Source organism: Rhea pennata, chromosome 4, assembly GCF_028389875.1.
Source record: "Rhea pennata isolate bPtePen1 chromosome 4, bPtePen1.pri, whole genome shotgun sequence".
NCBI classification, from domain to species: domain Eukaryota; kingdom Metazoa; phylum Chordata; class Aves; order Rheiformes; family Rheidae; genus Rhea; species Rhea pennata.
In genome coordinates this window covers 66,724,934-66,795,984 of record NC_084666.1, presented here as the reverse complement: position 1 = coordinate 66,795,984, position 71,051 = coordinate 66,724,934, and the positions used below count along the sequence as shown (strand labels likewise).

The 71,051-nt window shown below is 42.5% G+C and overlaps 3 protein-coding genes across 7 annotated transcripts; 1 reads left to right on the top strand and 2 right to left on the bottom strand.

Moving 5' to 3' along the window:
- Window positions 1–6,422: 6,422 nt before the first annotated feature.
- Window positions 6,423–18,834, bottom strand: TRMT10A (tRNA methyltransferase 10A). 5 transcript variants are annotated; one of them, XM_062574185.1, is made up of 8 exons: window positions 18,785–18,834; window positions 16,654–16,955; window positions 15,471–15,633; window positions 13,494–13,565; window positions 12,920–12,994; window positions 11,751–11,900; window positions 10,563–10,668; window positions 6,423–6,828 (listed from the first exon to the last, which is right to left on the bottom strand). In XM_062574185.1, the coding sequence occupies exons 2-8, from the start codon at window positions 16,872–16,874 to the stop codon at window positions 6,662–6,664; spliced, it is 954 nt and encodes a 317-aa protein (XP_062430169.1). In that variant the 5' UTR covers window positions 16,875–16,955; window positions 18,785–18,834; the 3' UTR covers window positions 6,423–6,661. The 5 variants fall into 5 exon arrangements, with proteins under 5 accessions (XP_062430169.1, XP_062430168.1, XP_062430170.1 ...); XM_062574184.1 differs by having other exon boundaries at window positions 18,711–18,804; XM_062574186.1 differs by lacking the exon at window positions 18,785–18,834 and adding an exon at window positions 18,551–18,610.
- A 4,295-nt stretch (window positions 18,835–23,129) lies between these two features.
- On the top strand, window positions 23,130–51,215 carry MTTP (microsomal triglyceride transfer protein). The gene is made up of 18 exons (XM_062574933.1): window positions 23,130–23,190; window positions 28,100–28,287; window positions 28,786–28,929; window positions 31,001–31,108; window positions 32,113–32,229; window positions 33,406–33,545; window positions 34,412–34,562; window positions 38,913–39,070; window positions 39,602–39,770; window positions 40,324–40,431; window positions 40,968–41,180; window positions 42,175–42,386; window positions 43,082–43,179; window positions 43,277–43,398; window positions 44,222–44,449; window positions 49,505–49,629; window positions 49,938–50,108; window positions 51,047–51,215. Exons 1-18 carry the CDS (start codon window positions 23,130–23,132, stop codon window positions 51,213–51,215), a joined length of 2,682 nt encoding a protein of 893 aa, XP_062430917.1.
- Window positions 51,216–58,060: 6,845 nt separating this feature from the next.
- C4H4orf54 (chromosome 4 C4orf54 homolog) lies at window positions 58,061–69,403 on the bottom strand. The gene is made up of 6 exons (XM_062574960.1): window positions 68,921–69,403; window positions 67,815–68,830; window positions 66,060–67,733; window positions 65,059–65,675; window positions 62,235–62,351; window positions 58,061–60,240 (listed from the first exon to the last, which is right to left on the bottom strand). Exons 1-4 carry the CDS (start codon window positions 69,401–69,403, stop codon window positions 65,069–65,071), a joined length of 3,780 nt encoding a protein of 1,259 aa, XP_062430944.1. The 3' UTR covers window positions 58,061–60,240; window positions 62,235–62,351; window positions 65,059–65,068.
- Window positions 69,404–71,051: the final 1,648 nt, after the last annotated feature.

The following is a 71,051-nucleotide window of genomic DNA, read 5'->3' as shown; positions in this document are numbered from 1 at the left end:
GTAGCTCCAATGCCACCTTCACATAAAGAAAAGTATACTCTTTAGCACTTGTAATGTATTTACAGATACTTGGCCAGGCTCTCTTTTAAAATAAAATAATCTTATGCTCATTATATTTAGTCTTCCAGTGATTCAACCAAACCATGCTGCATAGGTACCTGTGAAGAGAGCTGAATGGGCAGAGACAACACATTTGGCATCAGATTCACTTTTCCAAATTCTGATAGCTCTTGTGTGCAGACTTGACTCTACAGTCACAGACACACCAAGGTAAGAGGAGGGGCGCACACATCATTTGCAGAGATGCATGTCAAGCCCTAGGCACTGGAAAAAAGAAAAAGAAACTGAATTTTCAAAATCTGGTCTGCACAGTGACTGCTGATGTCTACCTCATAGCAAGCTATTATTTGCTTCCATATTTCTTGTTTTTAGTGGAGTAACACAAGTTTTAGCGTCCATGGGGGAAGAAAAAACAAACACTAAAACCACCATACAAACTGCAAGCCACTGAAATACAGGCCAGCAACAACAGAAAATTATCTGGACCTTATCCAGGTCTTGCAAGTAAACTGTGAAAGCAGGAGAACCAGTTTTATCTGTTTAAAATGCACCTCTATCAGTTTATTCGCACAAAACCAGATGTGATAAACTGACCACATTTCCATTTATCTCCCAGAGCATTATTCAGTGAAGATAAGCTCATTCAAAACATCTGTCTGTTTAGGGAGCAAGGAGAGAAATGGTTAGTATTGTATTAAGGGAAGAGAAGTTTACCTCAAGAGCGCACCACAGCATACTCTTCCAGGGGCCCCTGTCTTGACTATTGCAACTACCACATCCACTCTCATTTCCCTCCTCAGGGCAGGAGTGACAATTTAAGACCTGGGTGACAATCTCAGGTTTCCCTTGGGGCTGACACAGTACTGCATGTGCCCAACCTTACTAGAGCACTGAATGAAATGGGCTGGTGGGCACAAACTAATCTGAAGCCACAGATCAGTGAAAAGAGTATTTGCGGATGGCCAGTGGAAAGCTGGTTACGCAGAAACAGCCATTCCTCACGTACACTTGCCAACTTATTTACATAAAACAATGCAAGTGAGCATCAATTTCCCATATAGGTAATTTGTATAGCAGTGCAAGAGTACTAGCCTGCAGGTCATGGCAAATGGGACAGGAGTGAGGGGAACTGACAAACATTGTTCTGCTACAAGATGCATCTCCTTCATTTTGACAATATTTTGAAATTTCCCATGTGTCTTAAGAGTAAACACTATAAAGTGAGCTGGAAAGCACAGTAGCAAAATCAAACAATAGGGCAAGAGAGCTGAGTGACTATGGATTAACCAAACTGTGGTAATGACTTGTGTGTGCTTCTGGGCCATATCCAGATTGCCTTAATCCCACACAGATCTCTGTCGTGAGCTTTTATCAGTCGTGTCTCAGCATTATGCTGTGTTAGCTAAGCCTGAAAACCTTAATAATGTCTCTGAGGCCCTAGAGACTCATTACTGAACAGAACCAAAAGGACAGTAACAGTGTTAAAAAAGCCTTTCAATAGCATGGTTACATTTCCTTCATGATGGTGACAAGCTACTGAGCAAACACGTTAGAGCCAGAAGTGGGACAGTTTGCAAGGACAGTTACAGTCAATTGCATCAGTCATTTCCTTTCCCAAAACACCTGTTACTGCATTTGCTGGAAACCTCAAAACAAAGCTCCCCAAAGAGCTCTTCCCCCTTCTTACTAGAGGAAGGGTAAGAATGTGTTCAATGTGTGGATCTGAAGTCACGTGTCTTGGAAAGTGTTTCAGCTATACAGTAGCCTGTCAATTCGGTCTGAATTTTGACATTCCCTAAAAAAATGTTGCCAAGTCAAATTTTCTTCCTAAGTTTAAAGACAGTCGTGCACATGTCCTCTGAGTCCCTCCCTGATCCCATCAGCCTGCTCTATCCATGACCTGGATTCTCAAACAAGAGAAGCAGAAGCAGATCCTTACAAAAACATCAGGATAAAGAGTAATGGAGATTCTCCTAAGGCTATTCTAGTGAGGCAGCTGCATTTCTTTGTCCTGTAATAAAACTAGATGGCCCATCTTCTGAACTATCATTTGTTCCCACCAGCAACAGCTGGGAGTCTGCAGTCTTTATGATGTCTGCTCTTACTGAGATTCAGATAGTAAACTAATTTAAACAGGTATGCACCCAGGCCATGTATTTCTAAATGCTTCATGAAGTGCTCAAGTTGCTATCCACTATTCCTCTGTAAGAATTTATATTCTATCCCTCTTCAGAGAGATTACCCTGTTACTGGAGGTCTGGCCTATGCAATAAATACGTAAACTCCTTGTAATGTGTGTTAAACACAAATGACCAAGAGCTAGACATATCACCATAATTACTAAATATGGGCAAGTTTTCGGAGCTTTCAGGGAAAAAGAGGAGCCAAGTTCAGCTAGCTACGTAGCAATTTAATGTCAGTAAGCAGTTAAGAAAAAGGGAAAAAAATTCTAAGAATAACATTGACTATTGGCAACTCTGCTATAACTTATTCACTATAGACAGAACCAAAATAATGTTTTACTTATCTGATGACAAAAGGAAGCTAGAAGAAACATACTAATACTTAAAGTATCCTCAAAAGAAAACAAATCATGTCACACACCCACACTGCACAATTCAATCAGGGTTCAATCATCTTCCCCAACCCTCACTACCAGTTTTATGCGAAACTACAGACAAAAAAAATATAATAGAAGTATTTCCTACATCAAAATAAGAATAAATTAAAAATACTAAAAGGAGAACACAAAATGTACTGTAAGACAGCAGGAGATGATTCATGTATATATAGACTCTGCCTTACAACAACTGCAATGTGACCTTAACAGCAAATTTAAACTAATGAAGTTTCAATTATTTCATATCTTTAGCTACAGAAAGCGTTATTCTGTACAGCCATATTTAACTTCTGCCCCATTAAGCAGCCAGTTATTTAACAAGTTCACTGCATTCAAACTAGACCTAGTACTTGCCTCTTCCTGTGGATTTATTTCCCTCTGACCTGGGACACTAGTAGCTCCCAGGACTTCTCACAAATTCCACAATACATTCAGATTTTTGGTTACGTAAAGGTAACAGGTACTAGCTGGGAATTCCGTGCCCTTCTTCACAGAGGCAGCCAGGGGCATTTAGGGGAAAATAAGGGAGCACAGAGCGCACACCAGAGTGAAATACTGCACGTCAATAGCACTTAGGATGTTCTTACCGGGAGCGTCAGCAACCGGTAGGCCACCCTACCATCCTTGAGAACATACCTCCACTTTTATGCTGCAGTAAGACACCGGAAATACGTGAAGAGTACCTTCTTGGTCTGTCATGACGGACTGTGAAGTTCTGGCAGGGTCTGGTGGTCTTCGTGTTTTAGTGCTGCAATCAAAGGTTAGTTGATCATTTTGACCTAGCTATGGAAAAAAATCCTGTACAAGCCCTCTTGCTTTTACAAGCTACTCTCCTGGACCTTCACAAACTGTTTTCAGTTTCTTGTACTTGATCTAATGGCTGGGGTCATTTTCACGTGCCCCAGCTTATTCAACTATTTTCATCACCAACTCTACATTATCAGAATGGCTTTTTTTTTTCTTCCCCCCCCCCCAAAATGGCTTTTTTTTGAAATGTCGCTTCTCCTTATGGACTTCTGCACGGCTCCAGTCTGATGCCTGAAAGCAAATTACAACTCTATTGTAGTATAATAATGTTTAGTGCTGGTGATTCCACCTATGAACAGTCAAGTTTTTAAATCTTTAAAAAAAAGGGATAGAAATTCGATTGGTATGAGTCCAGGTCAACCAAGAACAGGTCTTTCCCGTAAGAGACTGCGGGACGAACAACTGCATCACATTGAAAACATCAGTCTACATCAGCTTAATACTTCATTTCACCAGCTAACACATCCTGAGAACAGCATCCCATACAGAATTCATGACAACACGCATGAACTGCAGCCTACTGTGACCTGATTAGGTTAACATGAACAGAGAAAAGGTAAGCAACAGCAGCAATGTAAATTATTGACTAAAGGCTCAAATGAGAGAAACATTAACACCAGATGATATAGACATGTGATGCGTACGAAAAAGCAACTGCGAGTGATGAAGCTACTGTGATCTCCCAGAGTTACGCTAGCAGCCTTCCAAGAGCAGCACGCCAGTGTATTTTTCCCTTCTCTTGATTTTGTTCTTGATTTGAGGTTAAATGTGTCAGAAGACAGTAAGCAGGAACCAAGAGATGCTCTCAATCAGTACTATCTTGCCTTGTAGAAGTCACTGGAGTCCAACTGACTTCAGAACTTGGTGGGAACTGCTGCTTCTTGCACGGGTCTCTCAGAATGCCACAGCTCCTGCCTGCTTTGTGCCATTTACACTTTGCCTGCATGCTGTCTTTGCTCACAGGTACCACAGGCTATTGGCTCCTGAATTAACTGTGATACAAGACCTCTACTAAGACACAGCTATGTTGATTTGCAGTTATGTGTTCACTTGAAATCACTGGTATATATCTGGTTTAACCAGTCACGATACTGAAGGTAACTCAGGTGGCACTCAACCCAGTAACTCAACCACTTGCAGTCATTCATATATTCTGTAAATTAAAGCAAAGACAGAAATCTGCTTCAAATTTATCCAAGAAGTTAAACCTTGAACTGGAAGCCCATCGGAGCTTGATTAAAAAAAAAAAAAAACACGTGTGCACGTGCAAGTAGGTGTCTGATTTACCTGATTTTTATCACTAATTTCACTAGTGACTATGCAAGAAAGGTTGTGTTTTAAGCCGTAACACACTTCCTTCACATGGCAAGAATGCTTTGTCAATAAAACAATTCCATAATACTTCTTTGGACCTTATCCGAATGTCTCCACAAGTCTCCAGTTTGCTTATGTGACCTTCTCTTACACTCTCAAGCCTGTGGCAGAGGCGCATTTAAGAATACTCAAAACAAAAACTTACAGTGGCTGAAGATTCGAAGATCAGGTTTAATAGGTGCTATGTGCATGAACATGCATGCAATACCTCAGCTCTAAAGGTGTAACTCTTTGTAACTTAATTGCTTTACACATTTATTATCAGAGAATTAGTGTAATAAACAGTTGGTACCCTTGCACTTGCTTTTGCTGAAGAAATAAAAACAGCTGTTCTTTTGTGCCAAAGGTGATCTAGTTTCTGCAACAAAAGCAATCACTCTTGCATAGCCTAACAAAAAAACTAATCTGCAGTCCATGCTCCTAACAGATGAAACTTTTCAGCAGTTATTTAAAAAGCACAGGAGGTAGCATGCACTGGGTATAAAAAGTCATGACTAGTTTTTTGCCAGCCCTTTACAGACCATGCAAATACCCAAATAGACCCCACTTCTGTTTTAAATTTGAAAGCAGGAATAGAGAGAGGATTAGAAATAGATACAAGCCATATACAGATACATATTTATAGCACCCTCTTGATTCTAAGTAAGAAGAGATGAACAATTATCGTGATTTGGTTTTAAACTCTTCAGCCAGCCTGTGTGCAAGCTGCTTCAGTCAACTTAGATTCAGTGTATGCTTATTCACAATCCAGTACATTTACTGCAGCTTCCTGGCTAGTCCGTACAAAAGAAAGGCATGAGACAGGCTTGCAGGTGTGAGATAAAGCCACACTTGCCAAGATATCCATTTCATTACTTTGCAAAAGTACTGAAGTCCATTAAAAAGTATTTGGATCAGAGCTTCCAGTCAAGACTGAAAAAGAGATTACTTCACCCTCCCCCAAAGGAAAAATATTTGACAGACAACGTAACATGTAGTATACGGGTATATTAAAACTGAATAAGCAGCTTGCAAGTCACTGGTATTCTTGAGCAGTCTTCTGGTACTGTTTTGAGACTGCAGGATATGTTTTTGCTAAGTTGTAATAGATAATCAAAAGTAATTGAGCCACCTCAATATAATAAGCACTATGGGCCAACCAAGCCACAAAATTTGCACATGTGCAGACACTCATCCCACTTGAACTAACGTGCAGAATACTGGCTTAGCTCCACATTCATATTTCATCTAGTAACCCCAATCAGCTGAACACAGGTATATAAATCAGTCAGTATGGCTCAGCTGAAAAAGGGAGCTCAGTTGCTTGCAATTATCCGTTGAGATCCTCAGGAAAAGTAGAAATTTTGTTTTTTCTTTGAGTGGTCATACACATTTTGCAACAGGTACTACTGGTACAGGACATGAGGTCATATGAACTCCTACTGTACACTGCTTTTAAGACACATCAGAGTAGAAATGGATAAAAAATGCACACTTTAGACTTTTGGGAATACATTCAACTTCACAAATATAACAAAACTCAAAACAAATATAAATAAAATAGCTTCCGTGGGAAACAAAATAATTTCTGCCATTAATTTATTTTTTAAAAAAGCTACTCATATTGAAGTCTCAGGGTAAAAGTAGCATTTATCTTTACCCTTTCTGTCCATCAACAGTTCTGGGCCATTATGTAACTGCTAAGCACTGAGACAATTCAGTATCACAAGGGCAGCAGACAGTCTTCAGGGTTTAACTACTTTGTGTCCCAACTTTATTCCGTGAACAGCGTATCTCATTTTTCTCATCTCATCCTGAAGCCTAGTTGCTCTCCAAGTCAGTGTCTCCATCTTCTTTTTCAGATGGAGAATGTTTGGATGAATCATTGGCTTCTCCCAAAGGAACAGCCCCTTTCCGTTGTGGCAAGACACTGAAAAAAGCCTCCTTCCAGTCTCTCTTCTCCAGGTATGCAAGGATGATCTCAAACACTGCAACATCAAGAAAGACTATCAACTTCTCTACCAGGAGACACCTGAACTGGTGACAGGAACACACACACCCAAATCCATCTTTACAGGGGTCTATACGCATTTGGTTTTGGCATCTTCAAAGTAAAATCTATAGGCAAAAGCAGACAAAGCAGTTGTGCTACTACTGCAGTCTAAAGCCAAGCACCTTAAGTCTTCATTTGTAGAATAGGCTCTCTATTCTCCTGATCACTCTAGTATCCTTTCTGCTGCTGCTCCAGTTCGAATTCATTTCTCTTCAGTACAAGATGTCCCTCCTAGTACTTCAAGTCTCGCAAGTGTCTTTTATACTGGCACTAATGCTTTCCTAAGTTTGACAGAAATACTGTTCTGGATGCACTTTAACAATGACTTTGTTTCTTCCCCCAGCTGTAACATACAGACAGCCAAAAGCCTTCCTAAAGTTTGCTACATCCTCATTATGTTTCTCTTTCATTTCCATCTGATGAAATCTGAGCCTATGGCAAAAAATCTTGTCATTAGTCTCCCAATTTTGTGACGCTTTCCTTCAGAACTAGTGAATTTCTTGTTGTTTCCATTATACTAGTTCTCAGGTCACTCTTACTCCTCTTCTTTCATCTCAAAACTTCCTCTGACTGACAATACCCTCAAACTGCATTATATGCAAATTTCATCAGCACATTCCTATTTAGAAAAATCTCAGTTGTCCAAAATTTTAAAAGTCAGTGATGTTGAGAAGTACCAGAACTCTCAACATGACTGTGTCCCTGCAGAAGTAGTAAAGGCAGGAGGAGGCACTGTGGTTGGTGAGTAACTAGACTAGTGTGAAAAATTTGGGACACAGAAGAGGTTCCTCAAGCTTGAAACTACAAGAATAGTGCTAACAGGGCTGGAGAATGCCAGCTTCAAAGAATGCACCCAGCACAAGCGTTTTCAATGCCAAGCAAGAGCATATGAGAAAGGATCAAAGGAGCTGTGGAAGAAAAAAAAAAAAAAAACACCTTACAGAAAGCCAGCCAAGCATTCAGGAAGGGAGGAGGTACATGGATCTCTTACTCACTGAGAGTCAAATTACAGAAAAGAGTGTCACATTTACTAGAGGTTTCCTGGATCCAGGTTTACTGGACAGCCAGCTGCTATCTATGACAGTGATTTAGAATAGCTGTTCATTTTACTATGGTATTTGCTTGAGAAATACAGTGAAGTTATGATCTCCCCAGAGACTACATTAATACACTTTCTGCAGTAACTTGCAACAGTATGTAGTAAAAATATTGGCTTAAGGCAAAGAGTACAGTGAGTATGCATCTTCTCCTTTGTTTTGAAACCGCCTTTATCTGCACAGTGGAAAAAACAGAACTGATGGAAATAGAAAAACTTGAACAGGACAAGAGAGACATCCATGATGCACTACAATAGCAACAAAAATATTAAGCAAGGGCAGAAAAGGCAATGGAAACAGTTACTAGACTTCATTGCATGCTGGAATAGAACGCGATCTGGACTAATAACATATGTTAGAAAGTATTACCCTTAGGATACAAATCAGAGCAGGAGGAAACAAACTCTCTCAGCAGCACTTGCAATTGTGTTGTGCATACAGTGTTTAATATGAATCTCAGATCTTAAAGTTTTAAAATTTCAGATCAAGTTAAAAAAAAAAAAACACACTTATCACAAAGCCTGCTAGTTCTCTAGCACCAAATATAAAACGCATATGCGTGTTCCTCATGACATTTTAACATGATAATTTCAGAGTTCAGGCACTGAACTAACTGCCTGTGGAAATTTCTGAAGACTTGTTCTTAAAGAGGTTGTGGGGGAGAGCAAATTTCACGTTTAATGACGCTGTCTGTCTGTCTCCCACCACCAGAGGGCACCACTTAAAGTGCTTCAAAGACTGACAATGCAGTTAAGGGAGAATTTCTTCTACGGGACTTTCCAAATTCACACCTCTCAAAAATAGTCCCACAGGAACCCAGTAGGTCTCTCAGTCTTATCTGCTGAGCCACATATTGTACTTTGCAAGCTTTAAGTTCTGAACTGACTGTAGGAGCCCAAAAAGCCAAATTACAGTAGAAGAGGTGAGCAATTACAGTGTTACATAAAGTAGCAAGGTAGATGCATTCATAGCAAATTTGAAAAGTCTTAGTAGAAATAGCCTTCACTCCTACAAAAGAGTTGATAACATGCAATTTGAGTGACAGCTTGATTCTATCTACCTCACTCATGTCAAGTAGTAACTTCCCTGAAAATAGTAATTTTTGACTAGGTTGTATGTTACTAGGGTTACAGCATCTGTCAAAGCCTTAATTGTAGCTGCTACAATTACCAGGACTGAGCTGCTACCTCCACATTTTCACAATTTAATTTTCCTGCCTGAAATCTTTAAGCAAAATATTGCTACAGGACAAGATTTACCTTAAAAATAAACATAATTTTTATATACTTATACACACACACACAATCAGTTTGTGTTAAGAACCTCTCAGTTGCAGTTTAAAAATGTTTTAAAATGGTAGGGGAAAAAAACCTGCTATTTTATTGTGTGGGTGATATTAGGTGCATAAATATCTCTAAAAACCTGGCACAAGAAACATGGACAAGACCATAAAGCAAACAAATGAAAGTCTCAATGTAAGTGATCCAATCATATGCAGAGTGTAGACTTCTAGATAACAGGCTCCAAAATGTTGCCAGTAGAGGTCAGTATAAGATTATTGCAGAAAAGCAGTAACAGAAAGCTACAGCTTTTATAATTTTTGATGAATAATACATAAAATACATATAAAGCAACATTTAAAGATCAAGTTCTAGAAATCTGAAAAATGCTACAAATACAAGAGCTGTGGTAATTTTTTTACTTCTAGTGACACAGTAATAAATAAAAAAAAACCCACGGTATATTCTCTGCTATGCTTAAATACTCTTTATCTCACAAATGCACGCCTCATCCACCAATGGCATTTTAAGAACAAAGTTATTTCAAGAGACGTGTTCAACTGTACAACAAACCTGAAACAGCAGGATAAAAGAACCTGAAGAAGTACAAAAACAAAAACCTCACACACTATCAAAGAAATTCCTGTAGGGTTCTGAGCAGCACTAATCTTGCACATACTTCCATTTAATCACACTGAAAAATACCAAATAGTAGATGTGAACAATTAAAAGCATGTGTGCGAGTTGAGTATTCAAGAACAGGTTAAGCATAACTGTATACTTCAATCAGAACCAGGAGTCCAGGTAAAAAAAATGCAGCAAGAAAAGTCCACCAGATGGAGCACTGCTGCTACCAAATGAGGTTAAAGCTAGAGTTACCCAAGGAGCTGCTGCCTAATAAACCTGTCAGAAGAAGTCAAAACATATTCATCTACATATATTTATCCTCCAATGAGACAAAATACACGGGATAGATTCCAGATTTTATTTACTTACCCTACAAGCCTAGAAACAATGCCAGGATAGCAAGAAAGCCAAAAATTACTCACAGCAAAGGTCAACAGAATAGGGTTTGCACTTCTAAGTGACTAAGACACCTCCTCAGTTACCTTTACATTTATTCATATACTAAAAGGTCAGGGTAACTACTTTATTCCACAAGCAACTGGATTCAAAAAAATACTAAAATATTAAAATAAGGTATCTACACTGTAATGCACATTTTGAGGGTTCAGTGTTTAATTCTGCAGATATATTCTATAATACTATCATTCTGTGATCTAAAGACTTACCATGGTTGACTGCTAACACTTTCCGACTGTTCATTTTCACAAAGTTTCCAAGAGGGAGTTGTGCATGACCAATTCCTAACTCTACTGCTCTTCTGTAAGTAATTCCCTGCAGGAAAGGCACAAAACCAATTCAAATTCACATTTCAAATCAGCCTATACAGATCACTACATCTGTTTTCTGGCCAGTCTTGCCAGTATTGCCATGCTCTTGCTTTAAAAAAGTTATTTACTAGGAAAGACACTACATGCTTTGAGAGCTACCTTAGGAAAACTTACTGCCTTAAATATATGTCACACTGTGGTGTATGGTCAAGATGATCTTAACTGCAAAATCTGCTTAGGCAACTGCAACTCTAGAGCGTGACAGCCATAGCCTGTTTGAAAGACGATTTTGTGCCTAATTACAAAATTACTCAGATTGCAGCAACTAGGTATTATTTGACAGGATGAATAAAGTTTTGGGTTTTTTTAACCTAGCAACTCCTGTGCCAAGATGGGATAGAGTGGTATAAGAAGCAAGTAAACACTTCATACTATAACAACTATCTAAAAGACCTGCTTTAACTCTCTCCGAGCCTTCAACTGTAGACTAACTGCTGCAATCATTTGGTAAGGCTTAAGATTCATATTTAAAGACGAGCAGTAACAGCGCTTTAATTTCCCCAGCAGCATTCTCTGTAACACTCCAAACCTACACAGCATGATCCCATGTCCAGGTATAGAACCAGATCCCTGAGGCATACGTGTTACTTTGCCTGTGCAGGCAAACTTCTTAAAAAAGAACATTCAAGACTCAGCTACTGTTCTTCATCTATATTTGGGCACATGCACATACAAGCATACATGCAACTGCATGCACAGAAACCAAAGCCTCCTGTCTGAAAATATGGCCCTCGGTAAGCTGAGCAGTGTTATTAATTCCATTACTATATTTAAAATGAAAAGAGAAAATGCTAAAAAGCCTCAGCATGTCTGCACTCTGGAACACGAGTCACTGCTACCGCCACACACTTTTTGCTTTCTTCCAAACCTTTTCGAAGAAAGTCTTCTTCTTTGAAAGACATTTTATAATTTTTGTTAGTTTACACAGGTAAAACACTAGCGTCAAACAAGATGCTCCTCTTCTCCTCCCCCCCCCCCACCTTGCCTCCCTCCAAAAAGCTGTGAACAACTGTGGCCACCATTTACCTTGTGGTGATTGTGATCCACCAGACCTCCAATTACGTAGGCTTTCTTCTCATCCAGCTCACTGAGAACATCTGGGGAATCTGAGGTGAGATATACTAGGTCTTCTTTCTTTATTAGCTCGCTATAGTGCTCTGTTCTAATTTGGATATCCTCCAAAAGACAAGATAGTTAAAGGAAGTTACAGTCGACTAATAATTGTTGGGCAAACCATATGTTTTACAAACCCAAGGTGGAACCAGCAAATATAAAGCTAAGAGTATGTAGTTCATTATATGCCCATATGCCCTTCATTTCTTTTTCTCCTCCACAGTGCAGATTGCTTTCTGCATGAACAATCCCCAGTCCCTACCACAGGTCTCCAAAGCACTGACTTGCAAAAATTATCATGGAACTTTCTGAAAGCCCAGAAGAGCTTCAGAAAAAAAACTAAGTTTCCACACGTTCTCTCCAGAAATTACCACACATTCTCTAGGGATCCCAATCATTTTCAAGTCTTCCTTTCTAAAAATGCAACCACAAGTACCTACTTAGTTAGCATTACTTGATGGATAGGAGAGGTTTGTGCTATACTTCTGAAAAGCAGTCATGACACAAGGCCTGCTGATAGTAAAGCTATTCCTTAAACGAAGAGCACTTTGCATAGATAAAATTGTTGGAACATTGGTTTGTTTTAACAGGGAGTCATAAGAAAAAAACGTGAGTTTAACAAGCCAAGCTTATTCAGTACAAAACACTTCCATGTTGAGAGGCAACACAATAGAAAGAAAAAGCACACAAGAGAATTGCACCAGGACTTCAAAGTAGTGCTTTTTCCAAGAAAAAAAGTGCACCATCAAGACAAACAACTGCTGGAACTGCTTGAAGAATTGTCTTGCCTAAGCTCCCTGAGAATGGCATCTATTCAATAAAAACAAGTGTGTAGAGATCCAAAACAAAAAACAAAACAAAACAAACAAAACAGATTCAAGCCAAGTAGTCCTTGGCTTAATCAAATTAAATTATTTAAGAGTATAAAGAGCTACACTTATTTCTAACACGTTATTATTCTGATGTCTTGGTCAGGGCGGGGGGGGGAAGGGGAAGCACAGGTCCTTCACAGCAAACAACCTAGTTAACAACGATAATCTTTATTTCTGTAAGAAGAGAGGGGAAGAGAGTCAATTATTCACCTTCCAGTTCACCCATCCTTTGTCATTTTCATTCATGTTGTTCTTCAACTGTCCCCCATGGCTGGTCAAGTAAAACTTAGAAAAGAACAAATAGAAGGTACATAATATTGAAATGTTAATATGCCAGTCTGCTTCCTTTCTGTACAAATCTTTTTTCTACCCTTAGCTATTAAGCTAAATAACAATTCAAGAGTTTTAGCTAAGAAAATCATGTAAGATCATATTCTTGTAGTTAGGGACACATTTAAAAGCTTTCTTTGCACATATGCAGTTCCTCTTTTGTAGCTGTACCTGTCACATAAAACTCAGCATCAACAAAGTGTTTCAGTGGCATGCCTGTATATGGCGCTCTTCATCTGCATGCACATATTCCCTCACATATATGTTGATTTGTACGATACATGGGTTAAAAATTAATCTATTAGAACAGAAGTACTCTTTATTTTATTAAAGAGAGTGTTTAAACAAATTGTTTTGTCTGCCTACTACGGCTGTCACCAGTTTAGGTCAGTACTACCCTTCTCATATGCTTTGTACGTGAGACACAGTTTGCTTGACATGAGTTTAAGCATACCTGCACAGGATGAAATGCTTTGCGGTTTTCTGCATAACATCTCTGAATTTGCTTGTGAAGCTTCTTAACATCCTGCATACAACACAATTTGTTTTTACATAGTCCTTCAGACAGACCACCACAAAATGCTTTACCATGAGCCAGTCAGAAGCTAAAGAGAAAAAAGGGAAGCTTTTAACTGGCAAAAATGACTACTGAGAGAAAGAGTAAGCACATTGGTCTCAAAGAAAAGAGAGCCACTGTGGAGGGATTATGCTGACATGGATACATATACATCTTCCACAAAACATGTATTTAGATACTTTTATGCATGTACTCGATTTGAATTATTCTAGAAAACAAACAAAAAAAAAGATCATTGAGATTATATAATATCATCCTCAAAATTCATCGAGGAATCAAGCAGTTTTTTCACTCTGCAACTACATTCAGTCTTTTAATCACAGTAAAGCCTTGAAACTGTGTAGTATATAGTTAAGAAAATTAAATGTGTAACTAATCTGAAGAACCTCAAAACAATGTAAATAATTTAGTGGCTGGTTCCAGCATTTTGACCTAAAAATTTGGACAAGAGGTAACTAGTACGCTATAACATGCAACAGATATTGTTAATCAGTCATCCTTTTTGTAAGGTACCTTAAGCATTTTTAGTGTCAGTGTTCTATGAGGAAGGTGGTCTTGTAACTGATTCTCATTAAGAAACAAACAAACCCCAACAATTTGTTGCTTTTATTCATGTAGTAATTTTCAAGTGTTTGGATACCTCCAAGTTTTAAAGGATTTCAAGTGAAGAACAAAAAACTGTATCACTAGAATATTTCAGCTTAAGTTTTCAGAGAAGCCAGAAAGTGTTTAATTAACTACATCTAGTGGCCACAAACATCTTCACTTATGACATTTCAACCTTGCTCAATATCTGCAGTAAAGGCACCAGGTTTTATACCAGGCCAAATGGCAGCTCTGCCTGCCCAGGGAAGGAAACATGTTCTATAAAGGATATAGCATAGCAGGATATACTCAGGCAGCATCTCCAAAACATACCAAGGGGCTGCTCTGATCGCTTCTGTGGTAGTGCCAAGGAGCCCTCGGGAAACCTGGTTCCAACCTAGCAACCGAAGCCTCCCCAAAAATCTCACAGTCAGTGGCACTCAGCTGCATTAGTGCTGTAACGTGCTATGCATAACACTCAGCAAGCAGCTAGATAGGCTTTGCAGAAGCTTGAATTTGAGCAGTCTTCCAGTGCAGATGAGAGCTGTGGCAGCAGTAGAACAGACAGGGAAGCAAAAAGTTTGCCTCAAACACCAAAGGCTGCAGTTTAACATCCTTTTGTTTTAGTGGTAAACACTAACAGTGTTTTGATCTCAAAATGACAGACTAAGAACCTTCATCAGTCATCAGGTATCACATCGGTCCTTCTCATATTTACCTATCCTTTCAACATCACACCAGTTCTTTCACCTATTGTAATATCTGAGAGACAGCCCAATTTGCTTGTCTTCCTGTCCCAACTACCTCTGGCGTGACTGAGACAAAGCTCAGCATCCTCATAGTGCTAAAAATTATAAATTTCCGCAGATCATTACTAACACTGCTGGGAACTTCAGGTCCAATCCAAACGAGAAAGTAACTAAATGTGGCATTTGCAGCCTCTCCAGAAGAACCATTTTGAGGTAGAACTGCATGCAACTTCAAGGTGAGCACGAGGCACAAACTATTTCTCTATTTCTGTCTCTGGAATCAAACCAACTTACCACAGATCCATGAGGACAAACAAGATCTTTAGCAAGCTTATACAAAGGTATATTCCAAGCCCTGAAAAAATTCAGCAGTTAAATTAAGGTCTAGCAGTCACTACATTCTAAAACATGCTAACTATTCGCTGATGTCTGCTCTAAAATATTTCCGCTCTCGTATCACACCAACACTGACATTAGATATCAATTCAACATCTCTATGTGAGGGATAAATTTCTTTCACCTTTAGCACCATCAAGTCATCAAAGCTGCAGTCGACAATGAGGCGAAGCGTACTAGGAACCACTTCCTTTCGCATACGCTTTCTGTCATTCCCATCATTATTAGGGTCCAATTTTGACTGACGTTCTAATTTTCTCTTCTGGCGTTTTTCTTTTCGTTTCTGCCTAACAAAAGATACAAATATGCACATATATGCTGAGTAAACAGATGAAAACATACTTCTATGATTAAGATAGCTGTCCCAAGACCACGTAGTTTATACTTGTCTTTGTTGCTTGAATTTGTGTTAGGCTAACACCAGCACAAAGCAGGTAACTCATCTTTATTTGCAAAGTACTGGACATAACTACAGAGACAGATATCTGACATAAATCCAAATGGAGTCAATAGAGCAGGTTTCATGGATTCATGAGTGCTCTGAGTCAGGTCATGTATCAGGAATAACCAAAAATACTACCAAAATTGCAGTAACAAAACAGCTTCTGTTCCACTGAACAGACCATTTCAAGGGATTTCTGAAGCAACTGTTTGTTTTTTCTTTCCCTCCACCTCCCAGTGGGAGCAGACAGCCCAGGATCACGTTCCAGAGACAGCTTAAGAAGCACTGTGTTAACAGCCAAGCCAGTCTTGGGAAGGAACATTTTGTGTTCAGCAAGAATAGAATAAACCAAGGTCAGTCCCTTTGCAGACTCACTTTCAACAAGACAATATAGAAACCCACCACCTTCTGCAAAACAACGCTTTAGTAGATCATAAATCAATGTGATCATTCATGGCACAATATTCTACATGTTAGAAGTAAATTTTATTCAGTGTTTGTACAATTCACCAAATCTGACAGCAACAGGAGAACAGTGCACAGCCAAATCAGAAAGGAAAAAGGCCACGCTATTTCTCCCTCTGGACAAACATGTTAAAAACACATGAGCAAGTTTGACTCCTTCCTGGTATCTTCTTCAAGAGGAGGAGCACATCTAATATGAAGACAGGATGCTTACCTTTGTAGTTTCTCGATGCTCAGATGGAGCAGCCTGTGACTATTGCTTTAAACCTGGTGTGGAAGAAAACTAGTTCAACCGCCTTGCTTTGCTAAAGCAATCTACATGCAAGTTCCGCTCACACATTATTACTATTAGCATTAAATACTACACATGATCCTAGGAAAGCCATATTGCAAAGCATACCTGCGTAGGTCTTTCTGTTCTTCCCACTGTTTCTGCTTCATCAGTTTCTTCCTTTGCCTCTTGGACATGGGTTCAAGACATTGTGCCTTGTCTGAGCTTGCCTCCTGTCTTTCTACTTGACCATCGTTTGACTTCACCTTTCCTTGCACATCAGGAACCTCTGCAGGCACAGTGCTTTCTGTTGGAACCTCTGGACTCTCTGCTGGCATTTCTGAAGACATTAGCTTTTGGTTGTCTTTACTGACTCAATTCTTAATGCTTTGTAAATATTTCATAAAGAGCAAGCTTTTCCCCTACTAATTCTGTAAGAAACAGAACAGTAGTTATTAGAAAGATTATTTGAAGAAGTTCAATTGGAATGACTATCACTCTACACCTACCACAAACCTGAACAAAGCGGAAGTCATGAACAAGGGAGAGGGTTTTTTTGCTTAAAGTTTGGCTAGCATCTCTCAAAACAGTAACTTGCACAATACATGGAAAAAAGATAACTTGTACTCAGAATATGTCTAAAACTCAGCTCAATATTCATCTCTAGCTATTCAACAGTTTTTTTAATTAAAAACTTTGTGAAAACACAAAATATTCTAAGCTGAAATATGAGGAAACCCTGCCAGGTTTTTTGCAACCCTTAGGGGCAGCTCAAAATGATCTCAAACTGGTGCGCGCGTGTGTGAAGAGGATGCAACAGAAGGGAATTCTGAAATTGTATCCGAGATACTGACTTTTAAATAATGAGCCTTATCATTGTGAACCTAAGTTATTTACTGCAGACTTCCCAAAGCCAGCATTTTCAAAAGGAAACAAGCTTTATCATGTTAAAAATTATAAGTGAAAGTTCATCCCTCAAACTTTCTGATACTGTAACTTTGCCATTTAAAAGCATCACCTTTACCTTCCTCCCACCTCACACATCACTACATAATAAGCACACACAAGTAAGGAACCATAACGCATTAAATACAAGAGAAAACACAGGACTACATTGCAAACACAAGATATTTAAGTATAAAAAAAAAAATTTTTAAGTAGCTTGTGAGGTAATTATGACAGTGTGTTTGATTACTACAATTTTTAAAAGACTGAAGTCGCTTCAGCAAAAAAAACAGCGTGAACAAGCTGTGCCCCTTCAAAACTGATTTATTTCTTGTATTTGAAATAACCAAACGTGTGCTGTCAGTACACAGCTGTCAGTAGACAAAAGCCTGCACTGAACAAAAAGGGAAAGAATAGACTAAGTTGCCCATTCTTCTCCCACTGGGAGGTGGAGGGAAAAAAGAAGAAAAAAGGGAAAGAATAGACTAAACTGTTACTCAGCAAAAATGTTCTGTACTCAGCAAAAAATTACAAATCACAAATACTCCCTCTCCTTTTCAAAGGCAATTATTATTATTTTGTACACATAGCCCCTTTGCCCTCAACAAAGTTTTATGATTTTCTAAAGATACTACCTACCTCACTGGAGAACACTGCATCTACAAAGCTAACACGCACACAAAAAAATACACTTGCCTTTTTAGTAACACAACAACCAAACACATACCTAAACCAGAAAACCAAGAGACTTTCCTCTGAATTAACACCCATTTTCCCGTTTCTGTGGCCTCAGAAACCAACATACTCTCACGTGCCAAAAGGCACAGCCCCGCAAGGCAAGGGCACATCTACACCCACCGCAAGGCACACACCCCGCAGATAGGGCTGGTGCCTGACTTTTACACGTGTCTGTACGTACATACGCACACGCAGAGGTACTTTTCATGTATATGAAATATATATTACATATAATGTATATATGTACGTATAAAATACAAACATGCACACATATATATGTGTACATGCACCTATTTTTGGCTCATGCCCCTAAACTACCTCACAACCCGACAGAAGCGGTCACCTCTGCCCAGCCGCGGCCCAGGAGAGCCGCGACACCCTCCAGGTGGCAGCCCCAGCCCCAGCCGAGCGCCACAAGGGAAGGAAGCGCCCCCCATGCCGCTCGGCGGCAGCCATGCTCCCCTCCCTCCGAAGGAAACCCAACCCCGAGACCACGCACCGACCCTTCACCTCAGCTCGCCCCCCGCCCCCAACGGCGGTGGCGCAGCATCAACGGGCGCGGCGACCGTTAACGTACCCGCGCGCCGCCCCACCGCGACGGCCCGGGAGGGAGGGGGCGGGGCCCGCGCAGGCGCGTCTCGCGCTGCCGGCCCGGACTTCAAATCCCGGCGAGCAGCAGGCGACCGTTAGCGCCAACGGTCGCGCTGAGCGGAAACCCCGCGCGCGCGCAGTAACTCACGGACAGGTGGGAGCTGCGCGGGCAGGCAGCCAAACGTGCCGTCCCCGAAAGGCCTTTTAACAGCTTCACCCTCTGCCTGGTACGGCTGTAAGAAAAAATGAGGCTTCAAGAGTCCTGTGCCTTTTTTGTGTGTATGCTGGAAGGATATTTCTTAGTATTCTTTAGATTTTAGAACAGGAAGACAGCGCTCGCTTAGCTGCTCAAGAAGATGATACATCAGTTACTAGGTGCTACGTCACCCCTTTTTTGGTTACAATTAAATAAATCTAGCCATGCCAAATGCACTTCAAGAACATTTTTTTGTGTGCTTCTGCACCATTGCTTTAGACACAAACTGAATTTATCTGAATTTAGTTGTCAGTTACGCTTCTGCAGCTTTTTGTTCTCACTGCAGTAGCAGAAAAGCAGGTGGGGACAGCCATGGGTGCAGCAGCCAGACTCCAGGGTCTGCCCATGCACATGCACCCAAGTGAGCTGATTGTTTGAAATCTGCACGAGTAAATGGTCGCAGGCTCAGAGCATAAGCTAATGACCCCGACGAGAATAACAGTAATAACTGTTCCCTCTCTTAATGGCTGTGATGGCTCCACAGGATTAAGAGCAGTGAAAAGTAAGAAACCTTATTTTTATCTGATGGTTTTGATGACAATACCGAGTTCACACAGAGGCCAAAGAAGTATTTTTAAATAGTTGCATTCCTCAGAGCGGAATTTGAGTTCCAGAGAACCACAAGCAATTCCGTATTCTTTTTGCCCCTTCAAAAGGAGGCATGTTGCTTCACATTTCATGTTTTAAAAGGCCACAATCCATTAGTTCTTGATGATTGAGTGCCAATATCCAACTAATGGTGACATTTTTTTCCTCTTCAGACAACTTGCGGAAAGAATGCTCCATAGGCACAGGCAACTATTCTGGAGACTAGGATTATGAGAAAAATATATTTTGGGCAACCTAAATATATAGATAATCTGTTCTTCTCTGGTTAACGAGGCACTTGAAGTTAGCAAACATATCAGTGAGTGCTACCATAATATCCTTTTCATGTGCATCAATGTTTATCTCAAATTTCATTGGTTCCAGATATATACAGTCTTTCAATTTTAGTGCTGGTTTCAGATTTACTACTGCTATATTAAATTCACAAAACTGTATGTATGTCCCAGAGTGAGACACTGACCTTTATCTGCTGTTCATGTTTAATATTTGATTTCATTTGTGATGCTTATTTCCTTTGTTACTTTAAAAATAATTAGATTTGCTTTTGCTAGCATCTATTTAAAACCTTACTCACATTACTACTAATATCTAGATTTACATACCAGAATCACACAAGTCCAAATGCATTACCATCCCAATAAAGAATCTTTCATTTTCATTTGGTCATTAAAAGGCTGCAGGCCAGTTATTGATAGAAGCCCATTTGCTTGTTTTCTTTTTTTAAAAGTAAAAGGACACCTAAAAAAATCACACAGTACTCTGATGTGCTTTTTCATGGAAAGAAAAACCTGTTCAGACATTTTGATTTACAGATTCGTTTTCCTCATTTTGCAGATTCCAAAGTGGTGGTATTGCTAATTCAGACCCTTAGATCCTCAAACAGTAACACAGAGCAATGCAATATTTCCTGTGCTAAAGTCTGCCAAAGTGCTAAGTGATGACAAGACAAAATGAAGACCTGAACAGTTGCAAATACTTAGAAAGAACTGTCTAATTGAATTTAATTATCTGATATAGCCATATTACGACATTTCAAGATGCTCATTCAAATAGTTTTCCAGAGCATTTTAAAGCATTTGCAAAAGCAGCATTGCAGGGCAAGTGGCAGAATATGGAGAGAGGAAAAAGATACTCAGTGGAGGCTCAGGTTTGTAAACAGAAATCACTCCCAGTGGGTCAGATCTCATTGCAGAGCTCCCGTGGCACACCACATGGAAAACGTAATGGCGGGCACAAGACACAGCAATGCAAACCCAGAGCGGGCAGTTTTGCCTCCCGAGGTGGTGCGCTCACCAGCCTCCCCACCACAGCAGCCTGGCCTGCCCACACAAACTGCTACCACCACCTCGGAGGGTCGGCAAAGGAGCAAGGGTGAAGAAATGCCTTTTGCTGTCAGTGCCGGGTAGACTGGGCCCCATAGGCCAGTAAAGAAGGGGAAGATTAGGATGTGAATCGCCTGAAGAACGCACCTTTGGAGAGTGGTTGGCCATGCATATCCTTTCTTCTGTCTCCCATGGCAGAAATGTGGGTGTCTTAGGAACATTATTGCCTGAAACAGAGCCGGAGCATTTGGGCACTAGCTGAAGGGAAAAGATGGACTTCGGTGCTTTGGTGGGTATAGCTGAAAGTTTGCGCTGAAAGCCAAAAGCTTCACTCTGTCATTTGTGAAGAGAAGACAAAAGCATTTCATTAACCTCAGAAGATGTGAGGAAATCTCATTAGTTTTATTAGGTCACATAAAGATATGAGCTTTATTGTTTGGACTCTGGAAACTGTGCAGCAACAGTAATACTTTGACCCTAGAACGTATGCCAGCATGGCCTGAGGCGTACGTCAGGGTTTGATCCTGCAACCTCCCAGTGTAAGGCATTTTGGTGGGTGCAAAACTGTTTCCACTAGTTAACACTGACTTCAAGGATGTTAGTACTGATTTACTCCTGGCATGACAGAGATGAGGTTCAGGGCCCATGTTTTTAAGTAAGTTTTAGGAGTATTTGTCTACCTGAATATACCAAGTGTGCATGATATATATATATATATATACACATACACATATATATGGCACATTAAAATATATGTGCTTTATTTCTCTACACATATGTGATGGCAATATCCTTAGGTACTGTAATTGGCAAAACTAAGGTGATTCGATTCCTTTGGTGTCTGAAAGAATATGCTGAGGATTTGGCCTCCAATATTTTAGAGCCTGAGAGGCATTTTTTAACTTGATTTGAGGGAAGAAACACATTTCCTGAGTATGTCCCAAGAGTGTAAGAACAGAACGATTACTATTCTCCAGATTTCAGCCCATCATCAACTCCTCCCAGTGAATGAAGGGTAAACTCTGTGTTTCCAAAGCAGAATCTGTACTGGTATAGGTACAGGTCTCTAGCTAGAAGTGTTATTTTTTGCACAGTGATGGTGTACTCAGTTTTTCAAGAAAGTACAGAAGGCCTGAAAAGTTTGTTTCCCAAGTGCTACAGAATATAACAAAAGGATCAGCTGCGGTTCAGAAACAGACATATACACATGGATTTCCTAACTCTTACCATGCAAGAATATAGCACACAGAAAATATAACAAAGCTTAGGAGAAATTATTCCATGGCTGGGAGTTATTTACAGAACACAGCTGTGGAGGGGAAAAGAAAATCTCTCTTTTTAAAATGACCTCTCAGAGTGCAGAGAAAGAGTTTGGTAACTGCTCACAGGTATCTCTCTGTATAAATAGGAAGGGACCCTTCCACCCTGCAAAACTAGGGTGGTTTTGTTTGCCCAGGGAGAGGATGACCCCTCCACAACTTTGGTGTGCCAGATGTGCCAAGCAACGCGTGGGGGTCCGTCCCCTGCCACACCAGGATGTGAGGGACAAGGGTGCGCTTATCAGCCCTCTGGCAGTGAAGCTCTGCACCGTATGGCAATGGAGACTTGCTCTCAAGGGGAAGGAGGAAGTACGTGGGTTAGTTATCAGGAGAAGCGGTAAAGTAAACCTGAGAAACGGGGAAAATACAGGTAAAAAGGAGAACAATCTGATGGTTTGTGGGACTGCCTTCTCAAAGGCCAGAGTGTCAGTCTGGTTCCTAGACCTAACGAAGCAATTAGTCTTCAGCAGGGTGGGACAGAATGGCTGGTTTAATTCATCTTTTCAGTCTCTAACCTGTAATTATGTAATATAGAGGCTGGGGCTGCTAAAAAAGAGATGAGTTTAGTATTCAAAACCGAAAGCCGAGGGGAACAATAAAATGGGTAAAACACGTCAGCTACTTCAGTTCTTAATAATTAACTGGAAGTCCTTCAATGAACTTAGTACCTGAGAGTGGAATTTGGAATCTGACCTTTACTACATCTAGATAAACACTGGAGCAGATTCAGCGGCTCTCTCTGCAAGCTTCACTCCAGTCTGAGCAGTTCATTTCTCCAAGGCTTTAACATTTAATGCTGTGGTCAGGAGCACAGGCGAGTTGACCATGATTCTTCTCACCGTGCTTTTCCTTTGCATCATTTCCACGTATTCAGCCTCTGTTAAAGGTAGGTCCGTGCTGGGCTTGGTTTCTCATTTGACATAGGACTCAATGAAGCTGTAATCAGTGTATGTGTACTGATGTATATTTTGGCTCAGAAACGAACATCTTTACTCAGGTACTCTTCGGTAATGCAAAATGTATTTAGGAATTACAGTGGTCTAAGCACTTGTAACATTCTTGTCAGCACAGGGGACAGAAAAGACAATATTTTCAGGTGCACAGGACCAGCGGTTGAGCCAGGAAACTGGGGATCTTGACCTTGCTGAGTCAGGACAGGCAGTGGAGGCAGTCACTTGAAAGATGCTATTCATGTGCTTGAAAGTTAAACACCCACAGAAGTGCCATAGTGGATCACAGTTAGAAAGTGCTCAGGGCTCTGCAGGTTTCATCTTCTGCACAGTTGACTCAGCTACCACTGAAGTCCATAACAAGCATCCTATTAATTTCACAAGGAGCTTGGTCTGCAGTAAGGCACAAAAACCTGGATGCCTGCACAAGCTCTTGGCGCAAGGGCTTTACTCAGGTGTCCTGGACAGAGGTCAAGGGTATAAAATCTGGGAACTGCCCACTCTAGCAATGACAGCGTATGAAGTAAAGGAAAGTCTCTTCCAGTAGTGGCGCTTTGTGTAGTTTGGCATTAAATTTACAGGACTTTTAGGACAACTGAATAGCTATTTAATACACAAGTCCTCTAAGACCCTCACTGTAACAGCAGTCTGTGCTCTGACAGCAGCAGTTGTGTGACATCAGCCAACTCTTTTGCTTCTAGCTGAATGAAAATGTCCTCAGCAAGGAGGGAAGACGAGCTGCCGGTCCTGGGTTAAGCTGTCAAAAAGGTTGCAGAGGGACTCCCATAGGTGCCTCTTCCTGCTCTGTGTAAGGGACCTGGGACACTGTGTATCGGTGTAAGCAGAGAGCAGCAACCTTCCTCCCTACATCCTTACCCCTCATGACAGGGGTTATAAAGCACAGAAGCTTGCAGGCAGTTCCTCTACCAGCGAGTGTATTTCACAACGCTGCCAAGTAACATTTATGGCTAGATTCTTACAGGCCAAGTTTCTGGTATCTGCTCTTCCCAGCTTCTCCATAATATTATTAAGCAAAGCTCTTTCTTGATGTGAAGGAGTATTTGGCACTTTACATCCCTGGGTGTACTGTGCAAACATTTTCTGATTAATTAATCCTTCAATCAGCTCTGCAAGGTCTCATTCTCTTGTGCAGAGGAGAAAATTGAGACTGAGAGCTAAGTAACTGGCCCAAGGCCAATTAGTGCCTCAATGACAGAGCTAGGATTAGGATTAGAGTCTTGCCTTTCAGTCCACTAAGCCATGCTGCCTTTTAAAAATACTGAATGAATATTCTTTACTTTTACATCAGCTAGATCAGCATGCATGCAACTTTCTTACTGAAGTTTAATTTGAAAAATATTTTCAAATAAATAGATGATTTTTGTTTTTAAAGCTATCCAGTTATCAGAAGAACTGGCAAATATAATTTATGGATGTACAGCCAGCTCATAGCTGGAGATGCACATGCTCTGCATGCCGTATGTATTAATAAAAGGCACAAGGCTTGACAGCTGTCTCTACTCATGCAGTCTAACCTTCTGTATTATACAGTATCACGATTTAATTATAGAATTGGCATGTTACCCTTAATGACAGACACTTAACGTTAACAGTCAAACCATGTGTTATGCACTCCACCTTGAAAGCTGCGCAGTCCACACAGGCACTTCTGACCCCAAGACAGTAGGACCGAACGCAGTCTTTACGTCCGCTTCTGCTCCTTTCTCAGTCAGTGGGAAGTCTGCCATCAGCCGAAATGGGAACGGCGATAAGGGCTTCAAGGATCACAGCACTACGTGGAATACAAAGGAAGGCGCTCCTAAAGACAGCATGTTTTTGTTTTTTAAGAAACCCAGAAAGGTGTAGGAATATTTCTTCTTAAATGGTACCATTGTTTTTGCCTCATCCCTGCTCCTTCTCTTACCGTGATCCACCACTGGGTCATCCTTTACCCTGAGTGATACCAGGCTTGCAGCTAAACACATCTGCCTTGGCTCCCTCAGCATCTTCTGCATATGGAATGGGGAAAACTTTCAAGCCCCAATACTCTTCTGTCTCCCCCAAACACTTCGCCAATACTCACCTCTTCTACGGCACTCACAAGAAACTGCCTGCCTGCATCATTTGCGCATCCATTTCCCTGAGAAGTGAACAGTTCTTTTGTATAGGAAGACAAACAAATGTGGAAAGGGAGTAAAATGGAAGGAACTGTTGCAAAAAGGAAAAAAAAAAAAAAAAACTATGCGCTGAACTGTGGGAAAGGAAGAGGACGGGGTAAGGTGCCTTTAATTGAAAAGAGAGATGGAGCTAAACCACAAACATCCACTGTAACTAATAAGACATATGTCTCAGCACCCTGATCATTTTACTTGGACGTGCTTCCCCCCCAGCCTTTTCTCTTTAGACTTGTGTCATCCTCTGTGTTTAGAAAGCACCTAGAGGGTTGCACTTGTAAAATCTCAGCTGATATGAAATCACTAGCACTGCCACTTCTTCTGCAAATGAAGGACGTTTCAAACCAGGAAACAACCTTCTCAGAGAGTTATTCCAAGGAATCACGGGTCTTCCTGAAAGACACTGCCAGTCTCTGGGCAGGCACTGAGCACCCTCTGCTCTCCACGGCAATGCCGCTTCAAATGTGATGGAAGTGAGGGAAATGGGTGAAGCAAAGCCACTAGGAAATCCATGGCAAACCTGGAGGAAGGGTTTTACAGTTCTAGGTGATTTTTCTTTTTTTTTTAAGTAGACATAAAAATAAGACAAAACAAAAACAGCCTCATGTTGGCATAAATACTTTAGCATCCTTGCAAAAAAAATCAACAGTCATAACTTCGAGGTCTCACGTGCAAACAAGCTGCTTCCCCAGGCATTACCAAACTTGCTGAGCCAGATCTTCAACTGGCGTATACTGTAAATTGGATTAGCTCTGTGTAGCTTTGCCAGTTTATACAAACTGTAGCCCAGACTTGGTGGGGCTGTCTTTTTGCTTAAGGAATGATGCTTTGAAGCTGACCTTAGTGTGGTGCTATGACATCTGAGTGAAAAGGAGAAAGAAGCAAACGAAACCTTAAAAAACGCGTTTTTGGAATCTCTGAGCACTTCAGAAGAAATCTGTCCAGCCATGATGGGATTACAGGGTGTGCCTAATCAGGACTTAAAATCTGACTGTGGAATAAACAAGTACTTTGTTCTTCCTTTTTACTAATGCAGTGAATTTAAATTTATTTAGCGGAGCCAAATAAAGCACTGAGGAACACAAGATATACCAAGATAGCCTGCTGATTCTCTGCAAGGGACTTTGAACACACTGATTACATTACAGCATGTTTAAGAATCTGTCTGAGATGTTTTGGTAGATTTTCTTTTTTTTTTTTTTTTTTTTTTTTTGTTTTTTTCCTATACTTGTCATAAGACTGAGATGCATCTCCCTGAGGACAGCACTTTACTTTTCTTGGTTTAACTTTGTTTATAGTTTTCATTTCTGCTCGGAACCTACTGAATTCCACGAAGAAATTCCCATTGGTTTCAGTGGTGCAGCATTAGGTTCCGAGAGGCTAGGTTGTTGATACTGACAGATAGCACCTAAGGTCACTGTATGCGTATTTACTTTGCGGATGTAACAGCACTTTGTGTACTGCCAGGTTCTCCTCCCTTCCCTCTACAAACTGAGTTCATCAGATTTTCTTGTGTGGAAGAGACCTTTGTAGCCAACCACACCAAAGGAGGGAAGCCCTTGAAAACAGTGAAAAGGAACATCATGTATATCCTTCATAACAAAATATTTAAAGAGTATTCAAGAAGAAATTGATTTTCCTTAATCATGTTAAAAAAAATTGCAGTGACATTTTTCTTAATGCAGTTTAAAGCTCAAATGATACAGCTTCTCCTGCGTACCGGAACGAATGCAAACACCATGAAGGCTCTTAGGCGCAGGTCTAATTCCTGTGCCTGAGGCTTTGTAGAGACCTGTGACACTGGTGTTACAATGGTACACATTTCCCACAGAACTGCACACGAGAGAAAGAAATGATAGGGAAGGATGTAGGCATAGGGCACAAATAGTTTTGTAAAAGAAAAAAAAAGACTTCTATACTACTACAGACTTCATTTGCACAAACAACACTTAAACTGAATTCCTTGGGAATAGCCTATCCAATCTGTTGTTAATACAAATGGAAATATCACCATAAAATCAGGTATGCAAGCTGGAAAACTGGATTTGTGCTAGGAAGTGGTGTTCTATATCCCTTAAAATACATCAATATAAATCTAACAACAAAGACACGGCTACAGAGACATTTTTAACTCAAAAAACAAGAGCTTAATTATTTGATCAAAAAAGTATTTTCCCAAGGTCTTCATTACATTCACGACAAGGCTCTCAGTAGACAAATTCCCAATAAATGTGCAAAAGTTGCAGAGAGCAATTTCTATTGGCTCCAACAAAAGATGTCAGTACATTTCAAATTTATAAGCATATACATTGCAGGATTCCTTATAGTGTTTTAATTTGCAAACAGCTTTGTATTAATTTCTAATGTTACAATATCCAGTGTAAAGAAAGTCACTTTTTTTTTTTTTTGTATTTCAGTGCAGAGTTAGAACAAAGAATTTTACGGACATTTCAACCTTAGATTAATAGGAATTTAATCACAGCAAAATAGCTGCAATACAGCCCCAGTAGGACAGCACCTGAAAGCAAGGGTAGAAGGATCAGTTCCATATGTCTTTTGTTGACAATCACAGTTTTAATTTTTCTAAAGGTGATTTTTAGAGAAAATGAGAGATTATGAGGGTTGATAATTTCTAAAATACTACATTTTTCATCCTGCTCTTTCCAAACAGGGCACACCACTGGACCAAGCCTAAATAATGACAAGATATATAAATTTGCTTATTCAACTGAAGTGTTTATTGATCAGATTAAAGCATCACTACAGGATAGTGCAGGCTACCGAATTTCTTCTGGTGTGGATGTCAACCTTTTATGGAGAAATCCTGACAACGATGATGACCAGTTGATCAAAATTATGGTAACCGATGCCATCATAAAACTTCAAACATGCCCAACTCTTTATGCATTTATCTAATTGTTTAATTGACTACACAAACAGACAGTTCTTGAAGAACATGTTTTCAAAAGATGATCTAAGTCTTTTATTCTTCCACAGTCTCATCAACTACTGTTTCTTCTCAATTAGCTGTCTCCCATAGAATGACTTTTGCAAAAATGTATCTAACATCATAAGCCAGAACTGCAAAATATCTCCTATATTTTGAAATTGCTTCATACAGCTTCCATAGCTTCAAAGAAATTTTGTGCAAGCACCTAGGGGATGGGTAGTAGATTGCCTTAAGTTCTTGGTTGTCAACTCTTACCAGAGCATCATAACATGTGCTGAGTAAGAACAGGCTTTGGTGCTTACCTTTAAGCTGAGTATTTCCTCAATGGTGACTCTCAGTTCATGCCCTCAATGTACTCAATGCTAGACTGCTCTCCACATGAATTTTCTCTGCTTTTACTTTGTTAGATAAGAGATGTCCAAGTTGAAAACGTAAATGAACGTCCGGATACTAAAAGCATCTTCGAAGGAAAAAGCACAGAGAAGATCATTGGGAAAGAATATCTGGAAGCTTTACGGAGGCCCATAGTTCTTCAGTTAACCCGTGGAAAAGTAAGGCCTCATCTTTTAAAATTCACACATAATCCCTGAGGAAACCTGAGACAACTCTTTCCTTACAGGCTTGGAGAACAATTCACAATCCACTTAGTTTTCTTAATACAATACAATCTTTCTACCTAAAATATAGCAGTTTGGAACAGAGTGTAATCTTCCTGTGCAAGGGGCTCGTCCAGCCCACCAGGCCCCTTGTGCTTTGAGAATACCATACAGTATGAAGAAAACAATTAACATACTGGCCACAAATATATTTGGATATATATAAATACATGTATATATATACACAGGCACTGTGTAAGGCTTTTGCTGTTAACTTCAGTGAGCCTAGGATTTTATCCAAGGTCTAAAGGCAGAAAAGGAGAGACAGTTTATTATGAGGGAGACTATACCAAGCCTGTCAAGAACAGTGTTACTAACTTTAAACCTACCTCAACCATTTGAGCTTTACTGCTTTACCCACCTCTCTGCCTTGCTTATTTAGCCTGATGCTGAAAGAGCTACAGCCTTTCATGTTGTTCCTCTACTGACAAACTGTTTCCAAAAATCAGACAAAAAGGATCTGTGAGCAAATGCGCCTCGGTTTGCATGCACTCACTGACAGGCTGGATTTTACACCCTGCCCTGGGAGAGGACCGCAGCACAGTCTCCCGCCCTCGGAGCACCCATCTCCAGTTGTAGCTCTCAAAGTCCCTGTCCTGCTCAGAAAGGCAATGAAGCAAATTCATCTCTCCCTTTTTCTGTGGAGTGGCTCACTTGCCCCCTTGCGCTCAGCCTCCCCCTCTGGCCAGGGAGCAGCGAGGCTGGAGCCGTGGCTGCTCCTGCCCCCTCTCCATGCTCGCCCACCCCCTTGCTGCTTGTGGCCGAGAGCAGCAGGCCGGCAGCCCGGCTCTCCCAGCCGTAGCCCGAGCAGTGCGCAGCAGAGGGGCAGTGTGAAAGGAGGAAGGTTGAAGGCCACACTCCCTTTTACTCTCCTGCGGAGCTGAATGAGGGCTGTGACACCTTATCCCAACAGGATCTTTACCTACTGCTGTAAATAGGCACTGAGCACATACCCTGGCCTCCAGCTCAGCCTACTGAATTGCAGCTCCTCTCAGACCTGCTCAGTAACTTTCAGACTCAGCCTTGTCATCAGTTTTATATAACAGGAAAAGAAACAGAACAGCACTGGCTCCCAACTGTACACATCCCTAAACGAGGCTTGAATTATCCAAAGAACACAGCTGAAATATATCTGCTCCCAGTACACTGCCAATACACTGGTAGATGCCGTTCCTATGCTAAGACTGAGATGTAGTATTAAAAAGTTGGGCTTTTCCCCACACGATAGGTTCTGAGCACTGCTTTTCTGATTTCTCTGCAGTGCGATACTTTCATCGCTGGTACAGTGATCTCTCTTTCTAGGGTTGCCCTGAGATAACACACTGATAGTGCTTACATTCCCGAAATAAGTGCACTTTCAAAGCACCTTGAATGCAAAGTGGAGGTGCAAAGTCTTTTGTAACCAGAGGAGAGGCTCAAGCACAACAGTTGATCCATATGGTTCAAAGGTTGTGATGTATGTGACACGTCGTTTGAGTCACTCTAACTGTAATTTAGCTATATTCATTCTGTTTTTTTGTAACCTGTGATTAGAGTGCAACAGATATGTGCATGAGGGGAGGAAGGAGGCAAGACCTACTATGGGACGTAAAGCCAGCGCATTTCAATTCACATCTTGGCAAGGAACATTTCTATGAGGGTGATGTAGAAAAATCAGTCACTTGTGATATTATATTTAATTTCTCATTTTCCTTCTAAATTCTCTCTAATTAACATTCAGGAAAGATGCTCACAGAACTAGGAGTTTTTAGGTACAGCTGAAGTCTGAATCATCTTGGTACTGTTAGTTACCAGCTAGGCCCTGCAGCTTCTGGAGTTTGCTTAAACAGGGATAACAGGTCCAAAGTTCAGCTTCCCAATCAGAAAAAATAAAGGGAGTTTTTACAGAGGGGATCCTCACTTTTTCTTTCTTGTTTAACCAGATTTAATGAGGCAGTTTTATTACATGCTTGTTTTATTCCTACAGGTAAAAAACTTCTACTCTTATCAGAATGAACCTGTTCTTGTTCAAAATCTTAAGAGAGGTCTGGCTAGCCTTTTCCAGCTCCAGCTGCACTCCGGTGCTGCCCGTGAGGTATGCTGCTATATCTCGCAAGACACTGGTTATCAGAGAAACACGCAGAGCCCAGTCTGCTCTAAAATGCATGCCTGTGGCTCCCGCTGACTTCAGAAGGAAGATTAACAGAAATCAGCCCTTTAAACAGATTTGAAATTGGTGGCATAAAGTTAATCTTCTGAATATTTCGTGACAAAAATCATGTTGCTGCAGATAACTTTAAAGAATTGGTGAAATCCATTTGATTTAAAATACCCTTGTCAATTTAACAGAATTTGTTAATAAACCAACTTAAACCAGAGCACTAAAAAGGAGGTCACAATGCTGTGGCTTGAAGCTGGTTGATTCATAAGGCATTTTAAAATCATTATTTGAAATGATTGATAAAATTATTATTATTTGTTACTTTTCTTATTTTATCATCTATTGTGTTTATTATTTCTTATTTATTTAAATTATTTTAAATCAAATAAAGAGTATCTACACAAACTTAGCAATGGTTTAGCTATATCCATTTAACCTGCTTTATACAGTTAAATTTTTGCATCTGCTAACATAAGGAAAGCTAGAATTTAACTCAAATTCCTAAGTATAGAGCCATCTGCCAGATATTTCTTAACTTTTTTGTTTAAACAAACCTTGTTACTTTCCCTCACAGCCGTTTAATGAAAAATACCCCTGCCTATCCAGAACAGGAAGTTAGAAACACTGATATAAGGAAAAATAAAACAGCAGTCTCTCTCCACCTTCAAAAGTGGTAAATGAACTCAAACCGAAACGGTGCAGCATCTTATGTACACGATGCCATCAGTGGAGAAATGGTTGATCCCTGGAGGGTGTTCCGATATATTCAAGAAACTATCCATAGCAGTATAGGAGTCTTGCAGCTGTCTACAGTTTCAGCTCTGATCAATCTTTCTGTGAGCAAAGAAAGGGAGAGAAAAATACACAGAAAAAAACACATGTCAGAATAAATCAGAAATGGGTGACACTCAGATACTAATCTTACTTTTTTTTCCAAGGTGGATGTGTCTGGGAAATGCAATGTTACTTACCAGGTTCGGCAAGATCAAGTGACTAAAATTAAAGCCCTGGACTCTTGTGAATTAGAAAAGACAGGATTTACCAGCCCCAATCAGGTACCATTTGTTTTACAGAATAAAATCCGTTTTGCCTATTTAAAAGTATTAGCTGTTACTCATCTTCTCACAAGCTCTTCCTTGCATTACAGAAAACAAATTCTACATACACATTTATAGTTGTATGAGTACAATCCCGCATATAGCGCCCACAGGGAGAACAGTGAGAGGACTCTCCTCTCGTCTAAACTTTGGCTCAGCTGACATTCAGTGCAGCATACCAATTCACATCATTTTTAGTTCCATAATATAATTTAATTTCTATGCAGATTGGCAGCCTTTTTCTCCTGGCTGTACTGTAGTTTTAATCAATGTGAGACTTCTTTTTCTTTGGCATTAAACGTTACTTATGGTCACAGTCCTAGTGACAACTGTAATGCTTTTCTCATGTGCTAAGTAGCAGTATTTAGTGTGCTCAGTAAATGCTGGCAAGATCCTGACCTGGGAGCTCAAAGGAACAGTATGCTTGCCTAAGGCACACGTGTAAGGTAGGAGACAGGCTGCAGAAGTAACTGAAGCCCTAATATTGCCTTAATGATCCCTCACTACTAGTAACTGCCCCTCTAAGTGGTTACTGCTGAGTGCAAGCTGGAGAAGTGCCAGAGGCACTGGGATTCTCGCTGGCGGAAACTTACCTTTCTCAGCTCAGAGAAGCGCCCAGGTAGCATACCGTCTATAATAAACCAGCTTAACACAATGGCTGCATTCCTGATTTTCACACTTGCCACAAAGAAGTCAACTTGTTTACAGACAAATCAGTGCAAACAGATCAAACCTGATGGCTGGTTTGCTTTCCAGGTACGCACAAGAATAAATCTTATACATTAGAGATTTCCCTGGTAAAGCTTCTAATCTTATTTTTAAGTTTATTTTCAACTAAATGTCTTACTGGGCATTTTCTCAGCTACAGTCTATTCCATAATTTTCCCCGTGGCTTTTCTTATGGGAAGTAATGAATTTGAAACACATGGTGCAGAAGCTAGATTATTGTTGTAGAAGAAATTTGTGAGATCCTGGTTTGCAGGTTTAAACTGAGAAGCTGTCAACTCGCACGTATTTTCCTCATTTGCTTTTATTTCATAAGAGTTTTGCTCTGATTTGGAACTGTAGGATCTGGTCCTATTCTGTCATTTACTGATCAGCCCTTCTTTTGGTTTATTTTTTAATTATTTTCAGATTTTAGATGTCAGCACAAAAGCCACATCTGCCACAATTTATGTGCTGGAAGACAGTTTCATCAAATCCATTAAGGCAGAAGAGAATTACGCTTTGTTTCTGAATTCCCGACGAAAAACAGATGCCAAAGTAGTTTCAAAGTAAGTTGGACAATCTGACTATCATTGATGGCAGCAGGACTAATGGTTCAACTCAGGTTACATGTGTACATGTAACCATCACAGTTTCATGGTATAAGACTGTAAACTCTCAATATAGGATTTAAATCTATTTTGTATCCATATGACACCTAGCCCAATTTTGATTAAAGGTTCTACCATACTGCAAATAATAAATAATGGCATTCATGAATAATGAAATGAAAATACCTGGGGCTGGTCAAACGATTTTAAGCAGTACATTATTTCTGTAGGTACTCTGCTTCTGCACGCTCTCATTTATTAAGAAACACTTCAGATAGATCTGCATTTCTAATACGTGAAAGTTCAGAGGTGTAGAAAGCAAAATGTGATACGCAGAAAGGAAACAATGAAACTTAGGTCTGCGTCTGAAACACTGGAAGTCTGGAGATATTCATATTAGGAAAATGCTTCTGGCTCTTCTTTAGTATTAAGATACAGCTGATAGGAAAAAAAGTACATTCAGAATCTTACTTTCCAAATCTTCTTATAAAGAAATATTTGAAACATTTCAGAATGTATATGGCTACAGAAGGCTGTTTACCTTGTGCTACAGACCCATACTCTAGAAAGTCTACTATTTAGGTATTTCGTGTCATTTCTCTCCAACAATAATTCTACAGGTACTAGGTACATCTATTACGTTAAAAAAGTCACAGACTTGCCATGTTCTGAACATTTTAAAATGAGACTGGGAACTCTTTGCTAATCCTTTGTTCTGTATTTTTGATTGGTGGAGAGTGTTCTTTTTCGGTTTCTCTCTCCGTGATTTCCTCATTTCTTCAAAATGCATGAGCTCTAACGGTGTTTTTAATATGGATGCACAGGCAGAGACTGGAACTGAAGTCAATACAAGCCAGCCCTGGACTGATCGCTGCGAAGCAAGTTGCTGGTGTCATCAAGACTTTGGACTCTAGTTACGTAGCAGTGCCGCTAGTGGCCGAGACTGTGCATGCTGAATGCAAAAAGTGTCCTTCAGTAAGTAAACAGGCTGTTATGACTTCTTGGATACCAGGTTGGTTAGCCGATCAGAACATGTGTGATAAAGAAGTTTCTGTTCTAGCAGTCCACTAGGAAATATCTAATATAAAACGCAAGCACTGCCCCAGACTCTGGAGCACTGTAGTGATGCAATGGTGCCCTGCCAGGAAAGGTATCTGCGTCTGAAAGTACCTAACGTTTTGCTCTCTATGAGAGATAGAGTGCAGTGTTTCTCAAACCTCTAGAAAATACAACAGCCTTTCGTATTATCTCATCTCTGTCAACTCCGAGTTGGCCAGAGTTTATTTCTTCTGGGTAATGGAGTGGGAAATAACTATAAGGATGGGTGGCCAGTGTTCATACAGAATTCTCTGTCATGGAGCAACTGAACTGCCCCTAGAAATTAAAGGTAGTTACCCAATCCTTACACAGTCTAAATACCTGTGGGCAACATACAGAGTCTTTTCTCACTGCCTGACCTTGGAGGAAATTTTTTATTTTAATGACTTTAGAAATATTTTATAAATATAAAATGAGGCTTTAGTATTCTTGGCAAGTCCAGTACTCTTTATCTCTCCTAAGCCCCAGTAAAAATCACCTCGATATTTTATATTGGGGGTTAGGTTTAGCTCGGTTGGTTAGAGCGTGGTGCTGCTAATGCCAAGGTCACGGTTCAATCCCCGTATGGGCTACGCTGAGGGTTGGACTAGATGATCTCCAGAGGTCCCTTCCAACCTTACCATTCTAAGATTCTATGATTTAAAATATTTAAATTAGTATTGTTAATAACCTACTTTTAAAATGTATCATCTTTTGTTTTGCTCATAATATTGGTCATAAACACTAACATAAATTGCTACTGTGATTGTTAGCAAACATTTTTAATGCTCTTACCATTGTGGAATGAATTTAGCAGTGAATGGGAACATTAATTTAAAGATTATTCTTAACCATTTTTTTAATAAGCAAGAGAAGGCTTCTATTCAGTACACACAATGTTAAACCTCCAGAGATATTCCTTATGAGCACAGATACCTTACTATATTGGAACTTATGATAGTTATTTGGAAGTAACATCACACTGTAATAAATTAGCTTGTCTAATGCTTGTAGAGCTGCAAAGAAGACAAAAAAATATGCTGCAGAAAACGAAATAGAAATGATGCTCCGTGCGTGCTGAAGTAGGTCTGAGTAGGGAACATCAAGGGATCTTAAGCAGAGCAGGGACAGGTGCTCTTTCCCAGACTCTGCCTGTCAGGGTTTGTGCTGACCAATTTGTCGTTTGGAACTGAGTTTGTCCTAATAGTTGTAGAGATAATTTCCAGACCAAGGTAACAAATATAGGGTATATTTCCAGAGCACTGCCTGGGGACTGAGGTATGTCATTATAAACCTAATGGAACGATGAGAATGAAGTCCTGCTTTCTCACTGTATTTTACAGTAACTGCTATGTAAAGATGGGATCTATAAACAGAACACTGTATCCAAAGCAACAACATAACATTTGGTACTTATATATCATAGTATAGATTAATGCCACGCTGACACGGCATGCCCTACAGTTTTATATTTTCAAAACCCTTTACAAATTGTAACAGATCTTATCTATACCTTTTTGAATTTGGTGAAATAACTGTTACTATCCCCATTTCACAGATGGCAGTACTAGCATCTGTGAGATTATGGCCAAAATTTAAATTTAAATTTAGTCCTAGATGTCTGTGTTTAGACAGCATTATAAAGCATTCTCTTTTCAGAAGAGCTGAGCTCATGGTTCCTACTCAAATGGGTGCTTGTCCCTTCTGAAATCAAGGAGTTTTTTGTTTTACTTTGTCTTGTACAGCCAATGTTTGAAAAAGCTTGGCAGTATGTGCCTACGGCCACTGAGTAAGTCAGGCACTAGCTGACAAGAGAAGCTGCCTCTCAGAGCTAAAGTATTTAACATAGCAAGCAGCATTTGCATTTGGAGTGTTCCCTTCATCACTTGATATGAGTTTTATTAACAGTAGGCAGGCAATCAGTGATGAGGGACTAAATGCAAAGCCAGGTGTTGGTCATGTCCATACTGATGGAGCAGAGACCATCCTGATTGCCCACAGCCAGCTCAGGCTGGAACGTGTGCAGCTGCATTTCCCTGATCTGCACCAGAGGTAGCAGACCCCGTGCAGGGCATGTGGGCTAGCCCGGGCAGCGCTGCAGAAACACAGCTAGAAATCCACACAGCTGTACCACATGGGCCTTCTGGTTGGGCTCACATTACCTGAGAAACCTTTGTGTAGGCTGCTAAGGCCGCCATCAGGCACCTACATTCAAAACAAAGTCCTGCTTGATTTAGCACCTCTTGATTTGGCTTGAATTTTCCCAGAGTGCCCAAAAGTGCTTTGGTCTGATCAGAGGACACCACCTTCCTGTCTGAGCTTGGCTGAGGTCCCAGGTACGAGTGTACGCATCTGTGTCTGAACCCCAGGGTATTCAATCCAAACTGCCTGACATGTACATCAAGAGAACAGCACCCCTCACAAAATTCAACTGTGGATACTATTTTTTAAAATCATGGCCACTCCAGGAGAAGACAGCTACTCCTTGTAATGGTTGGATGGTGAGAGCACCCCCAAAAGAAGATGACTTGGACTCCACTCTCTCTTTTGCTTGAGGTTGCTCAAGTTCCTATCTCCCACCTTGCAAGTCATAAGGCTATGGGCTAAGCTGACTGGGAGCAGCCCGTAGAGCTGGGCTCCACACAGCAAAAAATATGGGATTAATGAGGTTGGAGATTCTTTGCTGGGCTATGGTGCAACTTCAACAGAGAGAACAGAAAGTGCTCCATATGTTTATCCAGTTTCAGCTTATAATAACCACACTGACCCTGGTGCTAAGCTTTAATCACCAGTTGATGTTAACAGACCCATCTGTGTCTCAGCTCATGAACTCCTCCCAGCTGGTTATTAATCCCCAGGAAATATCCTATGTCTCAATCAACGTTGCCTAATTATTGTTCGTTACAATTGATGGAAGTTGCACTCTGTACTGCTGAATGATACTTCTATTCACCAGCAGGTTCAAGTGCTACTGCCTAGTACAAAACGCATGAAGGGGGGAAGTATTTTAGTAAAGGTCAAATGGGTATTAGTGTTATTTCCCACTTCAGAAAACTACACTAAACACTGCTGCAAAGAACAGCTGAGTTTTCACCATGGAATGTTCTTGATAATTTGAGATAACAGAGGCAAAGGCAAATGAGAGAGGAAAGGTCAAAATACCTGCACCAGATTCTTATGGGAGTGTAGCTGGAAGGACAAAGCCCTCTCAAACTTCAATTTCCAAATGTGGAACACAGGTTTCTAAACACTTGCTAAGGAGAAAGTTTGGAAAGTTACTCGAGGAAGGATTAGAAATACGCTGAAGAGAACAGACTATCCAGTTTATTCCATTAGCACATCCTCTAGTTTTCCCTCAGAAGCATCAGTCACAGCTGCACACTTATGATCCCAATGCTTCTCTAAGGATTTTTTAATTTGGCCCATTTATTTCTGGTAACTTTTACATGGTACATGACAGGGGCATGTCCACAAAGCAGGATGCAAAGTGCAGTAAACACAACTGTCTGAGCAGCCTCCAAACAAGCCAGCTCCAGCACTAGAGGCCACACCACTCTGTTAGTTAGGAAAAGTTAGAGGTCTGTCCACAGCACCTACAAACCCAGTCATATTGCTGTGGTACCAAGCTGGCTCTTCAGAACTTTGTCAAAAACATAGCGTGTGGAATAAACAACCAGAACAACAACCAGAAATATGAAGAAGTTGATACCTGTTCTAATACCTTTTTCACCTATCATATTATAATGTAATCACAAATCCCTCCCCATCTTATGCAGTTTTATGAGTAAGAAATGTGAGTTACTTACAAGACATTTAGTACTGTTCCACACAAACCATTTATAAAATTACTCCCTTCTAAGAAAATGTGATTAATTTCTTAATTGGAAATTGTGCATCTCACATCTTAAAGAAATGACTTAGAAGAAAACGAGATGAGAAGACAAACACTATATTTACCAGAAAGCACAGTACGTTTGCAACAGAAGAGAATTTACCTTATTCCAGCCAGATACTGAGCAATCAGACTTTGCACTAAAGTGTTGGAAAAGACACAGCTAAAAGGTTTCAAAGATCGTTGTGCTGGGATAGCATAAATAAATTAAGTAAAATAGGTATGGGATTACCAATATATGAGATTTCAGCTACTTTGAGCAGTAACTGGCCCAAATATCTGCATTTAGTTGAGTATAATTTTTGAGAACAGAAACCACTGTTTGAGAGACTGATACAATGTGATTTGTTTTACAGCTTTCTGAACACTGGCAGAGCATCAGAAAACATTTACATCCTGAAAACCTTTCCAAAGCTGAAGCAACAAGAAGCTTTTTGTCCCTCATTCAGAACCTAAGAAAAGCTACAAAAGAGGAGATACTGCAGATTCTTAGAAGTGAAAATAATGAACTCCTGTAAGTCATCATGAACAAACTTTCAAAAGGTTTCATTATTTAAAACTGCAGCAGGGGAAAATGAATGTAAACAAATTCAGTTATAGTGGCTAGCTATGTAAAATCAATCTTCAGTACTGTACAGGAAAAAGACTTTTCCAGTAAAGCTCTGATTGCTTTTGTAATAAAATATATTTGCAATATACTGTTCAGCCACTAAGAACATAGCTATAGTGCAGGGCAAACACGCCTTGTAGCTTACTCAAAGGTTCTGGACCCAATTGCTTGTCCTGAAACACTCTATAACTTGTTCTCAACTTGCCCATTGGTTTCCTTCAAGTGGAAATACAGTGGAAAAGGGGATGGTTCATGCGTGGATGTTGTCCTAACACTGGAGTTTGGTTATGACCATCACATGCACCTTGACTTGGAAGCTAGAAAGCATTCCTGAGTGAACAGATCTGTCAACACTTCTGTCTTTCTATATACAAAATAGTCTTTTCAGTATTTTCCAGTTATTGCAATGATATGTTCATTTCCACTTCTTTATAGTCCACAGTTAGTGGATGCTGTAACCTCTGCCCAGACCTCAGCATCTTTGGAGGCCATGCTGGAGTTTCTAGACTTTAAGAATATAAAAAGTGCTATCCTGCAGGAGCGGTTCCTGTATGCATGTGGATTTGCTTCCCATCCCAATGAAATGCTCCTGAAAGCTTTAACTGTAAGTCAAAAGATAGAAAAGAAATACAATGGAGTTACTACTTTTGAGCTTCATCTATGTCAAGGGGGAAGGAAGAGGAACACTGTCACGGGTTTTCCAACATTCCTTTCCTTTTCCCTTCCAGGGTTTCCTTTAGGTTTGCCAGAAAGGTATAACCTGGAAATAACAAAAATTTGTAGGCATTCATATATAGTCTATTTACTTAGTAAAACTCCCTTCTTCATGGAAAACAAACATTGTTCTGAGTGTTAACAGAGCAACTTAAGGAGCAAAAGCCTTATCAGAGTCCTTTCACCATTTAATATTCTTTCTTTTGAAAATAGTTTCAAAATGAATTGTGCTATTTGAGACACTGAATATAATGCAAGGGAAAAATGGCACTGAGCTAATGTGTAATGAAAGAGCAGTGCTCTGCTGCTGAGATGCTCATCTTGAGATGAACACTGCTTTTGCATTGCACTGATGTTCATAGGAATTGGGGGCATTCAGCCCACTGCAGAATGTGGTTCTTCATTTTTAGGCAGGGAGACTAACTGTTGCTTTTGAATAACAGACTAAGTTCCAGGGTGAGATTGCAGATGAAGAAATCAGAGAAACTGTTGTCATCATCATGGGAGCACTCATCAGAAAGCTCTGCGAGAGAGAAGGCTGCAAACTTCCAGTAAGTATTTGTTGTTTTTCACTGGTAGCCAAATTCTGATCTGGGACACATGAATGATCCCTGTTGATGCTACTGGAAGATTGTACGGGACACAGGAAGCATTTTCCCTTCTGCTGTGAAGTAAGACCATAAACTCCCATTTTTAATAGATGATTTTTTTAATGCTGATATCTATCTTGTCAATTTTAGGATTTAATCTGCTCTCTCTCCCCATTCTTGTGGATTTCTCCTGATATGCCTTTGTTTAACACAACTTTTTATCACTGCCCAGGCTGTCAGCAGAAGCAGTACTTGTGCTCACTTGCCTGAAAGCTTTGCAGGTCCTCAAAGAAACACTAGAGGAGTCAGGATCTATAAAATATTAGGTTATCTTAGCTCTGCAAAGGAAAGTCATTGGTTCAAATACTGAACTCCGCCCCAAGCATGCACAGAACCACCCAGAAGGAAGGCTATCACCTTCATCATAGACTGACTGGCATGTGAGGACATGCTGGGGATATAGGATATCTTTTCAATATGCTGTTGATTTTCTTCAGGCTGTTGTGGAAGCCAAGAAGCTGATTCTACGTAGGCTAGAGAGAGCTAAGAAAGGTGACAATGTGAAGATGTACCTGCTGGCATTGAAGAATGCACGTCTCCCTGAAGCGATCCCATTGCTTCTGAAGTACGCCGAGTCAGAAGAGGGGCCCATCAGCAACATCGCTGCCACTGCCCTGCAGAGATACGACGTTTCTTTTCTCACCAAAGAGGTGAGAAAATACATGGCCCAAAAGAAGAAGTGCAAGAGACCTTCTATCAGTCCTCACTTTTTAAATATGCCCTGCACATGTTTTTTACTCCAAGAAATTTTTATGCACACTTCAGTTCTAGCCAGAAAACTCTATAAAGTCTTGCTTTCCAAACACCAGCTTCCAGTCTGCCAGCGCTACTCAGCCTTTGGCTCCAGAGTTATATAGAGGCATTAAAGGTGGCAGATAGTCATGGGGCAGGTTAGAGCGCCCTTCACAGCAGCACACTCTACAATGTACAAGAGACATTAGAAACAGTAGACACTGGGCCCTGTATAAACTCTGTTCTTGTGCTTTCATGTAGCCATGGAGAATGTATGAAAACAAGAGAAGGGTAAAATAGCTGCATTTTACCTTCCAGCCTCAAAGGGTGAGAGAAGGCATACAACAAAGCAGGGACATGAGGTATTGCCTGTGCTGCATCACCCCACATCCTGTTTCCCACTCCTGCTGATAGCCTTGACTGGCTTGTCATGGTGCTGCTTTGCAATGCAAATGCCTGAGGCAGCTGACACGCTATTCTGTCACTGCGACTTTATTTGTAACAAAGATGTGTCATAAACTTCTCACCTTCTCAGGCATGTGGGGCTGCCACAGGTAGCATCCAGTAAATGAAAATTGCAAGATTTAAGATACCTTTCCCCTGAAGAGTTAAGGAAATCTCTCTGTTGATCTTATCACCGACACAGTATTTGAATCTCTTAGTGCTCTTATTTATTTACAGTTCAACTGTCAAAAACAGGCTGTAACAGATGCCTCACTTGCTCTTGTAGTCACTGTCCTATACACATCTAATAAATTCCACAAGGACCACAAAAAAAGTGTGCTAAAAATATATCCTAATATCCTAGCAGTAGCTATGGACCTAGCTTAAGCTAAAATAAATGAGATTCTAAGCTGGACTTTGTCCAGTCATCTACACGAGCATTGAATGCATATCCTGCTTCCTGACCAGGTGAAGAAAACAATGAACAGGATATACCACCAGAGTCGTAAAATCCACGAAAAGACAGTGCGAACTACTGCAGCTGCTATCATCTTAAACAGTAACCCATCCTACATGGAAGTGAAAAACATCCTGCTCTCCATTGGTGAATTGCCCCTGGAAATGAACAAGTACATGCTCTCCGTAATTCAAGATATACTTCACTTTGAAATGCCTGCAAGGTACGTTAAGTTCAGTGTAGAGAAATACAGCTCTTTCTCACCCCTTTGCACATTAATGCAATAACAGAGAAATTCAAAGAGTGCACAGTTTTCAAATAATTACTCCTGTAAAATCTAGGGAGCACACAAGAAGATGCTAGACCTTCGTGCCACTTTTAAGTACTGATACTTTAGAATAAATCTGTACATTGCAATGATACTCTTTTAACAGCTGGTCACATTTTCAGCACTACAGATGAGAATTAGGCATCTAACTTCCACTACTGTTAGGTGCCTAGCTGTCTTTTATGCAGAAGGAAATTTCTTCACTTGGTTTTAATTCTCTCTGTTCAATGGGGCCCTTGCTTTATATTTTCAAAGAACAATGAACAAGAAAAAATTTAACACCACAACACTAGAATGGAAACAATCAAAATACCTCCCCTTCTGAACAACATTAATTTTCAAGTAAGACCTTTATTTGCTTTTCTTTCTATCTGTAACTGTTTGGAGTAGCTGAAATTGGAGAAGACATTCCGGGACAGGTTAGCTTTAGAGGCACAAATTTAATTTCTTTAATGGAAAATTGGGAGTTTTCAAAGAGCCTCTTCCCTGCAGGGAAATTCGCCCACTCTGAAATTCGATGTTTCTACAAAACAATAATACATTTGTTACCACAACTTTTTTTTGTTTTGTTTTGTTTTGAAATACTGCAGCAAAACAGTTCGTCAAGTTCTGAAGGACATGCGTGCTCACAACTATGAACGCTTCTCCAGGACAGGCTCTTCCTCTGCCTACTCTGGCTATATGACACGTATGTAACCAGGAAACTGCCTTTTAACCCTATTTATACTCCTGAACCTTTGATTAAATCACTAGTTTGGTCACAGGTACCTTCTTTCTTTTTTAAGGTGGTCCTGACATATCATCCACATACTGCCTTGACATCCTCTATTCAGGCTCTGGCATTTTAAGGAGAAGTAACCTGAACATCTATATTTTCAATAAAAATGCTCAACTTCATGCCAGCCAGGTAACTGCCATGCCCTACATAAAAACTAAGCCAGTATGGCGACCTCTTCTTACAACTCTTCATGTAAAACCAGCTGATGCCAAAGAGCTGGAGGATTGCTGCACTGGGCACAGAACAGGCCAATGACAGGAAAAAGAAAAACAAAATAAAACAGCAGACAATGAGGGACATGTATGCCCTAACAAAGAGATGGGTGTTTTGTCCTCTACAGTATATCCAAGTTCTGTTTCTGGTTAAATCTATACCGTTTATCTTATGTACTCAGTAAAAGCTTCAGAATTTTATAAAATCAAGGCAGCTGCTTCAGCTGTAACACAGAACAAGAATACTGGAATTCAAACTAAGAATTAAACATGTTTAAATGACATGCTTCTGTTCTGACCTTTTCTTAATATTGTCAATTTGGAAAGCACCTTAAATATTAGAATCCTGCTTAATTTCTGCAGGATAAACCTGTACAGTGGGGCATCTTTGGTTTTCCTTCTGAACGTCTGTGGAAAATAATTATATGAATAAAAGAAAATGGACTTGAAAGGAAAGTAGACTTGTGTTTGTGATCTGCACATGGGCAAATTCTGCCTACACCTAAGGGGAAAAGATGCTGTGAGAGTATTTTATTTTCCATTTGTCTATCTACTCTAATTCCCTTAAGTCTTAACCAAATATTTTTTCACCTTCAATTAAGTAAATAAGCATTAGGCTCTTAGATAGATAGATAGGTAGATGTATATGTAGATATATGTATAAAAAAACGTTTAGAGTTGCTAATAGCCTGGGTCAGGCAGAGTTTTTTCATTGATTTTGTGTCACTGTTGCCTCTTAGGTGGTGATTGAAGCTCAAGGCCTGGAGACGATAATAGCTGCAACTCCTGATGAAGGCGAGGAAAACCTGGACTCCTTTGCTGGCATGTCGGCCATTCTCTTCGATGTCCAGCTCAGGCCAGTTACGTTTTTCCAAGGGTATGGTGATTTAATGTCTAAAATGCTCTCAGCAACTGGAGCTCCCATTAATGTGGTGAAAGGACTTATCCTCCTGACAGATTACTCACAGGTACTAGTAGCATACTTTTTGATTTTTTTTTTTCCTTTTAAACACATATGCACCCTCCCTCCATACTGTTATGGTGGGGCATCTCATCTTCTCTCTTTCCACTGCTAATAAACCTGATCAATGTTTTCTTACTATGGGAGCAATAGGAAAGTTGCAAGTATGAAATAAGAGGATGAAATTAGATGAAAAGCAATCTAGAACAGAGGCAAGAATTCACATCATTCTAGAAAACAAAGTAACCCTGTGAAGAATAAAACCAAATCAGACTAAGCTTCCTGCTGAAAACTCCTACTGCTGTTGGCCAGTTCCTCCACTCCTCCAGTTCCTCAGCCATCCACAGTTCCTTGTAAGACAGTAATGTCCCATGTAACCATAGAAGTTTTAGTCTTTAGAGGCTGTCCAAAGATCTTACATCTGCTGAAGCTGTACCTGTCGTGTTAAATGTTCAGCTAAGTGAGCTAGGCTTAGGTGAACCATCTTCAGGCTCATTTCACAAGCATCACTAACTGTTTAAAACGTACTGTGCATGTTCAGGGCACTGTTTTCAAGGGCTTACAGTCACGGGCCATCCTGTTTTTTCTTTTTTTATAATGGAGAATAATTTTTACCATCTTCTACAGTCCAGAGTTACTGAATCTCAGACACAAACTTTCTGAGAAAAGTAACCTTCATGAAGAAGGTCCAATTTCAAATGCTTACAGCCGCAAGAAAACAGGAATTAAAATGGAAATTACAGTTTCTTATGTGACCATCACCCCAATGGTCTGTTCATATTATAGTTATGTATAGACTTGTATACAAATACAACTGTGTACATAATATATTAGCAGAGGACTAAATAGCTAGACAGCTTTCCCAAAGTGCAGAGCCAGTATCTGGTTTGATATTTTGCTTCTGCCCAAACAGGAATCTCCTTAGAATTTTGAGATTTAGCAGCAGCATTCAGCTCATAAAACATCGGCAAGTCCAAACTGGACTATTCAAAGAACTGCTTGACTTCTGGACAGTTACTGGCAATATAGTTCACCTGCAAAATTGCAGAGAGGGCCTACGAGACAAATTCTGTTGATTCCCTTTTAATTATTGACAAAAGAAAAGGACAAAAACAGACAATGAGAGAATCCATGCAGACCAAAATTACATGGAAATAACACGTGCATACAAAGGCTGCCTACAACCTGAACCCATGGTATTGTCAGCCAAGAGGGCTTCCCCCATACTGCACAAATTAGGAAAGAAAAGCTCACTCCAGCAACAGTTTGTTTTTCACACACAAATTAGGGAAAAAAACTTCGCCAAGGCTTATTTAATAAACAGACTGGGGAGATGAGAAAGATGATCATGTTCTCTAGCTTTGAGCACCCAAGCATGGCGTTTTCAGGACTAAATATTTCCAACTGCTGTGCACGCACCAAGCTCCATAAATATTCTGACCGAATAAGCTGGCCGGCACCCCGAACGCTCTGCCAGCCAGCAGATTCCCGACGCCTCGCCTTTGGAGAGCCTAATAAAAGTCCAGGGCACCCCTGGGCTGGGTCTGCGTGCCATTTTTAACAATATCAGGGTGTATCACTTTCGGTCAGTCGCTGACTCTCTGGAAGCCTTGGCAGCACAGTGATTAGATGGGATCCCACTTCGCTTTCCCTCTTGGGTCACCGCTAGCATGTTTGCCACCCAAGCTCTCTGGAAACCAAGCAGTGGACACCTGTCGGGTGTTTGCAATGAAAAAGTTCTTAGCTCTAGCTCCATAAAGACAAAAATTATTCAAAGCAATGCTGAACACAGCTTCAGGCTGTGTTTTTTTAAAACACAACACATCTGCTTAAGACTAGTTTCACATCCAAGTTCCAGGTCAGCAACAGCATAAAAATTATTTGGGCCCCTCTACATAATCCAGTTAAGCTTCATTTTAAGTGTTTTCACCTGTAAAGTCCTTGAGCTGTGATTACAAGAGTACCAGAAAATACTGTTAGAATGGAAGTGTGGGGGAAAACACTGGAACTGAAGAAAACCTGTGTAAGGTTTTCTTAACCTTACATAATCTAGCTTCTTACAAGCTAAGTACTACCTGCACTTTTCCTGGCCAGCATGGAGAAGGCTTGCCCAGGACATAAATTCCTTTACAAATTCATACTGGAGACAACCCAGACAAACATGGTTTTATTTTCTTTCAAAGAAGAAAACTGTGGATCCAAAACTGTGTTCATTCCTCTGCACTAAGATCTTAATACCAAAACTCAGTGTGCCATAGCCGAGTGCAGTGTGATTTCAGAACAGGAAAAAAAAAAAAAAAAAAGAAAAAAAACCAACCAACCAACCAACCAAAACCCCACATATAAAAGATACATGCAGTGCAGTTGAGATCAAATACTGAAATGATGACTTGGAGGCCAAAACTGGAACTCAAGAAGAACTTACGGAATACTTGGTTTGTAATTATTCAAGCAGTACAGCCTGATTTTGGGAAAAGTCATTTTAAAATGTTTTAAAAGTTCTGCTTCCCTATTGATTTTTAGAAGGGCAATTTTGCATAGAAAGACCAAAACTGAATTATACTTAAAGTGCCATCAAATCAACCAGATAAGAAACACCTGGAAAAAAGCTTCCTTTCATTAACTTTACACCTGCAGTAATCATAATAGGCACATTTAACAGAGGTGACTTCCAGTTGGATAGTAGCTCTTTTAAAGCTTAGGCTCCCACCTGCTTCCTGGAACATCTTCTCTCACATAACTCCACAACTGAAATCATCAGAGTGTATTTAACAGCCATTGCCACCTCTCACAGCGTTACTCCAGCACTAAGAATAACAGTCTGGAAAGTGTAATTCCTCCTCTAAAATAAACAGCTCCTATAAAACTCCTAAGTCACCTGCACTAAAGTTCAGGAGTGTTAATATTTCTTATAGGCACACACCTGTCAGAAGCACAGAGAAATTAAATACTTATGAATAGGTCAGAGAAACCACTTGAAAGCCAGAGCCCACTGGAAGACAGCCAGGTGTGAGAGAAGTGCCTTTTCAGCAGTCTTTCTGTTACACTACAGTAGCACTACCAGTACCGTACAAAGAAAAACTTCTTTTAAATTGAAACATGCCACGTTTCAGCATTTTGAACAGTAACAAGCTACAGATCCTGATCTTTCAAATCTCATTTTCCATTGCAAATGACACACAAAGCTTAAAATAGGAAGGGAAAGCAAAATACTACTCCTGGGAAGGCTGGGTCCCTGTGATTTACACCTCCCATCAGCCTAGACTGGATTTGCACACGAGTCGAAGGACAGGATTCAGCTCTAAATAAGGAAATAGATGAGCTGGTAAAACACTTGTTAGATTCTGTGCTGGTTTCAATGACAAACCTGACTTAATGCTAGGTAGCCTTTAAATCTTTAAACTGTGTAGCCCTTGCAAACCGATCCTATTCTACTTTTTTTTTTAGGTGCAAATTAACAATACATCTAAAAATATCTGTTCCTCTGGTTGTGGGTACACGGCTCTGTGTAATGGCTCACCCATTAACAATTACTGACCAATTCAGTCCCAATTAAAAGTAAAATAAAATAAAGTAAAATTAGCTTTGTCTCCACACTAAATGGATCAATAACGATTACTTAACTAATTCAGAAAGTAATCCTTGCCCCACCGCAGTCAACAGGAAAACTATCTTTGATTTTAGAAAGACCACAAATACAAGCTATAATTTTTATTTGGACAAAAATAAGAAATTAGAACACAATATGACCATGCTTGCTGGGGGTGGGTTGGATTTATAAACTACAGCCAGCCCACTGCATTCTTAGGTTAAACCTTAAGCCCACTTCAGCAGCAACTGACTGCCAAGTTGGCTCTACCAAAGAGATCGTTTCAGACCTTAAAAGGTGAAGTAACCATATATAGCCACCACAATTCTCAAACCCTTTGACCACAGCAGGAAGTCTTTAAGGCTCTGAATACAGCCTCACCAAACGTTACCTCCTGCTATAGTGACCTGAAAGCCAGCCTGTATCTGCTTGCTTCTGTCTTAAAACCTAGGACAGCCTTAGCAGGAAATGTGGGGCTACTGAACAGCTTGGAAGGGACAAAGAGAGATTTTCATGACACTTGGACAGAAGAAAGAGGCAAGAAATTAAGTGTTCACACATTCTGCAAATACCTGCAGCATTACAGGTGCTGAGGACACCACGGGCTCAGAAATCTTGAGGAGAGAGAGAAAATCATCTGGGAGATTGAAAGACGTGTCCTTGTATGCAAGAGACACGGTCAGAATGAACTTTTCCCAAATTACTGCTTTGAAAACAGTAAATTAATCTGCTAGTTCAAAAGGAAGCGGGACAACTATATAAAGTGAGTTAGATTGCCAAGCTGAGTGAATTTTAAAATCTTGGCTGACTGTCAAAACTTAAAAGTAATGAGCTGCTGTGACCTTGAGCTATTATCACTTCCGAAACTGACTCCATGCAATGCATTTGCCGTCCAGCTGTAGAGGTTTCAAGAAGCCACAAGCACACTTGATGCTGGTGGAAAGTGCATTAAACGCAAATTTCCAACAGACAGCAATGCCTGTGGAGTTAGCCGCCCGACCACCGAAGACGGAATTTTTGCCAGTATGGAGGTTTCTCGGCAGCTATGCTGCGCACGACTGCTTGCAGCACTTTGCATCCTAATGCCAGGATGGGGCTGCCTTTCAGCGTGCAAGAGCTCTGAAGCAAAGTTTAATCTGACCCCGCTGGAATATAACCAGAGTGTCCATGAGGCTTGTGTAGTAGCTCTTGGAGACAAAGGGCATGATATTCCTTGCAGTGCACCCTAAAATTATGTTAGGTGGCAGATAAGATAGATGAGAAGCACCTTGCCTTAGCCTCATCCCATTTGCTCAGGAGAGAGTTGCACGTTAGTGGTGCTCTGTCCACCCTTTCAGCAAAGCTCCATATTCCTTTTTATTCCTTTTTGTTCCTTGAACACGACAGGAGGCACGATGAGACACGGTCCAAAGGAAATCAACACAGTTTCCAGTCATTTACTGGTGCGTTACCTGCACTTTCTCACGGTTGCAGGTGCTTCAGCTGCAGTCTGGGCTGAGGGCCAGCGTGGAGTTCCAAGGTGGCCTGTCCATTGACATCTCAGGAGGAATGGAGTTCAGCCTTTGGTACAGGGAATCCAAAACCAACGTTAAGAATCGGTGAGATACCTGCAGTGCATGCTACAGCTTTAGAGCGTTCAGGTTCCTAAGCCCAGGCAGATCCACTTAGAAGACTAAACATTTTGCATTTGAGTTAAAAGACAGCTACATATATGTGAGAACATCAGTAGTTTTCTTTTCCACGTGGGTAATACGAGTTCCCATTGATCTCATCTGGATTGATACATCTTTACCTGAAAAACTGACTCCTTTGAGGGCAGTTTTTAGCTGTAGATGCTAGGAATATTTGCAGTTTAATTTCTTTTTCCTTGATCTGTTTTAACTGTAATTTCTGAATTTGTTTGTAGGGGAGCCCTGTTCATTGCTGGTAACATTGCGGTGGATTCCTTGTTTGCAAAGGCTGGTATGGAAACCACTTTAGAAATAGAAACAACATTGGACTTCATCTCCACCGTGCAGTTTTCACAGTACCCATTTTTAGTCTGCATGCAGATGGACAGAGTTGAATCTCCATTTAGGTAAGAACTAAGAGTACACAATTTATAAGTGAGGGTATATAGTTTATAAGGAACTTTTCAGCCAGTTGGTGAATCTGCAATGTTTGGTGTTCACAGCCATGAGAGATTAACAACAGAAGCCAAATTTCAGTCTAATACAGTCTGGTGCAGTGTAGGCTGTTCCACAAACCAACATGTCTGCTAACCCATTTTTCCCTGTCCGTCAGCCCTGAGATTGAGAAAGGAGCTTAGAGAAGATCTCTAAACACTCTCTGAATTGGCACTTTTGTCAGATTTTCTAATCTGGTTTTACAAGTAAACTAACCGATGTTGCAGGTCTCTGCTCCCCTAATGTACAATCAGTTCTGAAGGTGACCTGAAGCTTTGCACAATAGTTCTCTGTTACACCACTGAGAGAATAACTGCAGAGTCATAAAGTAACTGAACTTGAAAGATTTCTTCATGATCTGCTGTTTACTAGTACTGATAACAGTACTTGACGTGCTAAGCTCTTGATGCAACTGTGGTATCCTATCAGATTTTATTAAGGCATCAACTCTCCTGAAATCTAAACAACTAGACTATAAGGTAAAAGATGCTTTTCAATTGCCAAAGAAGAGTAACTGCATTGGAACGTGAGAAGCCTGGCTTACTACTCCCTCCTAATCCCTATTTCCTAAGACCTGAGGATGATAACATTTGCAGTGCCAGATTTCCATTCAGTCTTTTTTGATCTAAAAGATGGTACGCCTGAGAAGATTTAAGGAACTCAACAGTCTCCAGGAAATCCTAAGAAAAAGAGTATCTGTTATTCTGCAGATACTAAAACATGTTCTCATTATACCTACACCTTAGATAACCTAATATGTATGTGAACTGTTTTATCTCTAGACTCACCCAAAGGGTACAGACTTTGCACAGATTTGCTTATGCCAGATAACCACATTTTATCTTTATAGGCGATATGTGACTAAATATGAAAGTCTACCATCCGGCAGAAGGTACACCTCAAGGAAAGCCAAAGTGGAACTGCTGGCAGGTTCCGAGTACCCTCTCCACCAAGAGAACTCCAACATGTGCAGGAAGGTTTTCGGCACTGAGTCTGATTCCTCCAGCAACTGGTTTTGAAATGAGCCCTCACTTTCCTGAATCCATAGGCTTGTATGTACCATACTAACTTGGAGCTTGATCTTGCTCTACTGCAGTTAATGGGAAATTTGCCATTGATTTCAACAGACCAGGATCAAACTCTTAGTGCGTGCACAGTGTTTACGTATTTACCTATATTTAAGACTTTTGTAAAAAAGCTAAAGCAAATAAAGACCAACTTGGTAGCATTCCATGCACTCCCCCAAGGGTGGTGCTAGTTCTTTATTTTTACTTATTTTGTGCCAAAAGCAAAAATAAGTCCTCATTTTTCTTTCTCAGGCAAGGGAATACAGAAGGCCATGCTTTTGACATGCAGTAAGAACAACTATGATGTATAAAAAATGATTATTTATGAATACGTTTTAAAGCATTTAGGTGTTTTAGGCCTATGACCAATTCTCATTCAAATACTCAGATATAAATTAACATCTAAATGGGACCATGAATTCCTGCTTACTCAGTAATGCCTGTTTACAAAAAAAGTAGTTTTATTTTACAGGATTTTTAAAGGATTTTTGCCTTTTTTAGACAGTCAGAGCTTGATTATTATTATTTATCATTTTTTTTGTATTAACTGCTATAGTTAGACACATTTGATTAAAAATGTAGGGTAGCATTTCCACTTAGCACTTCCCAGTACTTAGCGTTGTCCTAATTCTGTTCCCGTTGAAATCAATGGTATAATTTCTGTGGCTATTACCAGAGGCAGACTTCAGTCAAGGCCTCTAGAAAATTCATGTCTCTGTGTGTAATCAAGGCAAATCTATTTCAAAATACTGCCCACTAAGGCAATTCTGAACTATAATGAATGTAGGTCCTGAAAGAAACCATTTTAAATGCACAGTCTAGCAAAGCCTAGGCAGTGAGAGAATATTCTCTCCTAGGTAAATTAGGCTCATATTTCAATGCAAAAAAGTAATCGTTACTCATACAAGTCATCCAATTAAAGTAACTTTATACATACCTTGTAGTGACTCCACAGGAACTGTGAAAAAATTGCACATTTTATATTTACAACAGCAACACAGATTAAGGAAGAATTTATCTCATCACAGCTCATTGGATCTCCCACCTGATCCTTTGATTCAGGTTTTATAGGGTAAGTAAGGTGCGTGAGTGCTTGTGAAAGTAAAAGCCAGGAACAATTGCTTTACAAAAAATTAAAATCATGCAGGAAAAGCTTGTAGAGTGTCATGAAAAAAAAATGTAAGAATCAAAAGAAAATCTCAATTTTTATGTTGTAAAAAAGCAAAAGTGCCCAGCGTGCAGAAATCAAACTATCAGCAGGATGAAACAGTCTGCTTGCTGTCTTTCCTGAGAATGCTGACCCACTTCTAGTCAGAGCATAAAAAATAAAACAGGGAAAACCCCAAAAAATGTTTCATTTCCAGTCTTTTTTTTTTTTTTTTTCTGTCTGTTATCTTCTGGGTTGGGATAGCCCCTTGCTGTGAAGGAATGGTACTGACAGGGTAGCACTAACTATTTAATCCTCCCCCCTCCTTGCCCCACAGAAATCAATAAAATAAGTTAAACACGTATTTGTTTCAGGTCTCCCCTTTCTAGTGAAGAGAGAGGCATCTCCAGAGGATGCACAGATTGCAGATGAGATGAACCGCCTGCCAGAGGTGTCTGTCCAATTCTCCTGCCTAGAGCAATGGTACAACCTGCATACCCACCCTCCGCGTTGACAGCGATGGGAGAAAAGTTCAGGCCAAAGTGATTGCAACACTGGCAGCAGGGACAGCACCCTGCAAATTAACATTGCCAGCACTGCTGGCAAACCAGCTCCTGATCCTCAGAAGCCTTGAAGGTCCTCTTCCATTTCTCTGCTTAAGATTTTATGCAACATCCTACCCCAAAACTTTCCTTCTCTGTCTCCAAGGGTCAGCTTCTCCTTCCTCCCTTCCAAACCTCCCCTCCTCTTATCTTCTTGCAATGAGGCTCCCACAAAGCTGTTTCTTCCTCTCAATGGCCGTCCTCCAAGTCTGCGCCCTGCATTCTGTAGATGCTGCACTACTGTATCAAGAATAGAAACTGTTTAAAGACAAGCTTAAAAAAATATTATTACTATTTGCTATTTGTATAATATAAAAAAACAACTAAAAATAAGGTTAGACCTAAGTATTCACAGTTTAAATACAGAAGATGGACAAACAGTGGCATACAGGAAGAGCTATTGCCATTATTTTACAGTTAGAGAATTAAGGTATCAACAGATTAGGATGTCAACCCCCATCACAATTTGCATAGCCAGTCTGACAGGGTTACTCATAATCACTTTGCAATCCCAAGCCAGAATAAAAATATGCTTGAGCCAGGGCTCTGATTTGTATCCATATTATTTGTCCTATATCACAACTCCAACTGCAAGGCTGCCCCCCTCCCTAATTTGGCAAATCTGACTACTAGGTGTCTTCTCAATGCATGCCAGTAAAGTGGGGTCCTATGGCACATAAAAATAATGTAACATTAGGCTCACTTTTTAAAAAGGGTAGTATAAAATATTTTCTGATTATGAAAGTTAATCTGCTACTGTCAAGTATCTGGATGACACCCATGCTTGCTCTTCTTAGATGTGAACACGTTTGAACGTGAACGTAAACAGGTTTGTTTAACATAAATACGCTGGTCTCCTGGAGATACTGATCTGTGTTTTATTTTTTAATTACTCATCAAGTGCTGTCACAGCTCATTGAGGAACGTCATCTACCCATCTGTACTACTGAAAATAGGTCCTTTAAATGGGACAACGGGCCTAAAGAGCAATTTTTAGCTTGGCACGACTTTGACAGCATCCCTTGAAATTAAATCAAATCGAGCCTGTAAGGCCAAAGTTACTCCTTCAGAAGTGATAAATGTCCTCATGGATACCTCACAGTATCGTAGCAATACACTTGCTTCTGAAGTTATCTGACCCTAACAGCTGGACATAATGGGAATTCCAATAGGGTTTTAGTTCAACAACTGGGTAATAGAAGGTAATGGCTTACTTACATGGACTCCATAGCTACGGAAACAACAAAGCGGACAATCTGCTAAAAATAAGGTGAAATTAATACATTGCTTAATCCTGCATTTGAAGTAAAAACACACTTAGGGTTACAACCAAAGCAAACACTACGAATGTTTATCAAATCATTTGAGGTTAATGACATATATATAATGTGCATTTCAATAACGTATATTATGCAGATTTTAAAATAATGAGCAATCTTAGAAATTTACTATTTCATGCACAAAGTTTAGAGAAAATAGTTCTTAATCTTTACTAATCAGAAGCCACAGAAACATCAACATAGTAAAAATGCAGCTAAGTCCAAAAAAAACCAACCCATTTGAAAAAGAGATTTGAAAACCTTCCCCTTAAACTCTCAGAGTGCTAGTTTTTAGCGAGTGTGTCCCATATACTCTTCAAAAGGTCCTCAAATTCTAGGATGTGGACTCTCGCTCCACCCCGGAGCACAGAACACAGCAGAATACAAAGAATCATCGAGCTTGGAAGGCAGGTCTCTTCCAAGAGAAAGACTCCAGCCCTGCTTTCCATGAAATAACAAATTCAAAGGCTATGGGAAATGTTTGAAAAGGAAGTTCCGTGAGCAGTGAAAAGAATGAAGCCTGATTTCCTTTGTATTTTTTGATTTGTGTTGAATTTTCTGCTGCTCCAACTGAACCTCAAACCAATGTCTGCACCAGCTGAGAGGCCTTTTCCCCACTCTAGAGGGACCTTTAACATGTCTCCTCTCCCTCGTATGAATTCTCCACTCCTGGCCATTTTACAAATCACAACTTCAAATAAAGCATCTTTCATTTTAAGGAGGAAAAGTTTATGCCTGTGAAGATACAAACACCTGAGCATATTTTCTCAAACAGTTCAGCAACTGTAACTTATTTACAATGCCATTCCTGACTTGCTTTTAATTTAAATAGGCCCATGGAGGCTTTTTAAATTTGAAATCAGATGTCCTATTTTCAAAGGGTTTTTTGGCCATCTTAAAGTCTCTTAAAGGGATCTCTTGGCCTTCTTATGGACTAACCTTAAAACCTGTTAATCTAAAATCTTTCAGTAGCACTGTATTCATGTTAATAACAACTTGCTAACTGGGAAAATACAGAGCATACAATGCTGTTTAGATGCGGATTTAAGTCCTTCATTAAGACTTGACCCATCAATGCAATACTGGTTAACAAATATTGGGACTAAACTCCATTATTTTTGTGACATCTGACCATTAACAGCTGCTAATAAAAGGCATATTTCTTTCCTGCCAATGATGGACACAAACCAGACTTGCATGCGTGCAAATTAGTGTGACTGCAGACTAGCCCTCAGTCAGGCTGATAGCAATCTTCTTTTTCATCTGTTAATGTGAACAGGATCATAATTTTAAGTACTTTATTTTTATTAAAATAACCTCATAATTGGTGTAAGAGGTTAACATATATATGGTTAAGATACATATATGGATTAACACATACACAACTTGTAAAATACCTACCCCAGATTTACAACAAATACATGCTACCTATAAAGTCAACTCTAACTTATTGAGAGCTTCTGACAGAGAATTCAGATTGGCTCCAGAGAGATTACAGTGCAAAAGTGCTTAAATACGGACACCTTTCAGGAGCTACAAACGTGTATAATGAATGTTGCAGTGTCCATGTGCCTCAGAATGCAGCGCGAGATGTTAAAAATAGTAAAATAAATAGAAAACCCAATTGAGCAAGGTTTTTAAAGTACATTTTCAACTTGAGACGTGCGTCTAGTCGAGGTGAGGTCGATGGCAAGCAGGGTAGTAACAGTGTACCTGGCATGCCGCATTTTGCAGCGTCAGGGTCTAACTTGTAAGCAGATGACAAGAGCCTCAAAAATGAAGCAGCTGAATACATGAGGTACATACAGGTGGGGTTTGTCAAGCAAATTATTCTCAACAGTGACATCCCCAGGTGATAGCAACTATAAAATGGATCTTTCCACCAAAACATACCATATTGTCTGGTTTTCTCCTGGACAGCTTGCTTGCTACTGATATCCGGCAATTACCTACTAATTCTGCATTCTTCTCACTCCTCCTGAGGAAAAAAAACAATGCTGTATGTCTACCTTTTGGTCTCATCACTCTCACTAGCCATGTTTTAAAGACTGTGTATGGAGCCTAATCCTATTAATCCTTTAAAATCCCTGAAATATTTCACTTGACTCTTTAGATTAATATAAGGTCAGAAGCTCTTCCATTTCTGTTTCTGAGTGCAAGGCACACTGCTGTTGCCTAGAAGACCGCGCTCCTTAGGAAAAGGTTAGAGTTCACGTCTCGATGAAAGTCTATTTTTGACCTCCCTTAAGAAAAGATTTCAGTTTAAAGGGTTTATGTACTGGGAGAGCCTAATGCGCAGTGATGTGGAGATCTCATTGTAGGGTCCCACTGAAATTAGGCTTCAGGAACTTTTCGTAGAGAAAAGCAACAGAGCAGTTATCAAATTTCCCTGTTGGTAATCCCAGCTATATTTGCAATTTCAGACTTTCCTCTGGGGTCAGGGCTTCTCTCAGTTTCAAATACCCACATTACTTTATTCTTTTGATCTTCTTTTGGTCATTCTTTGACGTCCTGGGCTTTTCCAGCATGCTGCTGCTGAGAAGAGCCTGTAGCTCTGCCCTCCTCTGTTCTTTTCTCTCTCTTCTCAGTTGTTTCTGTCAACATCTACTCTTGTTTATCTGCTAAGAGTCTTTTGAGACTTAATCCATTTATATCTTGGCATAAACATCACTAACCATACGTTGGAAGTTAAGTCATTGATAACATCTATTCTAAATGCAATGCTAAGATACAAACTTCAAAGAATACAATAAGAGAATATTTCAAACACTAAATTACTGTTTTACCATTAAGCTTGTGCTTTCAGCTGGGTAGGAAGGCAGTGCTGCCACGTTCTGGAACGCCACTACAAATAGGTAGTAGATGTTTTACTTCAAATTTTATTCCTTTCAGGTAAATAATGTGGAGGAAATCCATGTTCTTTTAAGTTTCTAGGGCATGCGGTTAAAAGGAAGACCATTCAAATTTACTTCCGAATACTGAAAATTGGGAAGAGAGGAAGTTCTTAAATGGAAAACTCCAGTCAATTCTGTGATTTGGGGTGTTTGATTTGTGATTTTTAAGCATTTTGACTTGACTGAAAATCAGAAAGCTACTAAACTTCCACTGAGATAAATGAACACACTAAAGCAGCAAAAGATTTCTCCTGGAAATAATTTCAGCAATTCTGCTCTCCTCCCAGAAAGTGATCCAATTTGTGGTCTTATCACAATATTAAACAATGAAAATAACGAAGAGAATGACCAGAAAAAAATTATTCACTTCACCAGCTGCTCTCTCCAGAGAGATTACAGCAGACAAAGATGCAGATTGTTCGACATCCAAAACGATATGCCAGTCAAGGTTAGTCTATTACAGCCGAAGAGCTGTATTTGATTTAACTTCAATCTGGGGAAAAAAATGAAGCAGAAAAGAAAAAAAAAGAAGAGTCAATTTAAGCCGTATCCTTAACTTCCCTTTGTCCAAAGTTACAGAATAAATAGAGTGAGATCAGAAGTTACAGAATAAATAGAGTGAGAATTATAACTGTGTGACAAACTCAGGGAGATTTTAAATGTGCATTTTTGGAGTTTACTATGCTGTGAAATCTTTTTTTCTATTACTATTTACATGCTCAGCCAAATAATGACACTGTTATTACTTATTCTGTGTAAGAGCAAACCTAACTTCAAATTTTCAAAGAAGTTGTGAAGTTCCATCATGCAGGAAACCACATGCTCATTTGCAGTGTGTCTTTTACTGAAAAATACATTTTATTTGTCATAACATTCAAAAAAAGTAATACAAATGCTTACTCCTTCAGTTACAAACTTTGGTATTCAACGGTTTCAAACAGTCTCTTTTCACATGATCCTCATCTAAGTAAGGGTTCTTGATGTGCAACACACCGTTAGTGCAATTCCGCTGTCCTTAAATTCCAAGCTCACGGCATTCTGCAACGGGATCAACTTCAGACTTCAGCTAGGAACTTGCCACAATGTTGTCTATGTTGAAAGCAGCTCAGAGAGTCATTTTTTCTCCAGTGCTCTCTCTTCTTTTTTTCCACAGGCAATAACCCGTTATCCACACAGTGCTTTCACAGCAGTTTACCCTTTGCCATATAACCCACTGCTCTCTCACCAAACATACCACCCACATTCTCCTAACAATCATTATCCGTACTTCACACTTGCACTTTTAAATATCTTTATGCTGATAACCCACCCCCTTACAAAAGGAAAAGAAAAAAGAAAAAAAAAGAAAAAAGGAAAAACACAAAAAGAAGGAGAAGAAAGGATCACCTTCAACACAAGCATTTTAAAAGTATTGTACGTGTTCTCAGGTAGCCACAAGTTAACGGCAATTTATAAGAACAAGGAATGACACTTTGGCCATTAACACAAGATAGTAAAGGCATCTCTGAAGGCAGACAGGAAAAAACACACAATCCATAAATACAATTTAAATCATTCACCAAGTGAGTGAAATATAAGATTAATTTTAACCAAATGAAACCGACCCTTCTGCAAAAGCCCAGAACGAGACTCATACATCACCCCAGTCCCACTGACATTTTTAAATAGATCCTGACGTAAAATCTGCTGAAGGCAGTGACCAGCTACTGTAGACTTTGACTCATGACCGCAGGGCTGCGGTGGAACCTGAGTGGCGTGCAGGATTTGCCCTGCTTTACGCACAGGGTGAATTTCAACTGTAACGTACTAGGACTGCACCGTGAAACATATAATACTAGCAGCTTGTGAACCCTGGCAGAGGGCTCGATTCCAATCCAAGATATGTGGTTACACATCACCCCATTAGTTTGAGAAAGTCACCACTGGGTATACGCGGAGGAGCACCATATTACTGGATTTGTCTAGCAACCTTTTGTGGCAATGTCTGTCCTGTTAGACTCTAGCCCAGAGTTCTGTTTTTACAGGTATCATGTTAAGAACCTGGGACTCGATTCTGCATGGCACTGAATGCTTCGGACCAAGTTCAGCAAAGCACTGAATCGGTGGACAGAAAAAAAAAATCAACGGTTCCACTGAAGTCAACAGGAATCTGCCCAGATATTTGAAGTTACAGGTATGTCTGAAGGTCTGCGAAGCTCAGCACCTTGCAAAGCTGACCCTTTTGTGCAAACATGAAGTCTGTTTAATAATAGACAAAAATCAAGCAAACATTATTTGACATTAGGATTGACACATTCTGCTGAAGAAATCCCCCTGAGAAAATAAATAGCTGTTGGTATTGCCTCATGTCATTGCTTTCACCTCTACAGGCAGATAAAAAAAAAAAAAAAAAAAAGAAAAAAAAAACTATGAAATTTTCCTTCAACTAATATATGTTGCAATAGAGGACATCTGTTTTCTATACAATTTTTCCTTTCAAGTACACCGGGTGAAACTGTAAACCCTGAGTCTGTGTGTGCAAACCTATATCTTGTAAACTGCAAGCTGAAACTTGGCTCCGAGCACCGATATTGGAAAAGATACAGCACTAATGTTTTTAAACACAGATGCTAGTATTATAATGTATGTACCATATACATTTACGTCACTATGGAAAATCTACGCCGGTACCTGCACTGTCCTGCAGTTCGAAGTACTGTTTTGTTTAACACGGATATTCTATTCTTAGCAAATATAGGCTTATCGGTCTTAAAAAAAGAGAAGCAGCATTCATTTTCTTTAAGAGGTGTTTAGTCAGAATCCTGGTATAACTGCAGACAATATGATTGAAGAGCATAGGGATTCAATTTACACACTCTATGTTCTAACTGGGCACTTCAAGTTCTTTAGGGTTAGAATATTATTTTTTCATTTGATTTCCACAACGACGAAGATAAATGAGAAGATATACACTAAATCACTCACTATCTGTATACTTGCAGTGCATTTCATCCTGAAGGCAATTTCAATTTGTGCCTGTAAACAAATAAATTTCATTGAAATGAAATCTCATACATATATTTAGAGACAGTTGTAGCAGATTTTTCTTCATCTTATATATTACTCAAGGAAATGAAAACCTGTGGTTTTCTTTAAGAATAGAACCCTCTGAAACTTCTTTAGCAACAGGTTATTTTTCTCCTTAGACTGTGTGAAAATATATACTTAAAACTGGTTGACATAAACCTTAATATCACTATAGTAGAAATTTTGCTTCCGATTACTTTAACACGATTTTCCCCTTTGTTATACAAGTATCTGGGAAAAGCCTGCTTTATGCTTACATTTTTGGCTCTTTTGCAAAACTGGCCAATTTAATGCAATCTGAAAACACATTGTTCCTGTGACTTAGACAAGAGAAATGAGCAGGTGGCCAGCTCCTCAGGAGGTTTTAACAAGCAGAGCTCTCCTGCTGTTTTCCAGCTGAAGGAGCCGGACAACCATAAACTTCTTAAATTGCTGTCCGCTAAAACGGAGCTAAAATATTATAGCAAGACAGAAAATCACACAACAAATAAATTTACTGCACGGAATTACACAGTAACTTTTAAACTGTTTCCAAAATTAACGGCCAGCTTGCACTCAAAGATATTTCCCTTTGCTGCCAACAGAGGGCTTCCGTAAGTAAAACCTACGGCAGTAAGCTGAATCTCTCCTACGCTGAAGAAACACTTTATATCGGATGGAAAATCTACATGTAAAGCAACTGCGATACTTACAATAAAACACAGCAAGTCTAAGTAACACAGGGACTCTAATGCTTATAATAAAATATATTAGGTCTAAACGATGTTTAAGTAAGTGTGCAGCTACCAGAAGAGGCAAAACCCCAAGAACAGGTGCAAGAAAATCCTGCATGTGGGCAAACTCTTAAGTACTGACTTTGTTTTCTGTATTTTTTAAAAAATTTTCATTCTGTTAAATCAAGAAAGCTTTACAATAAGTAACTTAGGCTTGAGCTGACATATATCAGCTTCTCACAGTACTTAACAAAAATTTGGGGCAAGGAACACAGTAACATAGTTCAGTTTCACCATCATGGTTATAATTTACAGAAACAAACTAATTGCTGGCAACAAAATCATCCGTTTAAGTGGAGTTGGACATATGGACAAATATCACTGCGTTTTGGGTAATCTTACTTTATATTTTCTTATTCAAAAGGGAAATACTTTCCTTAGCAGATACAGATAGTCTGAACACAGATCTCAGATAAACCTGTCAAACAATGGCTAAAAGAAAATGACTGCATATTGGTGCAACTGTAACATGAAAAATTTCCTCCTGAACGGGAATCACTGGGAGTATGTTTTCAACAATGTTGAAATTTAAGAAAGAAAAGACTGCAGTCTTAAAGAAAAATAAATGCCATCCTCTCCTTTAGAGCTGGGGTCTAAAAATATTACATTCAATTTCTGGCTTTCCACTATTTAAACACTGTCATAATTAAGGCAACTTGTGATGTCCAACACAGTACAAAGCAGCAAATGAAAAACAATCAAACATGTTTCCTGATATTTACACAACCAATTCTGAATCATGCCAAAAAAAGAAACATTAAAGATAATCTAAACACTACAGATATCTATGCTTGCAATTCAAAGTGCATAGCTACAGAAAACAAAATAGAAATCTGATCTCACTGTCACTGAAATCTAGGGGACAGCCCTCATTTACTTCAACAGGAGAAAGTTTAGGGTCTTATTTTTTTAAAAAAGTTGCATGGCTGCCTTAGAAGAGGCTGTATTTTGATCCAGACCTAAACACTGCCAAATTTACAGTTTTTGCAACCAGCTGCAGTGGTGTTACTACCACTAGCCACAAGCATGGAGGCAACATACAAAATCTGCAATTTGGTTTCAATATAAAAACAACTTTGCAGAAAGTAAGGAAGTACTTTAGTGTGATCTGCATAATTAAATTTATGCATACTCCAAAACCAGGGATTTAGGACAAAACAAGGAACTTACACACTTGCTTTGTATGAAGCAAAAAATGAGAAAACTGTAGAAGCGGTTTTTAGGATGACTATTTAGAGTTACCAAGTGTATTCCAGATTAAAGGAGGGTGATTCATCTTCCTTAATCCTGTAAAAAAACCAAACATCTATCATTAATAAGAAGTAAATTCTTAGAATACTGACAGAAAATATTCAAGAAACTGTTATTACTCCAGAGAAGTATGTAATATGTCTTTCATTGTATCTCAGTACTCTTGCTACTAATTTCCTAAAATACTTCCAAAATCAAACAAGACCATCCCAACTTTTTTAACAGATTAAGTAGGAGGCAGCCTTTTTCTTCCAGCAGAGTTATTCGTAGTTGCTTGAGGTATAAAATGTGCATTCCCTTATGATTCTACTGTTCCCCACAGACTGCTGGTCTCCAAGAATGCCATGCACATAGGGAGCAACATGAGAACATGGTTAGTCAAGGACTTAGTCACCTCTGCTAAAACCTGTAGCTCAGTGACTGCTCAGGAAAGCATCTCTACGAAGAAGAACAATTAATCTCATGCTTAACTTTTCCTGGTATCAAAGTTAAGCACTATTTAAACACTTCCTAAGTAACCATGGATTTAAACTCAAGCTCGTGCTTAATTTCGTTCTTAGACTGATTTACTAGACTGAATACTACAGCCATTTTAATTCTTGGAGTATTCCCATGTCTCCCGCTAAAACTGGACCCCCACTTGCTAAACAGAACAAGGAAAAATAGTACTCTTTTAATATTTGTAGTACAATTTGGTAGTCTTGCATGTTACTTTCTCATTCATATATCTAAAATAAGGCATAAGCTTCCAAGAGTATAAAGTAGAAACAGATACACAAGTTAAAAATACATTTTCAGTCATTCATTTTGCGAATGACCTCGGTGCAGGCAGACCACTGCAGTCAGTGCCGTGCTATCTAGATTTGGATCCAGACAGACATGGCAAGTATGCTAAAACTGAAAATTAGCATTACTTTTTTTTCATATTAAGGAAAGAGGGCAGCAGGAAAAATCCACTTAAAAACCATGTTGCCAAATGGTCACTAACTATTTTTCTTCAGAAGAGGAAGAGGGGTAAGAGATATCATAGCTTGTTTCTCAGAAACAGGTATGTATTCAGGAATGCTTGCTGTAGATCAAGAATGTAGGTATTGTTCAGAACAGGCACATTGTATCTTGGATTTTGCCAGAGTTCAAATCTACATGATCCATTGTATCCCACTGATTACATGGGGGAAAAAAACCACAATCATTTGCTGCAGAAACAAGGACTGGAATAGCAGCAGCTATCTGGAGGCTCAGGTGCTAACACGACCAAAAGCATCACATCAACAACGAAGATTAAAGTGAGTTACACCACACTGGTTTCCAAAAGGTGACAGTGACCAGGATGGATCAGCCCTTGATACAGTGACGCAATTTGTGAATGAAGATGTGTGAAAAAGGAGGGGAAGATAGAGAGTAAAAAAGGGAGGGAGAGATGATGTGCAGCATGAAAAAAAAAAACAAGAGTGAGGAAAAAAGCTCCAGAGAACTCATCCAGCATAGTTTGGATAGTTAAAAAAAAAAAAGAGGATTCTAAAAAAGACAGTGTTTATTCATGCTGTTCGAAATCCATGGTTAGGTGACGGACTCTGGCAGTTCTTTTAAGCCATTGTAGGACCTGCACAGGATTAGAGCATTCAAAATACTTATCTGATGTGAAATCAATAGGAAGGCACAATCTGCTACTGCTTATCTGGAAACTCGCACGAGATACAAAACTGTCAATTACACTGCTGCTTTTGATAGGGGGAAACAAGCATCCCAAACATGCAAACAAGCAAGCAAGCAAACAGCTACAGAGAGAAGGACAACAGACATAAAAAAATAAAGGGAAACAAAAAAAAGCAAAACATAAGCAAGGAAGAGAAATGTTTCTATACAGAGATACGAAAGTTATGTAGACAACGAAAAACACTGAACAGGTAGGATGACAGAAAGGGCTAATGGGAAAGAAAAATCAGATACGGCAAGGCTACAGATGTGATTCTAGCTTTGCGTATGCCATATTTTCTAAATATATGAATAACCGAAGTCTGATGATAAGTTATAAGCTAATACAAGAAATACAAGCTAATATAGAAATACACATACTATATATTACACCTTTTCAAAAATAACTAGTGTCTAAACTGAAACCTAGCAATAACCATTTCCTCTACTCCTTTCCTTACTCTAGTGGTCTGAATTTGGTCTACAGACCAAATTAAAGGATCAGATACTTTTGCAATGTTATCTACCAACATTTTACCCACAAGATCAGCTAGAGTAGCACTGCTGAGCTCAGCTTAACCAAATCGGTATTTTTCCTATTCCCCCGTATGCTGTCCCCTGTAAGGGCCAACGAAAGGAACTTCATTCATACCTGTGATAAACTAATAGCACTCTCAAGACAGAATATGTAACTAACTAAGTAGTAAGTGCATAAAACATTTCAGGAGGGTTTAATTCGGTTAGCAATCGACTACTTAGTACTGCAAAAAAATGCAAATCGAAAAATTAGAGGAGCACAGAAAGGTTAGCATTAGAAAAACAGCATTAGAAAAAGCTGGCAACCGAGCATGGGACCGAGCAAAACTCTGTGAGAAGGGGTGACAAGCGCGCACGGCCGAGGGCTGCCGCTGTCCCCGCCGAAGCGTGGCGAGATGGAGCGGCGCCGGCCTTCAGCGAGCCGCGGCCGGCTTCAGCCTCCGCGCCCAGCGCTTTGCTGCCCTCTAGCCCGGCTGGGGCCCGGCCCCCGCCCGGCCCGGCCCGCACTCACCGGCGGCTCCTCAGCGGTGCTCCAGCACGAAGCGCACGGTGGTGCCGTCGAAGGAGGGCGGCGCGACGAGGCGCGGCCCCGCCGCCGGCGCGCTGATGCTCACGAGCGGCTTCGCCTCGGCCGCGCCGCGCTGCCCCGCCGCCGCCGCCGCCGCGGGCGGCCCTTTGCCCGTGGGCGCGTAGTAGGGGCTCTCGGCGAAGGCCGCCTCCGCCGGCGCCCCGGGGCTGCCGGCCTCGGCCGCGGCGCTGGCCTCGCTGCCGGCGCGGGAGAGCGGCGGCGGCGGGACGGCGGGCAGGAAGCCCGGGCACAGCATGTAGGCGGCGCCGTAGGCCCCGGCGCTGAGGGCGAAGGGCGAGAGGGGCAGCGGGACGGCGGGCGGCGGCGGCACCGGCACCTCCACGTACTGCCCGGTCTCGGGGTCGAAGAGCCGCCGCTTGAGGGGCTGCGGCACGGGCGCCTCCACCAGGTAGTACTGCCCCGTGCTCATGTCCAGCAGCACCCTGCGCTGCGTCTGCGGGAACGGCTCCGCCGCCGCCGCCGCCGCCACGGAGGGCGAGAAGCAGAGCAGCGGCGGCGGCGCGCCGGGCAGCGCGGCCAAGGGCAGCGCCTGCTGGTACACGGCGGCGGGCGGCACCTCGGCGGGCTGCGGGGCGGCGGCGGCCGGGGGCGGCTCGGCGGCGCCCCGCCACTCGGCGGCGGCGGGGAGCGCGGGCGGCGGCGCGGCGCTGGCGGCGGCGCCGGGCTGCTGCAGGCTGCGCAGCGCCGCCGCCGACAGCGCGCTGGGCCGGACGCCGCCGCCGGACGCCGCCTCCGGGGGGGGCTCGGCGGCCGCCTTGAGCGGCACCGCCAGGTAGCTGCCGCCGTCCGGGCCCTTCTCCGCGGCGGCGGCGGCGGGCGGCGGCGGCCCCGCCTGGCCCCGGAGGCCGCCCGGCGCCCTGTGGCCGGGGCCGGCGCGGGGGGCGGCGGGCGGCTCGGCGCGGGGCGGCGGCGGGCCGCGCTGCCGCTGCCGAGCCAGGCTCTCGAAGGCGGCCGCCCTGGCCGACACCTTGTCGGCGGCCGCCGGGTGGGAGGCGCGGCGCGGCAGGCGCTCGGCGCCCGGCGCCGCGGGGCCCTTGGCCGCCCGCCCCTCCGCCGGGGGCGGCTCGGCGGCGGCTGCGGCGGGGGGCGGCGGCGGGGCGGCGCAGCGCTCCTCGCTGGCGATGAGGGAGAGGACGTGGCTGCCGGTGATGGGCAGCGGGTCGCTCTTGCGCTTCCACTCGCGCTTGTCGAAGGTGTAGAGCTGCTCCATGCTGCGCACCGCCGCCGTCAGCTTCTGCAGCGCGTCGGGCACCGGCGCCGCCTTGCTCTCGTCCCGCGGCTGCTCCTCCTCGCCGCCGCCCGCCGCCGCTCGGCCCTTGTCGGCGGGCGGCGGGGGCTGGTGTCGCCAGGGCGCGGCAGATTTGGAGACGATCTTCAGCACGGCCGGCTGCCGCGGGTCGCTCTTGTTGGGGGCGATGGTGGCCACGGGCAGCCGCCCCGAGGTGCGGTGCACCAGGACGGTGCCTTCCGGCGGGCAGGCGAGCGCCCTGCCCGCCGGGGCTCTGCCCGCCGCCTCGGGGGCCTGGGTGCCGCCGCTGCTGACGGCCTGGCAGGTGATGACCACGGGGGACAGCGCCCGCGGGATGCCGGCGATGACCAGCTGCCGGGGCTTCTGCTCGCAGCCGCCCTGGTCGGAGGCGACGCTGCCCTTGTCGCTGCTGTTATCGCCCGAGTCGCAGCTGTAGGAGCTCTTGAGGAGCTTCCTCACGTCCCTCACCTGGTGGAGGGGCCCCTGCGGTTTGTGCTTGCCGTCCCTCACGTCGCGCACCAGGAACTGCGGCACCTTGTCGGAGCCGTCGCTCTTCGGCGGCCTCTGCTGCGGCGCCCGCGGGAGGGCGGCGGGGGCGATCTGCGGCGTGAGCAGCTGCGCGATGCTGAACGGCGGCGCCCGCGGCTGCTGCACGCTGCCCAGGCTGATCTTGATCTCGGGCGCCCTGGGCTTGGCGGGAGCCGGGGCGGCCGCCGAGCACTTGGTCGCCTGCTTGCCGGGCTCCTTCTCCTTGGGGGCGTGCTGGATGGTGGGCACGAAGAGCCGCGACATCCTGGTGGACTTGCCGGCCGAGAGCTCGCCCAGGTCGGCCCGCCAGTCATGCCGGCAGGGGAGTTTCGGCTTCCCGGCGGGCGCCCTCTCCTCCTGCCTCTCCGCCTCCCTCTCCTTCCAGGACCTGAAAGCGCTGTTGTGGCTGCGCAGGAAGGTGGCCCTGGCGGCCTCCGCGGCGCCCCTCCTCGCCTCGCTCGCCTCCTCCGGGCGTGCCTCGCACGGGGCTCTCTCCAGGCCGCGGCCCCCCTCGCGGGGCGTCGACGCCTTGGACGCCGGCGACCTGCTGCCGCCCGGCTCCGCCGCCTCCTCCGCCGTCACCACGGTGTAGTCGGAGCTGCCCTCGGAGTGCCGGGAGCTCTGCCGCTGCACGCCGCCCTCCCGCGGCCTCTCCCGGCCGCTGCCGCCGCCGCCGGGCTCCGGCTCCCGGCTGCCGCCCGCCGCGCCCGTGTGCGAGGTGTCCGTGATCTCGCCGCGCTCCATCTTGAACTCGTGCTCCAGCTGCATCTTCTTGGAGATGACATTTTTGAGGAGGCTGGAGGCGAATCTGGACTTCTTGCTGGCCTCCTCCGCGGTGTCGGGCGGCTCCCGGCGGGGCGGCTCGGCGCCGCTCGCCCCGCCGCCGCCACGGCGCGCCTGCAGCGGGCTCAGCGCCCGGGCGCCCGCCGGCGGCGGCGGCGCCTCCACGTGCGTGATCTCCCCGTCGAGCTTGCTGACCACGAACTCGAGAGCTTTCGTCTGCGACCTGTTGGAGCGGACGCAGAGCTGCCCGCCGCCGGGGCCGGGGCCGCGGAGCAGGCTCTGCTCGGCTTTCGGCCCCAAGCTGCTGCATTTGAGGTCCAAGTAAGTGGACCAGCGGTTGATGCCCAGGGCATGGTCCGACAGGGAGGCAGAAGAGGCTCTGGAGCTGAAGTTGAGGGTATCGAAGTAGGGGTACGCCAGGCTGCGGAAAGCCCTGGCAGTCAGGTTTCGCACTTCTTTGTCGGCATCGTCCAGCTCGCTGACGGCGCTGGAGGCGCCGCTCGAGTATTCCCCCACTTCCTTTGCCCTTATGGCTCCACACCTGGTTTGCAGACGCGCGGGGACCGCAATAAATTTTTTTGCATGGTCATGGATCGCATCTTGTTTTAAACTTGAATTGCGTTCAGGAGCTGTGGAGACACGGAGGCTCATGTCGCCTTCATGCTTGGCAGCATAAATAATGTTTTGCTTTTCGCGCACGTTGCTAGACTCATTTATAGCCCTGGAAGTCGGTTTGATTGATAGGAGAATCTGGCCCGCGGGATTCTCACCCGTGTCGCTGGGCTGCTTGGACTGACTTTCTTCCGAGCTGGCGCACTTGTCCGTGCCGGGGGTATCGTTTTCCGAATTAATGCTGACGATCTCCGTGCTGCTGGTGTTATCGATACTGTCCGTCCGATTATTGGGGTCGCTGGTGGTCGTGCTCAGGTAGCAGCTATTGTCCTCCTCCGTCTGCGTGTCCCCGAGGGTCTCGTCGCTCCCGAAGGAGGCGTAGTCCACGAAGGAGTAGATCACGTTGTTGTCCTCGAAGTCCCAGCGGGCGGCCAGCCCCGCGTCGAAGTCCATGTCGTGCTCCACCTCGCTGAGCTGGATTTCGTGCGTGCTGATGTAGTGCGCCTCGCCGCCGCCGCTGCTGCGCGCCGCCGCCGCCCGCCGCCCCGCGCCCTCGTCCTCGTCGCTCTCGTAGCCGAAGGAGGAAGAGGAGGTTTTGCCCCCCGTTGGCACCGGGTCGCCCGTCTGGGCAAAGCCGCCCGCCTTGTTCGCCGGCGAAGGGCACGAGGAGGAGGAGGACTCCGGGCAGCCCGCCGCGTCCGGCTGCCCCGCGGGGGTGGCGCACGGGGACCCGGCGCTCCCCGCCGCCTTCCCGGGGCCGCAGCCGGAGCCAGCGCCGCATCCCGCCGCCGCGCCCGCGGAAGAAGGGCGATCCCGCCGCCGGCCTTGGCAGCCCGAGGGTGCTGGGCTCGCAGCCCGGCCCGGCGGCGCGCCGGCATCCGCCGTGCCGCGGGCTCCGCTCTTGGCTCCGAGAGCGGCCGCCTGCCCCGCGCTCCCGGCCGCCGCCAGCTCGGGGGGCGGCCGCGGAAAATCGTCGATCTCCGCGCTCCCGGCCGCCGCCGCCTCTTCTTCCTCGGCGGCCGCCTGCGGGCTGCGGCCCCGTCCCGCTGCCGCGGCGGCGCTGGGCGCCGAGGGCGGCTCACCGGGCGCGTCCATGCTGGGCGCGTCGGGGCGCGGCAGTGGCCCGAGGGGGCGGGCGGCGGCGGGGCCGGGCCGCGCCGGGCTGGGCAGCGCTGCGGCGGCGGGCCGCCCACCGCACCCGTGCGCCGCGCCGCCCGGGGCAGCTGCCGCCGGCCGAGGGGCCGGGCCGGGCCGGGCCGGGCCGGGCCGGGCGCGGCGCCCCGCAGCGCAGCCACCTGCGCCGAGGCAGCTCAGCTGGTCGCCGCCTTTCGGGGGCCGGGCCCGGGCCGCCCCGCGTTTTTCCCACGTCGCTCCAAGCTGCCAACTATACATAGAGCCGGCGTCACCTCTGCCGGCGGAATAAATTCCTATTTTAAACGTCTGCGTTTGACGGGAATAAACGCGCTCGGCCGTCCCTTCTCAGAGCAGTGCCGCCCCCGCCGGCAAAAATGCTGCTGCTCGGCTTCCCGGGGCCGCTGCTTGCTCCGAGGGGAGAGGGAGCCCCGCAGCCTGACGCCCCCCGCCCCCTCCTCTGGGGCACCCCTGGCACCCCGTGGCTGCGGCCCGGTGGCGGAGAGCACGGCCACTCTCCTTCCTAGCCAAGCAAAAGCCAAGGGAGCCGAGCTGTCTTTTTATTCATTTATTTACTTATTTCCCAAGAAATGCTGTCTTAGATGCACCTGGCACTAAGACATTTCTTTGGCAAACCTGACCTTTGGTCAGCTTGAGTGGCCCTCAAGCCGACGTGCGCCCATCTGCCCCACAAGCTGCGGAAGGGAAAGGCGAGACACCAGACCCTCGCAAGGCGAAGGGAGGAAGGAAAGCGAGCGAGGCCGGGGAGCAGCCCTCGCCTGTGCAGTGCAGGCAGCCACAGCCTGATTCTGCAGCTTTAAAAAAATGCGTAAGCCATCGCCTGCTCAGGCGAGCAAGCCAGCGGCACTGCTTTGGGGAGCTGAGCATCGCAAGAGCACCGGGCCTACCCGGCTCTGGTGCTTCCCGCACCCAGGTTCATGCAGCTACAAGTCCCCTGGCGCACAGCAACAGCACGGCCTTCACGTAAGCTGTGGGAACGGCACCATCGTTCCCTAAGGACACCTGCACCAGATTTTAGTGTGCTCCCCCCAAGCACACCTTTGACTTGGCCCGCCGTCCTGAGCCGGCAGGACTACAACGTGATGTTACTAAAGAAAGGCAGTATTTTTAGCACCCTGTTAAAGAGCAATCTTGGCTTTAATTGGCAGTGGGACAAAACTAGATCCTCAAACACTGTCCTTTCCAAATGCTTCGGATGCAGAGGGCTATTAGATTTTAAACCTTGATCATTCACGGTACTCAGCTCATGAGCACTGGCAGCGGCAGCGGCCCTGCCACTCCTCCAGCAGACACCTGCCCTCAACGAGACCTGCACCCACGCCCTCACCTTCTCCCCCCCTCTGAGCCCCCAAACCGGGGTCTCATATGTCAATCTCCCTTGCGGAAAGGCATGCCAGGAGTAATAAATACTTTGTTTTTGTTAGGAACACACAATAAATCAGCTCACTGCCTGTGAAACCAGCACAATTAAAACCTTTTTAAAAAGTTGTAATGGTTATTCCTGTCTTCCCTCCAGGATCCCCCAACAAGATCCCCCCCCTGAAAGTAGGATCCCAACTTGACTTCTTATTTATCTGTTTCTGTGGCCTGT

Bases quoted from the DNA above. Each gene is read 5' to 3' on its own strand.
- C4H4orf54 (XM_062574960.1), bottom strand. From the start codon at position 69,403: ATGGACGCGCCCGGTGAGCCGCCCTCGGCGCCCAGCGCCGCCGCGGCA. The intron at 67,734-67,814 runs GCAGGCGCGCCG...GGAGGAGGCCAG, and splicing joins GCCCGGGCGCTGAGCCCGCT to CAAGAAGTCCAGATTCGCCT. The intron at 65,676-66,059 runs GCAGCGCGGCCC...GCCCGCCGCCGT, and splicing joins GAGAGCCTGGCTCGGCAGCG to GTACCAGCAGGCGCTGCCCT.
- TRMT10A (XM_062574185.1), bottom strand. From the start codon at position 16,874: ATGTCTTCAGAAATGCCAGCAGAGAGTCCAGAGGTTCCAACAGAAAGC. The intron at 12,995-13,493 runs GTATGCTTAAAC...TTCTTTTCTAAG, and splicing joins AAGCATTTCATCCTGTGCAG to TTTTACTTGACCAGCCATGG. The intron at 11,901-12,919 runs GTGAATAATTGA...TGTCTTTTGGAG, and splicing joins AAGGATGGGTGAACTGGAAG to GATATCCAAATTAGAACAGA.
- MTTP (XM_062574933.1), top strand. From the start codon at position 23,130: ATGATTCTTCTCACCGTGCTTTTCCTTTGCATCATTTCCACGTATTCA. The intron at 23,191-28,099 runs GTAGGTCCGTGC...CTTTCCAAACAG, and splicing joins GTATTCAGCCTCTGTTAAAG to GGCACACCACTGGACCAAGC. The intron at 42,387-43,081 runs GTACGTTAAGTT...GAAATACTGCAG, and splicing joins CACTTTGAAATGCCTGCAAG to CAAAACAGTTCGTCAAGTTC.